This window comes from Sardina pilchardus, chromosome 3 (genome assembly GCF_963854185.1).
Source record: "Sardina pilchardus chromosome 3, fSarPil1.1, whole genome shotgun sequence".
NCBI lineage: Eukaryota > Metazoa > Chordata > Actinopteri > Clupeiformes > Clupeidae > Sardina > Sardina pilchardus.
In genome coordinates, this window is record NC_084996.1 from 2841369 (window position 1) to 2913457 (window position 72089).

A 72089-nucleotide genomic window follows, 5' to 3' on the forward strand; every position below is an offset into this window, starting at 1 on the left:
GTAGAATTGGGTAGAATTTTGCACGTCTGTCACTTGAATATGATTGACACAACACTCTGGCCAGTCAACGCCTTCATAAGGCAGCTATCGTTAACTGACTTTGACAGCGACGACTTACGAGAGCTTCATAATCAGCATAACAACACATACTTTGTTGAACAGTCATTTCAAGACATATCTTTATTTTTCTGTGTAGATGAGGATTTTGTTATTTAGGGTTAGTGAACATCTTTTTGTGTCCTAATATAATTTGTTAAGCAAGAGCCCTTACAAGCTAGGAGGGTAGCTAGCTTAGTCGCCTGCTCCCGTGCAAGATGCACCATGGTGGGAGGATGAACATCGCTGACTGCATTTTACAGGATTATTTTCAGTCATATTCATATGAGGACGAATTACGAGTGAAAGCAGAGGGCAGACCAAAACCTCCTGTGGAAATTACACAGCTCGTTGATGCTACGGTAAGGAGACATTTAAATTGTAGAATGTGAGGAAGAACCGTGAAGTAAGGCTGAACGATATACCATTATCTAGATATGAACAACAATAAATAACAAATCCATGCCACCAAAATATTTAAGAGTGCGACTGAAAAAAGTTGTAGATGGTACGTGTGCACCTGATGCTGCTCAGTGAAAGGTTACATTTATTTCGCAGGTTTTCATTGTATACTGTGGGTGCAACTCTAAAAACTTAAACGGCTCCGGAATCCCGACGGTGTTACGGATCCCTCCCAAAATGTAATAGTTTCTTCCTTGGGTCATGTCCGACCTTCCCTGCTCTTAAAAAAAATCTTATCGAAATCCATCCATTACTTTTTGAGTTATCTTGCTAACAAACAGACAGACAGACAAACAAACAAACCCCGATGAAAACATAACCTCTTGGCGGAGGTAATAAACTCTATGTATATTCTTTACAAAATCGTATGATATATTCTTCTCATATTTTGTAGTGATTTAACCCTAATTCTAACTGCCTGGAGGGAAGAACAGAGAGGATACATCAGGATGCAGTACAGCAGGAAGTGATATCATCAGAATGCAGTACAGCAGGAAGTGATATCATCAGAATGCAGTACAGCAGGAAGTGATATCATCAGAATGCAGTACAGCAGGAAGTGATATCCATAACAGTTTAGGGAAAGGAAAGTGGTAGGCTGAATGTCTTCACTTTCCAGGGGTGGGGGCTTAGCACTGCCAGGTCAATTAGCAATTAGCACAACACGACCGGCAACACATCCTGCAACAGCTCACACAGACGCAGGAGAGAACAACACAAACACACCCGGACACAACACAGACACAGGAGAGAACAGAGCAAAACAACACAAACACACCCGGACACAACACAGAGGCTTTGTGGCTATGGGGCTATGGGGCACATGGCTAAGGGGTTTTGTGGCTATGGGGCTATGTGGCTTTGTGGCTATGGGGCACATGGCTATGGGGCTTTGTGGCTTAATTGGGGATATTTAGCTTTGTGGCTAAGGGGCTTTGTGGCTATGGGGCTTAATTGGGGATATTTAGCTTTGTGGCTAAGGGGCTTTGTGACTATGCAGCTATGTGGATATGGGGCTTTGTAGCTATGGGGCACATGGGTATGGGGCTATTTGGCTATAGAGCATGTACAAATTATATAAATGATCTGTCTGATCATTACTGTGTATCTTTTAATGTCATCATAAAACTGACACTTAAATCCCAGTGCCTGGACACTAGAGCAGAGCAGAGTAGAGCAGAGCAGAGCAGAGCAGCAGCTCATAGCTCTAGCAGACTCCTTCGACTCAGGTATTGTCTATCATTCTATTGACCAGTAGAGGCCTTCAATAGTGAACTACTGTAGGTGTCCTGCTCCACAGAGTGGCTCCTTCAAAGACTGAAAAAGCCCTGTAGTTAACTAACGCTTGGATAAACAACTATCTATTATGTCCTCTCTACACATGAGGCAGGATACTTATGTTTTAGACACTCTATATGAGGTGGGATATTGATGCTTTCTAAAACGGATAGTTCCGGTCCTTGATTATGATTGGCTGAATCGCGTTCGATGACGTTGTCAATTCCAGCATAACCACACACCTTGACCGCATTTCGTTCTATAGTAATGCGCTACCACAGCTTGCACAAAAGTTAGAGTAGCTGCGTCTCGTTGTTGCATGGCAACCATTCATATGGAGGAAATATATTTCTTGACGGAAGAATGATGATCTATTGATACATTGTTACATTTTTCATTGCTGTGCCTTTGTATCATGGTAGATCTTGCTAGATCAACGTAGTAACCGTTTTAGAAAAGCAATAAGCCACGCGAGTCCATAGTTCATACTGAATATAGCAGCTAAGGACCCCTGAGGTAGGATATTGATGTTTTGACACTTCATATGAGGTAGGATATTGATCCTGCATCCAAGAGCGCAGAGCTCAATCTGAACACAAACACACTCCCGCCAACATGGCACACCAACTGAACCTCACCTGTACAATATCCAAAGCAGTTCGGTGGCGACACCAGTTCGTAAACTATGTAGTCTCCTGGGCAGGCCTTCACACGGATGGATGGGACTCGCTTAGAGCAACAATTACCATTCCACGATCCGCACACCTCCCTGGTGACGATGCCATCCTCTGGGAGAGGGTGTGGGCCATTCAGCCACAGGGGGCCTCTGGTGCCACAGCGGTGAGGAGGGACGCAGGTCTCGGGCATGCGCAGGCTCAGCCCCTGGTGGACCATCCGGTACCAGCCTTGCCAGGACATATGGGCCAGCTGCCAGTCACATCTGGGCGCTGACGTGTCCAGGTTGGTGGTGGCCCTCCAGTTGTCATCAAGCACAGTGTAGTCAGTACAGGGATCACTTGCTTCAACATGATGGGTATCCAGGACTACTGTGGGATTCAGATGATACACACAAACATGATACCCACACACACACACACACACACACATACACATGATACATAATACGATACATACACACCCATGATCCATAAACACAAACATGATATACATACTGTACACATCACATTTTGTTATATGTTATGTATGGGATAATGTATAGAACGCCATACATTATGGTAAAATAAGTCCCTTCAGGACCAGGCAAGACCTGTTCTCCCCGTCCTGTTCCGACAATGGGCAGCGTTCTATACATTATCCCACTTATTACATGACTGGGCATGTAACACTGACACGCGTGCAGAGTAGTCTTGCTTCGTCCTGAAGGGACTTATTTTCCGATGATAACTGCCATTCTATACATTATCGCGCTTATTACACAGTGAAAACTGCCATTCTATACATTATCCCGCTTATTACACGGCTACTTGCCAAAACGAAAAGATAAACTCCACATGACACGACTTCATAGTTATTTGATAAACTAATAACTCACAACACACTCTGAACGTTAATCAAACATTCTTTAGAACGAAGCTGACCAACCATTTGCTTTCACTTTTGAATGAAGTTTCATTGCAAGAAGTGACCGGACTACTTGCGGAGTGATATGAAACATGTGAATAAGAAGCACAAAACCCATCTGCCATGACAGCAGTCTCTTATACATAACAACAGTCTGTCATATAACAGTATCAGACCTCCGAATGTTGGGAAGACCCATTCAAGTGAATGGAGCATTCTGCAGCATTACGAAGAGCCGTGTAGGCTAGTTGTGACAGATTCTTACTCATATTGTGCAATTATATTATATTACATACATGTTTCATATTTCATTCAGTATATCATATTATACTATAGGGTCATTCCACCTCAATTCAACAGATTTTAGAGACACTTTCTGCTTGACCATCTCAGATTTGCTTCAAATTTTTACCATCTAAAGAGTAAAGAGTAATCTGAGATGGTCAAGCAGAAGACATTTGTTGAATTGAGGTGGAATGACCTTATATCATGATATGAATGAATATGATATGTAATACAATACAATTGCACAATATGGGTAAGAATCTGCCACTACTTAAAATATGTAGTGGCAGATTCTTACCCATATTGTGCAATTGTATTGTATTACATATCATATTCATTCATATCATATTATACTATATCTATTATATTTTAAGTGGCAGATTCTTACCCATATTGTGCAATTGTATAGTATTACATACCATATTCATTCATATCATATTATACTATATCTATTATATTTTCAGTAGTGGCAGTTTGTTACCCATCAGCAGCAGGAGTAGAGCCTCCATGCTGAGAGACGTCTCCTTTAGACGCATCAAAGCCACCTCGCTGTGCTGTCCCTGAAAATCTGAAAATCAACAACTGAAGGAGAGAAAACAAGAATATTTCACAACATTGGAAATAATACAAATGATTCATTAGAGCTGGTAACTCAGGGATTCACGGCATGTATCTGAATTCATCCACTTTTGATGTGTTGACTCAAACAGACTACGCGGGTTAAGAAATCAAACTTTAACAGCGTTGTTTCTAAGACAGTCGAGTTATTTGATTCAAACCAATAAGGAAAAATGTTCACCTTACCAACATTAACATTGAGATGTTTCTCTCTCTCTCTCTCTCTCTCTCTCTCTCTGTATCTTTCTCTCTGTGTGTTTTCTTTCTCTCCCTCCCTCTTTATGTCTCCATCTGCGAACCAGGTTGCCCCAGGGGATTTTACTGTACACAAATACACACACACACACACACACACACACACACTGCACTTCGGTAACGGGATACGAGCTCAGGCGAGAGCAGACAAGGCAAATTTATTTGTCTAAGACATTTCATAGACAAAATCCAAAGTGCTTTACATGAACTAAGAACTTACAGAACACAAAGTAAACTCCCAAACATAGTATACTAAATACAAGAAGCAAAACCAGAAATCATCATAATCCACTTGTTATTCAGGGAGAAACTAACTGAACATCAAGTTCTTTTACAGCAATGCCCTTTGTTTACAAATCATGTAACAATAATCAAAACAAGATCAATAAAAGAGAATGAAGCACAACATAAAAGTAGTGAGAAACAAGATGGGTATAATGAGAAGAAGAAGAAGAAGAAGAAGAAGAAGAAGAAGAAGATGAAGAAGAAGAAGAAGAAGAAGAAGAAATCAAAGGAGGAACATTGTACAACAGCCATATCATCAGTTGTACCCTCGAATTGGTCTAGTGATATACATACCAAACTCTGTTTAATTCGAGGAGTTTCAACAGATAGTTTCACCAGACAGTATTGTGGCAAGTTGATTTGATTTCCAGAGGAGAGGCTTGCAGTAGGTGAGATGCTAGAGGCAGGCAATGCATTTCCCTCCTATTGGGTAAAGTCTGCAATAATGAGTTCTACAACCATCTGATGTCTACTGCATTTGAAAAGTATTTCAATTACATAATCTAAAATATGACCCAATATTGGCCGTGTTTCCCAGATTCGTCTCTTAAGTGCTGAGAATTTCTTAGGAGCGTTCTTTGAATGTTCTTCGAGCGCTCCTAAGAAGTTCTTAGCACTCAATCATTTGTGGATACGAGTAATGGCTGAAACAACCACATTACAAAACAAGGACATCCCACATACAATACAATTACAATACATAATACATCATGAATGGGCACACATTGACATCCATCCATCAAAGTACACACACACACACACACACACACACACACACATACACACACACACACACGTATGGGCACACATTCACAACTCTAAAGTCAAAAAGTCTCTCTCTCTCTCTCTCTTTATGTCTCCTACTGTGTCCCGGGCTTGCTCCAGGGGATTTGACTGTACACAAATGCGCGCACACACACACACACACACACACACACACACACACACGCACACGCACAGTGAACGTCAGTAACGGGATACGAATTCAGGCGAGACCAGACAAGGCAAATTTATTTGTCTACCACATTTCATAGACAAAATCCAAAGTGCTTTACATGAACTAAGAGCTTGCAGAACATAAAAGTAAGAACATTGTACAACAGCCATATCATCAGTTGTACCCTTGAATCAGTACATTGGTATATAAATGCTGTTTACTTCGATGAGTTTCAGCAGATAGTTTCAACAGAGAGTATTGTGGCAAGTTGATCTGATTTTCAGACGAGAGGCTTACAGAAGGTGAGATGGTAGATTTTAGTAAAGTCTGCAGTAATTAGTTCTAAAACCATCCGTCTATTACATTTGAAAAGTCCTTCAATTACTAAAATCTAAAATATGACCCAATATTGTAAGACTACAAATATGTTCATTAACTTTACTTCCAGAAAGTGGTCAAAATCAAACAGGGTTTCAGATGCTACAGTAAATGAGGTCTTTTATTTGCCTATACACAAACATGTCTGTGCCAGTCAAATGGGAAATGACCTCATGGTGTTCTTTTGAATTTGGTGAGATCCTCAACCCAGACCGTCTCCTGTTCTGAGACACGCTACATTTCATTAGTTTTTTTCTGAATGCTTAAGCACTAATCGTGATTCTTGTAGCACAATTTCTAAAACTATTAACACATACTGTATGGCAAAACCACTCACTGAGTGTGCCAAACTAAAAGCACAAACACTGCTTTGAACTCAGTTTGCAATTTTGTGACATACACTGTGCAAAACTGTAGGCACAATTCACTGCACAATACTCTTTTTGCAGAACTTTAAACACAACTCACTGCTTACACTCAATTACCAAATTTTCAACACACTCCTAGCAAAATCGTACACATGTATGGCTATCATTAACACTATTTTGCCAACTGTCTGGCACATTTTTACATGTGAAAACTGTCTTAGATCATTAGCTCAGCTCACAGCAATCAGCCTAAGCAGTGTAAATAAGGCACAGGTAAGATATCCGTGTGGAGTACAATGGAGGTAGCAGGAAGAGTGAGAATTAGAGGAGGCCTAGGAAGAGGACGTGGAGGTGAAGATGTAGGAGAAAGAGGAGGAGGAAGAGGACAAGGAGGTAAAGGAGAGAGAGGGAGAGGATGACAAGGATAAGGAGCCCGGTGCCTTGGACAGGAGGACATTGCATGCGATGTAGATAACATTTTGTGGCCGTAGCCAGAGAGACGTCATGACATAGACAGGTTTTTTTGTTTTGTTTTGTTTTTTTTTGTCTCAGTGAAATTACTACTTTGTGTTTTGACTTTATATTTGCTTTGATGAGTGTGAACACCAATACATGAAGTTTGGATTCCTATGTTTACAGAACTATGACAAAAGTATGACCTCAAACTGACATACTGTAGCCTACCTTGTGCACAGAGAAAGCAAAAGCCTATGTGTCTTGTATTCATACCATCAGTGTGTAGTTGACACATTGAATGCTTAGTAAATGATGGCTTGTGTTTACGGTTTGATACAGAAACACCATTTTTATGAAGGTGTGGAGGGTTACTGTAATCAAGCTGTGTTCGCTTTTGCTAGAGAACTACAATGTTTTGATAATTTGGTGAAAGGTTTTGTTATTTGTGTGTAGAGTTTTGCAAAAATAGCCAATAGTTACAAAAAATGTGCTTAAGCAATCAGAAAAAAACTGTAAATCATCCATCCAACTAGCCTGGGTTTTCCCATACTGCCTTGCGCGGTGATTTCAATCCCGCTGCTAAGCCAGTCTGGAAACTAACGCCCAAATGTTCGCCTGATGTTGGCGAACCAATCACAGAACATCCGAGAAGTTTCCGTTGCCTTCTTGCGTCTACATTCGACGCCAAAGGATTTACGGCAGCCCTTAGCGTTGCATACGAACGAGTTGGGTGAGCTATGCGCATTTGATAGACATCTGTGGCGCCCAATGAACGGATCTGGGCATTTTTTCAAATACGAGAAAATGAACGTCTGGTTGCCAGACCACGTCTCATTTGAGAAGTGGGAGGCGTTAGCCAGGCTACCATCCAACATTATTGTTATGGGAAAGCGGGCAACCCAATTCCCTAAGGATACCAGCTGAAGACTTTTGTGTCACAGTGGCTATCTTGAGGTCAGAAATGTTTCTCTTTTGGACGTATTTTGCACATCTTTGTCATAACTCTAGGGTGAAGCAGAGCCTCTGAAATGAGCCTATATTGGGGGCGGGATGATGCTTGTTTTCAGCCGCCATATTTACCGCCGCATTCATTCTTACGCTGGAATTGAAGTGATACAAACATTTCATGAATGGCACGTGGGCCCTGCTGTGAGACTATTCCTGCACTCAGACCTGCACTGGTTACACTTGGCTGTAAATGATGATTCTCTTCTTCTCTATCGCCCGGTTTGTTCCATTGCCTGGTACTTCACACTGCCAGCGACCACCACAAATAAACAGGATGGTCAATATTGCCAGGAAGATTGCTGAACAGACATGACCATTGTGATATCTTGTGGGTGTTAATAAGACACTGAAGACGGTGATTTAAACAACCGAACGTTTACTGGAAGTTGCTACTGTAGTACAATTCAGCATAACACACGTGTCGTATCTCACAGCTCGTATGGTATCTCGGACCTCACTTCCTACTTACTCGAAACACACGTCATGTGACTAAGGGAACCAATCACATTATTGCTATCTCTACACATTAGAAACCCAGTCTACTACAACCATGATCTGTGAATCCAGGGTGAGGAGGGACGGCCGAGCACTTAGTGGCGGCATGTCACATCTCCCATTACAGGTGAATGAGGAGCACTTAGTGGCGGCATGTCACATCTCCCATTACAGGTGAATGAGGAGCACTTAGTGGCGGCATGTCACATCTCCCATTACAGGTGAATGAGGAGCACTTAGTGGCGGCATGTAATGTCACATCTCCCATTACAGGTGAATGAGGTGCACTTAGTGGCGGCATGTAATATCACATCTCCCATTACAGGTGAATGAGGAGCACTTAGTGGCGGCATGTAATGTCACATCTCCCATTACAGGTGAATGAGGAGCACTTAGTGGCGGCATGTAATGTCACATCTCCCATTACAGGTGAATGAGGAGCACTTAGTGGCGGCATGTAATATCACATCTCCCATTACAGGTGAATGAGGTGCACTTAGTGGCGGCATATCACATCTCCCATTACAGGTGAATGAGGTGCTGCCATCAGGCAGTAGGAAGGAGGCGCTGTCCTTCCTAGTGGTGTGGAAAAAATCCATTCTGTTCAGTATCACTATATTTTGTGCAAACATATCGATACAGTAGCTCAAAGTATCACAACACTTCCCTAGAAAAGCACTCCGAGAGCTTAGACAAACAAACAAACCCCAATGAAAACATAACCTCCTTGGCAGAGGTCATTCTAGAATTTGATTTTCTATTTACGGTATGAGGCGCTGTCCTTTCAAACCAACCGGGCTTGCAGATCATTCATCCCTACCAGCATTACACTGCTGAATGCGTTAGCAAGGGGAACAATCTGCATCTCTCTGTGTGATGATGCTGCACTTGAGTACTATATGGAAATGCCACTGGTGATGAACTGTTCCATGATATAGAGAAGCTCGGTGTTGGACATTGTTTGTATACGGGTGTTAGGTGAGTATATGGTGCAATATGAATTCCCCAAAGGATCAGTAAATATCAGTATGCTGAAGAATCCTGAAGAGAAAGCACAGTATTTGAACATTTGGAAATCCAGAAGAGGACACAGAGTATGCTGAAGAATCCAGAAAGAGAAAGAGAGTACTCTAGAGAGAGAGGACCCTGCTGAAAAAAACAGCAAGAAACCAGTTTATGCTGGTAGCTGGTTTTAGCTGGCTTTAGCTGGTCTTTGCTGGTTTTCTACCAACTATTGCTGGTCTTTGCTGGTGTAGCTGGTTAGGCCAGCAGCTAGACATGCTGGCGTGACCATCTTAGGAAGCTGGTTGTGCTGGTATGACCAGCCTGTCGTGCAGGATACAGCCGGTTTAAGATGGTCATTCTGGTGACCAGCCTGCCAAGCTTGACAGAGATGGTCAAGCTGGTTTTCGAGAATGACCAACATAAGCTGGCCAGTAAAAACCAGCAATGTAGACCAGCAAACACCAACTAAAATGACCAGCTTGAGGTGGTACGACAATCAAAACCAGCTGAATGACCATCGTAAAATGGGTAAACCAGCTGAAGGTATGTTTTCGCAAAGGTTTTGCTGGTCTAGCTGGTCAACCATCATAGAGTGGTCAAACAAGCTGGTTAACAAGCTGGTCAACCAGCAAACCACCTTAAGCTTTTTTTCAGCAGGGGGAGTACAGTATCCTGGCCAGAGGAAGCACAGAATCCTGGGGAATCCAGAAAAGGACGCAGAATATGTTGGATAATCCAGAAGAGGATACACAGTGTGCTCCAAAAGCAGTTTTCTTTTTTTAATAGGGACTCGTAGATACATCGCACAAGGTTAATACATATTAAATAGGGTATCAGCTGGTACACATTAAATGATCAAATATTCTCTATGCATTTGATTTCACAATTGGTCAACACCTCAAAGGCCCTTTCACCAAAAAGCAGGATTAAATGTTTCCAAACTAATACCAGTCTTACTATGGCTCTACACAAACAGATGCAAATAGGTTTTATTCCAACTACTACCAACTCAGCTATGTGCTATTCTATAATCAAGGCAAGACAAATGGTTAACTTACATACTGAATGCACACTGTTTTATTGTCGATATCTATGAAAAGTCCCTTACCTACATCAATAATAATTCAGGACACAGAAAACAGGTATGGTGAAGTGTATTGCTTAAATGCACATCAAATTATTCTTTTCACCTACATGAAAGTAAGGTAAGCGAGATACAGAGATGTTTCCTCAACTGTGCATTTACATTCTCTACATTCTGAAAGTAATCCTTTAATTTAAGTGTGTGAATAAGAAATGAACAATGGTTATCATGGGCAGTGAAATGAAACAGGCATTGTGATGGTCCTCTCTCAGGGGTCCTTCCTCCTTCCTCTAGAGCAGGAGATGAATCGTCTCTTCTGCTGGCTCAGAGTCACACCATCTTGACCGTGGTGTCATTCGGGTAGCCCATCTGAATCAGCTTCTCCCTGATCTGCAACAACCAATCAGCAATCAGATCCTCAGCTTCTCCCTGATCTACAACAACCAATCAGATCCTCAGCTTCTCCCTGCTCTGCAACAACCAATCAGATCCTCCGTTTGCACCACATTCTACTGTATGTCTAATGAGGTATTATTATAATATGAATATCAGTGCCACCTTGGAAACCATCAATCATCACATCCCGTGAAGCCCTCAACACCCCATGGACATAACTGGCATTGCTCTCTCCTCATTTACCTCCTATCACCCTCAACACCCCATGGGCATATCTGGCATTGCCCTCGTCTATTTTACCTCCTATCACCCTCAACACCCCATGGGCATAACTGGCATTGCCCTCGTCTAGTTTACCTCCTATCACCCTCAACACCCCATGGGCATAACTGGCGTTGCCCTCTCCTCATTTACCTCCTATCACCCTCAACACCCCATGGGCATAACTGGCGTTGCCCTCTCCTAGTTTACCTCCCCTCAACACTCCACTTCATTGGCTCTGAGAGACCCATCCATTTCAACACATCCCCTGACAGAAAATAGTTCCCCAAAAAACTCCAGGCACCAGGATGTACAGTATATATCTGATGTATGCAACCTCTGCATCCAATCATTTTGACCAAAGGGTTTGGTACCTGTAAGGTGACCTGAACTGACCAAAGGGTGTGGCACCTGTAAGGTGAACTGAACTGACCAAAGGATGTGGTACCTGTAAGGTGAACTGACCAAAGGATGTGGTACCTGTAAGGTGAACTGAACTGACCAAAGGGTGTGGTACCTCTAAGGTGAACTGACCAAAGGATGTGGTACCTGTAAGGTGAACTGGGCTATCTCAGCAGGGGAGGGCTCTCTCTCCAAGACCATCTTCAGCTTCATCCTCTGTTGAAATGGAAATCTCCTGGTCTCTATGAAAACCATCAGGTCACACACACACACACACACACACACACACACACACACACACACACAAACAAAAACATCTGATTTAACTCAAACCGGATGGACTGCACATTCTCATTTTTGTTCTTGTCTTAGTATTTGAAAAATACATGTATCCAAGTGTCATTTACTGTATAGTCCAGTAACACTCAGAAATGTGATGCAATTAACTGCCCATAGCCTGAAGCACAGGACGTTCCTGTCCCTTGTTCCTGTTAGCCGTAAGCACTGTGTGCTTGGTCAGCCTCGCTCCAGGACTGGCCTTTTCCAGAGGGCCACGCAGTGGTGGGAAAGCAGCCGGCCAGGCAGGATGGGGGTGCTGCACTGACTGCCATCCACAGTCTGGCTCTTACTACAACTGTCTGTTTAGACGCCAGTGGTGGACACTACTTGAGTAAATGTACTCAATTACTGTACTTAAGTCGCTCTTTCATGTATCTGTACTTTACTTGAGTATTTCAATTTTGTTAAACTTTTTTACTTTTACTCGACTACATTTCTGAGCCAAATATCTCACTTTCTACTCCACTACATTTTGTGATAGCTGAAGAACAGCTGAAGTTCCTTTTGGAAGAAAGACTGTCCAAATACAAGTGTACTTACATGTGTATTTCTATTAAGTAAGCTAGGCTTTAAATAGTGGTGTTGCCTAACGTAAGTTATTATTATATCCATTATTTACTGTACCTTGTTGACCTCTTTTCACAATATTGATGTTACCATAACTAGCCTCATGACGCCATCGAGCAAATGATGATAGACAATGATAGAGACAATATATATATATATAGACAATGATAGAGAGATATACAATGATAGACAAACTGACACTATGAAACACAAAGGGGAATGTCTTGATTCGGTCCGAAAGTGTAAAGCATTCAACAAACAAAGCAAAAACTGGTTACTTTGAAGTTTCTAAGATCACATTAATACAACAATTCTTTGTTGATTTTGTCCTTGAATGAAGGAAAAGGCACAGACACGCCCATAAGCTATGTCAGATCAACTGAACGCAAACACACTGCTGCCAACATGCTATCTGAACCTCACCTGTACAATATCCAAAGCAGTATGGCGGTTTCACCAGTTCGTAAACAATGTAGTTTCCTGGGCAGGCCTTCACACGGATGGAAGGGAGTCGGGTGTGGCAACAATTGCCATCCCACGATCCGCACACCTCCCTGGCGACGATGCCATCCTCTGGGCGAGGGTGTGCCCCATTCAGCCACAGAGGGCTGTGGGTGCCACAGTGCCATGGAGTAACGCAGGTCTCGGGTATGTGCAGGCTCACCCCCTGGTGGACCATCCGGTACCAGCCTTGCCAGGTCAGTGCTGAGTCACATTTGGCCTCTGAACGGTCCAGACTGATGTTGGTGGCCCTCCAGGTGTCGTCCAGCACAGTGTGGTCAGTACAGGGATCACTTGCTGCAACCTGATGCCCTAGTAACACCAAACATGTAGAGAACGTTATATTGGGTTCTTTAAAGGTTAAGTTAGAACCAAACCAAGAACTAACTTTTAGCGAACGTTCCCTCTGGGTATGAAGAAACCTAACAAAGCCTTACGTTCCCCTAATGTTTCGGGAATCACAGGACCACAACGTTCTCCTGTGGTTGCACCATACCTCCACACAAACGTTCCCGTTTGGTTGTTTTTGGTTGTTCTGTGTGAATGCTTTTACGTTTTTGTTGTAAGGTTTACAGTCGAACCGAGGACTTCTAATAATAAATAGTTACTTAATGAAATACGATGCAATAAAACCAGAGAAATGTTAAACAGAACCGTGGGATTTGTGTATGGTTGCCTAGCAGAAGTATTTTTGCTTATAATGTGCAAAGCAAAAGTATCTATTTCATAAAACTTTGCAGAAGAATTAAGGATAGGCTACTGTTTATCACAATGTTGTGACTTTATAAAGTCACAAATATGATATCCACCTGGATGCAATCGTCAGTGAAGATAAGTAAAAGGCGTAATGTGATGATATCTGTAAACATGACTTCGGTTGTTTAACTCCCACACTGCTGTATTGTGACAAAACTGTAACCCTAGAAAACTAAATGTCCAGGCCATTACCTGGATAAATGTCACGACAATTATTTACTTTAGGTACATCTGAATTAATAAAACGGAAACGTTAAGGGAAGGTTAGGAGAACATTGAAGGAACATACATGTAACCAACAACGTTAGGAGAACATTTAGAGAACCAAACATGTAACCAACTGCTAACATTGAGAGAACATAACGAAAACTTTCCTGCTAAACCAAGTGGCAACCAAAACCTAACCAAAAGTAACGCTTTTGTAACTAGAACGTTCTGGGAACCAAAAATGGCTAGTAGGGTGGGTATCCAGAACTACTGTGGGATTCGGATGATACACACACATTCAATTATATTATATTACATACCATATTCATTCAATATATCATATTATACTACGGTATATCATATTTTAAGTAGTGGCAGATTGTTACCCATCAGAAGCAGGAGTAGACCCCCCATGCTGAGAGACGTTTCCTTTAGACGCATCAAAGCCACCTCGCTGTGCTGTCCCTGAAAATCAGAGATAAAACAAGAATATTGCACATCATTGGAAATAATACAAATGATTCATTAGAGATGGTAGCTAAGGGATTCACGGCATGTATCTGAATCCATCCACTTTTGATGTGCTGACTCAAACAGACTACGGGGGTTAGGAAATCAAATTTTAACAGCATTGTTTCCAAGAAAGTTGTATTATTTGACTCAAACCAATAAGGAAAAATGTTCACCTTACCAAAGTTAACATTGAGATGTTTTTCTCTCTCTCTCTGTGTCTTTCTCTCTGTGTGTTTTCTCTCTCTCTCTCTCTATGTCTCCTTCTGCGAACCAGGTTGCTCCAGGGGATTTTACTGTACACAAATACACACACACACACACACACACACACACACACACACACACACACACACTGCACTTCGGTAACGGGATACGAGCTCAGGCGAGGGCAGACAAGGCAAATGTATTTGTCTACCACATTTCATAGACAAAATACAAAGTGCTTTACATGAACAAAGAGCTTACAGAACACAAAATAAACTCCCAAACATAGTATCCACCTTATTCCTTAACCCGGAAATATGTATCGTTCCGATACTGTTTTCAACTTCCGTTCATTCTGTTTACATGTGCGTTCCCGGTAGCTAACTAGAATATGCTTCAACTTAGATTTATTTCGAAATGTAGGCAGGCAGTCGGTATGAGGTATTGCCCTTCCTATCGATTCTGTTCAGTATCACAATAAAACAAACAAACTCCGAGAGCGTAGACAAACAAACAAACTCCGATGTATCACAACACTTAACAAGAAAAGCACTCTGAGAGTGCAGACAAACGAAAAAAAAAACCCCAATGAAAACATAATGTCCTTAGCAGAGGTAATTACAGAATTTGATTAACCATGCCATAGTTATTGTTATTATATGATTGATTGAATTACTTATTTAATTGCTATTCTTATATTCATTGTTTTATTTCTTATTAGGTTAGAAAATAATTGTTGAAATGATTGTTTTATACCGTTTTATTGATAATATTGCTATTTTCCCTATTTTTGTAATTGTTCACTGTTGTATGGCTCTGTGCAGAGGAGTACCCAGACCTTTCATGAGCACCATGAACGAGCAGAGAGTCTGGGGACAGCAGCAGTTTTAGGGGGCGCTCACACAGTTTAAGACTGAGCGAGCTAAACTATTCCCCCCATATGAACAGAGCAGCAACTATGACATAAAGCCTATGCCATGTTATACACGACAGGGTGGAGCAGGGGAGGAGGTGGGTTGCATAAAGGGAGCAGCAAGCAGTTAGGAACAACTAAGCAGCCTTAAATAAGGCACCCTGTTTGGATGTAGCCATTTAGAAGCGAGGGGAGTTGGCCAGCTGTACTGAAGCCCACAGCGGTTAGCAGCGTCTTGACTACTTGCCTGCCAGAACTGACGCTGACGCTCAATTTGTATTGTTATTTATTTGTATGTCGCTTTGGACAAAGGCGTCTGCTAAATAACTATAACCATAACCATAACCATTTAATAATAAATAATAATAATACATTTTATTTATATTGCGCTTTACATCAAATAAATCATCTCAGAGTATGAGGTGCTGTCCTTTCAAACCAAGCAGGCTTGCAGATCATTCATCCCTACCAGCATTACACTGCTGGACACATTAGCAAGGGAGAACAATCTGCATCTCTCTATGTGATGATGCTGCACTTGAGCACCATATGGAAATGCCACTGGTGATGCTGCGCTGAACTGTTCCATAATAGAGAAGATCGGTGTTATATATTGTTTGTATACGGGTGTTAGGTGAGTATATGGTGCAATATGAATTCCCCAAAGGATCAGTAAATATCTATCAGTATGCTGAAGAATCCTGAAGAGAAAGCATGCTTGAACATTTAAAAATCCAGAAGAGGACACAGAGTATGCTGAAAAATCCGGAAAGAGAAGGAGAGGAATTATTGAATCCTGGAGAATCCAGAAGAGGATACACAGTATGCTCCAACAGTTTTATTAATTTTTTTGTAGGGCTACATAGATACATAGCACAAGGATAATATATTAATTTGGGTATCAGCTGGTTAACATTAATGATTAAATATTCTCTATGCATTTGATTTCACAATTGACCAACACCTCATAAACACCCTTTCACCAAAAAGCAAGATTAAATGTTCCCAAACTAATACCAGTCTTACTATGGCTCTACATGGATGCTATTCTATAATCAAGGCAAGACAAATGGTTAACTTATAAATGGAATGCCTGTGGTTTTATTGTCAATATCTATGACAAGTCCCTCACCTACTGTACATCAATGATACATTCAGGTTGCAGAAAACAGGTATGGTGAAGTGCACTGCTTAAATGCACATATAATCAAATTATTCTATTCATTTACATGGAAGTAAGTGAGGGACAGAGATGTTTCCTCAAATGTGCATTCACATTCTCTACATTCTAAAAGTAAGCATCCTTGTTGTAATAAGACATGAACAATGGTTATCACGGGCAGTGAAATGAAACAGGCATTGTGATGGCCCTCTCTCAGGGGTCCTTCCTCCCTCCTCTGGAGCAGGAGATGAATCGTCTCTTCTGTTGGGTCAGAGTCACACCATCCTGACCGTGGTGTCATTCGGGTAGCCCATCTGAATCAGCTTCTCCCTGATCTGCAACAACCAATCAGATACTCAGCTTCTCCCTGATCTGCAACAACCAATCAGATTCTCAGCTGCATTACATTCTGCCGAGTTATTCTGTGTCAAATCAGACAAAATCCAAGAAAATGGTTGATGCACCATGCTGTCTGTTTGTACTGAATGCCTATTCGTTTCAAATAAGGCCTTAGATATGGAAAAAAGTGCAAAACTGGTGATACTACTACTTGTTTGTATCCACATTGATCAATTCTTATTTTGTGTGCAAATGCAATGCTCTAAAACTGACGGGACCAACTCATTGTTGCGGCTATAGCCTATTAATTATTATTACTCCGTGGGCATAATTGGCACTACCCTCTCTTAGTTAACCTCCTATCACCCTCAGCACCTCGTGGGCATAATTGGCACTACCCTCTCTTAGTTAACCTCCTATCACCCTCAGCACCTCGTGAGAATAATTGGCATTGCCCTCTCCTCGTTTACCTCCTATCACCCTCAACACCCCATGGGAATAACTAGGTGCATTCGAGTTCGGAAACGGCTGACTTCGGCTGGCTGCATACGTCAACGAGAGCTTGAGTGTCATCGGGAGGGGCGAAAGTTTTAGATGCAGATGGTCCCGAACACGATTTTGCAAATTTGACAGACGTGATTCGCGTGAGACCTCGCGGGAGATATCGCGGAATTTGTGTGCATTAAATACAGTATTTAACTTTCATTCTTACTCATTAAAATGAGCATGATGACTGACGAAATAAATTGATATGAAGTAGTTTAAATAAACCACTGTTGTCATACAGTTAACAGGCCTGCATTGTAGCACATTAGTTAAATATCAAGTGTTTTCCGTGTGTATATGTAACCAACAGCATAAATTAGCAGAATGTCAAAACACTTTCAGTAGGCTCCAGAAATCACAAATAAGAAGGTATCCCTTCCATATCTGTTCATTTTAGTACGTTCTAACGTAAGGGGCAAAGATTCTACAACAGAACAAGATGGATCACTTTTGACAAGCTCAGGTGTCATCCCAGACGCTGCCTGGCGATGATCCTAGAATGTTAACGGATCCATCTTGCTCCGCTATATAATCTTTGGTAAGCAGGCTGAACGAGACCCCTGTCATAATCGTCATGGGGAGATTTTTTCCAAACCTGTTCCAAACGGACCTATCAAGTCCTTGGACTGACGTCATGGGGCGGGATACAGACGGTTGCATGCACGAAAAGGCAGATGCAGAATTCGACTGCAGGCGTGTACATATGTCTTCATCCCGCGAGTTTTGAGTGACGTGACATGGTCCGTTTTTGTGACATGATCACAACTTTTCTTCAAGTCGAACAACACGTCTAACCAGCATGCACTGCATATGACTCAAATTACGTTTCTGTTTGCATTCGACTGCATGCGTTTGCAGCCGACTTGACATGTCGAGTGCACCTAATGTCCCCTGACAGAACATAGTCTGCTCCTCCCTGCTCTAGCTAGGGGATTTCCTCATTCATCTGAACACTGAAGGTGCCTCTCATGTAAAGTTTATACGTCCTCCCTCGCTCCTCGGGCCTCGATCCTCACTGATCTACATAAAGAATGATGGGGCGGCAACAACGATAGTCTATCCCTTCTTCTATCTTTCTTTATGTAGATCAGTGAGGATCGAGGCCCGAGGAGCGAGGGAGGACGTATAAACTTTACATGAGAGGCACCCTGAGCCACATGGAGGCCATCTTAACACTCAGAAGTCAGAGGTTAGAGGTCAGAGGTCATACACTATGAGGCAGTCTGCTACACCTTGACGTTTTGAAGTTCTTCATCTAACTAAAAACATCTGTGGCATATTGGTTGTTGGTTATACTCTAGAAGACATCAACAATAATGATATGAGAGTAAAGAGTAAAGTGAATGTAATGAAATTAGTTTTTCTACACACAACTAGACAAAAACCTGTTTTCAACTTGTAAACTTGTAAAAAACACATTATAAATACTGTATCTCTGCCCAATACTTTTGAAGTTTGACCTTTACAAACTAAGTGTTGACTACATAAAAGTAAGAAGAGCATTCAAAAATGTGATGTAGTTTCACCACAAATAGGAAACAAGTCTAAATGAAGCCATTCTTTCAAGGCTGAATGAAGGCTCTTTCAAATGAATACTTGAGTAGGCTTTATGAATGCGATGCTGCAGACGAAAGGACTGAAAATCCTCAGATTTTCTATTATTATTTTTGTTTACGAAACGCTTTTGCACACCTCTTTTGTAGGGACAGGTGCGTCGGAATAGGTTTCACCTGAGGAAGGTCTATGACCGAAACGTTGTAAATAAATATGCATGCGTAATGGACAGTGTGCGGGATTTTCTTTCACACTATTATTGTTTTTACAAAGTGCCATCGATACATTTTCTTTTAAAACTATATATATGGAAATGAGACCATTCAAGGATTCTAGGACAAAAACTCCCAAAGATTCAGATGTGTACTTGGGACAGTTTTTCAAGAGAGAGTTAAACTATGAGGAACAAATATGGCAGTCTCAGGATGTTTTTCCTCTTGAACATAATGTAGTTTTGAAAATAGGCAGTCAAATCCAATCTATGGAGGCCTGTCAGGACCACTTTAATGTCCATTGTTCTGCCTGTGACACATGCTAGAATCAAATGTGCATATTAGCAGGGATTTTAGTGACATTTTCAGAGGTGTTTTACATAACAATTCCATTATCTTTTCTAGGATGCACTGCACATTTTTTATCTAGTGTTTTATGTATTAACGTGTGGGGGCATGACTTGTAAATCCAACATTTTGACAATCATAATGACCAAAGGGTGTGGCACCTGTAAGGTGAACTGAACTGACCAAAGGGTGTGGTACCTGTAAGGTGAACTGACCAAAGGATGTGGTACCTGTAAGGTGAACTGGGCTATCTCAGCAGGGGAGGGCTCTCTCTCCAAGACCATCTTCAACTTCATCCTCTGTTGAAATCTCCTGGTCTCTATGAAAACCATCAGGTCAAACACACACACACACACACACACACACACACACACACACACACACACACACACACACACACACACACACACACACACACACACACACACACACACACACACACACACACACACACACACACACACACACATAGTCCAGTAACACTCAGAAATGTGATGCAATTAATTGCCCACAGCCTGAAGCACAGGACATTCCTGTCCCTTGTTCCTGACTGCCACCCATAGTCCGGCTCTTATTACAACTTCCTGTGTAGACGCTATGGGTCTGTTCTGTGTAGACGCTATGGGTCTGTTTAGATGCTATGGGTCTGTTCTGTTTAGACGCTATGGGTCTGTTTAGATGCTATGGGTCTGTTTAGAGGCTATGGGTCTGTTCTGTTTAGACGCTATGGGTCTGTTTAGATGCTATGGGTCTGTTTAGAGGCTATGGGTCTGTTCTGTTTAGACGCTATGAGTCTGTGTAGACGTTATGGGTCTGTTCTGTGTAGACGTTATGGGTCTGTTCTGTTTAGACGCAATGGGTCTGTTCTGTTTAGACGCTATGGGTCTGTTCTGTGTAGACGCTATGGGTCTGTTTAGACGCTATGGGTCTGTTCTGTTTAGACGCTATGCTATGGGTCTGTTCTGTTTAGACGCTATGGGTCTGTTCTGTGTAGACGCTATGGGTCTGTTCTATTTAGACGCTATGGGTCTGTTCTGTGTAGACGCTATGGGTCTGTTCTGTTTAGACGCTACGGGTATGTTCAAAACGGGAGGAAGAGCCTTGATGTCTTGCTGCTTCATTGCCTTGATAGAGCAGATTTGAAATGAACATAAACACAATCTCCTTCCCCTCACCATGGCACACCATCTAAACACAAACACACTCCCATAAACTATAGACCATCTAAACACAAACACACTCCTGTCAACATGCCATTTGAACCTCACCTGTACAATATCCAAAGCAATATGGCGGTTTCAGCAGTTCGTAAACGACATAGTTTCCTGGGCAGGCCTTCACACGGATGGAAGGGAGTCGGGTGTGGCAACAATTGCCATCCCACGATCCGCACACCTCCCTGGCGACGATGCCATCCTCTGGGCGAGGGTGTGCCCCATTCAGCCACAGAGGGCCGTTGGTGCCACAGTGCCATGGAGTAACGCAGGTCTCGGGTATGCGCATGCTCACCCCCTGGTGGACCATCCGGTACCAGCCTTGCCAGGAGATATGGGTCAGTCTTGAATCACACTTGGCCTCCGAGCTGCCCAGACTGTTGGTGGTGGCCCTCCAGTGTTCATCCAGCTCAGTGTAGTCAGCACAGGGATCACTTGCTGCAACCTGATGGGTATCCAGGACTACTGTGGGATTCAGATGATACATACACACACTAACATGATACATACTGTAGGCCTACACACACATGATCCAGAACTACTGTGGGATTCAGATGATACACACACACTAACATGACATACTGTACACACACATGATCCAGAACTACTGTGGGATTCAGATGATACACACACACTAACATGATACATACTGTACACACACATGATCCAGAACTACTGTGGGATTCAGATGATACATACACACTAACATGATACATACTGTACACACACATGATCCAGAACTACTGTGGGATTCAGATGATACATACACACTAACATGATACATACTGTACACACACATGATCCAGAACTACTGTGGGATTCAGATGATACATACACACACTGACATGATACATACTGTAGGCCTACACACACATGATCCAGAACTACTGTGGGATTCAGATGATAGACACACACTAACATGATACATACTGTACACACACATGATCCAGAACTACTGTGGGATTCAGATGATACATACACACTAACATGATACATACTGTACACACACATGATCCAGAACTACTGTGGGATTCAGATGATACATACACACACTAACATGACATACTGTACACACACATGATCCAGAGCTACTGTGGGATTCAGATGATACATACACACTAACATGATACATACTGTACACACACATGATCCAGAACTACTGTGGGATTCAGATGATACACACACACTAACATGATACATACTGTACACACACATGATCCAGAACTACTGTGGGATTCAGATGATACATACACATACACTTATACTATATTACATACCACATTCATTATTCATTCAGTATATCACATACTATATCATATTTTAAGTAGTGGCAGATTGTTACCCATCAGCAGCAGGAGTAGAGCCTCCATGCTGAGAGACGTCTCCTTTAGACGCATCAAAGCCACCTCACTGTGCTGTCCCTGAAAATCAGAAAATCAACAACAGAAGGAGAGAAAACAAGAATATTTCACATCATTGGAAATAATACAAAAGATTCATTAGAGATGGTAGCTCAGATAACACAAATGATTCATTAGAGATGGTAACTCAGATAATACAAATGATTCATTAGAGATGGTAACTCAGATAATACAAATGATTCATTAGAGATGGTAATGCAGGGAGTCACATCATTTTTCTGAATTCATTCACTTTTGATGTGCTGATTCAAACAGACTACGGGGGTTAAGAAATCAAACTTTATCAGCATTGTTTCCAAGACAGTTGAATTATTTGATTCAAACCAATAAGGAAAAATGTTCACCTTACCAACATTAACATTGAGATGTTTTTTCTCTCTCTCTCTCTCTCTGTGTCTTTCTCTCTGTATGTGTTTTCTCTCTGTGTGTTTTCTCTCTCTCTCTCTGTCTCCTTCTGCAACCCAGGTTGACCCAGGGGATTTTACTGTACACAAATACACACACACACACACACACACACACACACACACACACACACACACACACACTGCACTTCGGTAACGGGATACGAGCTCAGGCGAGAGCAGACAAGGCAAATTTATTTGTCTACCACATTTCATAGACAAAATACAAAGTGCTTTACATGAACTAAGAACTTACAGAACACAAAGTAAACTCCCAAACATAGTATACTAAATACAAGAAGCAAAACCAGAAACCATCATCATAATCCAGTTGTTATTCAGGGAAAAACTGTCTGAACATCAAGCTCTTTTACAGCAATGCCCTTTGTTTACAAATCATGTAACAATAATCAAAACAAGATCAATAAAACAATAAAAGAGAATGAAGCACAACATAAAAGTAGTGAGAAACAAGATGGGTATAATGAGAAGAAGAAGAAGAAGAAGAAGAAGAAGAAGAAGAAGAAGAAGAAGAAGAAGAAGAAGAAGAAGAAGAAGAAGAAGAAGAAGAAGAAGAAGAAAATATCTAAATATTAGTCAAAGAAAGAACATTGTACAACAGCCATATCATCAGTTGTACCCATGAATTGGTCTAGTGATATTGTAGGCCAGGTCTTTCCCTCCTTGATTCTGACCTCTCTACAATTTGCATCTGTAAGACCCACAGCGGGGTGCTCCTTTGGGACCAGTTTACCTGTTTACATTTGACTGTCTCCATTGTGTGGAGACCACCATATGGCCAGGGCTCCCGGCCCCATGCCAGGCACACCTCCACTCCCCCCTCTCCACACATCTGATGAACTATAATGTTGGAGACAGAAATGTATCTGGTTCATGACAAATGATAATGTATCTATGTTTGGTATCATTTTTAATGTCTCAATGCGAGAAGTAAGAGGGTCTCAGTGGTACAATTGTAAAATAAGTGTAAATATGTTTTCCTGTGATAGGCAAAAATGGTCTGTGCTCTGATGAGAAATGTTCCATTGCCTTTGTAATGATAAGACGATGCCCTGTGGAGGCACTGTCTATTTTATTCGTGGAGTTTCAGCAGTACATTTCTGTGAATGGGTATCATGGCAAGTTGATTTAATTTTCAGAGGAGAGGCTTACAGTAGGTGAGGAGGTAGAGGCAATGCACATCCTTCCTATTTTGGTAAAGTCTGCAATAATGAGTTCTAAAAATCTGATGTCTATCACATTTGATAAGTCCTTCAATTACATAATGTAAAATATAACCTAATATTACCTATTATTAAAGTTTTCAAATACGTTCATTAACTTTACTTCAAGAAAGTGGTCGAAATCAAACAGTGTTTCAGATGCTAAATGAGGTCTTTCATTTGCCTATACACAAATATGTCTGTGCCAGTCAAACGGCCAATGATTTCATGGTGTTCTTTTGAATTTGGTTAGATCCTCAACCCAGACCTCCTCAATCCCTGATACCAGCTAAAGACTTTTATGTTTTACAACAAATATGATACTAACTAGATACTAACTTCAAGATAAGAGCCTTCATTATTTAAACTTCAAGGTTCCTTTACTGTATTAGGTCCTCCATGGAAGAAATACATTTTGGATACGAGTAAAGGCTGAAACAACCACATTACAAAACAAGGACATCCCACATACAGTACAAGTACAATACATAATACATCATGAATGGGCACAAAGTACACACACACGCACACACACACACACACAAGGTAATGCATTTTTTTAATAGTTTGTAATAGCAGCAGTCATCATCCCAGTGCCCACACACCTGCCTGGTGACGATGCCATCCTCTGGGCGAGGGTGAGAGCCGTTCAGCCAGAGGGGTGCGTGGGTGCCACAGGGATGCAGGTCTTGAGCATGCCAACGCTCACCCCCTGGTGTACCCGCCGTGCCACTGGGCATTCCGGTCGCACCCAGGCGGTGAGTTGGTGATGTTGGTGGTGTGAGTTGGTGATGTTGGTGGTGGCCCACCAGGTGTTCAGCACAGTTGTATTTGTGACAAGGGTCACTCTCTTGGGCTATTGAGCTTTGAGGAGTGTGTAGAACTAATAAAGTACAGGATTCCAATAATGACACACATATACTGTACACACACACACACACACACACACACTGTACACACACACACATACTGTACACACACACACGCACATACTGTACACATACTGTACACACACACACACACACACACTGTACACACACACACATACTGTACACACACACACACACATACTGTAAACACACACACACACACATACATTGTACACACACACACACACACACATAGCGCACACACACACACACACACACACACACACACACACACACAATGCTCCTGATGGTGGCATCACACAAGGACAGAGTACAAGTATGAGGCTATGAAAAAGGTCAGCAGTTCTAATTCTTCTCTAAACACTGCCTCTCTCTCTCTCTCTTTTTCTCTCTCCCCCCTCTCTCTCTCTCTCTCTCTGCCTCATTTGCGTCCCCAGACCTGCTCCATGGGATTACTGGACACTAATGCACACCCACTGCAGTTCAGTAATGGGACACAAGGCCAGGCTGGACCAGAGCAGATGGGACCAGAGCAGGCATGTTTATGTGTCTACCTCATTTCACAGGCAAATTATGAAGTGCTTTTACATAAACTAAGAGCTTACAGAACACCAGACCTGCCAACCCTGAAGAATTGTTTAAACTCTTAAAACAACTGAAATAGCCAACCCGTCTTTGACATTAGGTATGTATCAGAATTAGAATCTTTAACAATTATTTATTTTCTTAAAATACATTCAGTGTTCCATTATATGACTAAAGCAAATAGCTGATTGCTTTCAAAGAATTTCAGTTGCAGATACACTCAGATGGAGGTGTTTTTCTGCTTCTCTCATGGTATCTATGCTCTCGTGTGTGAGATTGCAGATACACTCAGATGGAGGTGTTTTTCTGCTTCTCTCATGGTACTGTATCTATGCTCTCGTGTGTGAGATTGCAGATACACTCAGATGGAGGTGTTTTTCTGCTTCTCTCATGGTATCTATGCTCTCGTGTGTGAGATTGCAGATACACTCAGATGGAGGTGTTTTTCTGCTTCTCTCATGGTATCTATGCTCTCGTGTGTGAGATTGCAATGATTACAGTAGCCAAACTAAAGGGGCGGGTCTCAGCCATAGGTGCACTATCTCTGGCCTAGCCTGTTTTCATGAAAATAATCGAGACATACTCCTAAGAAGAAGCTAATTAAACACCATTCACTGAGTACCTCTAAATGTTTAGGTATGTAGGTCCACTTTCAGACTTGGTGCAAATGGCAACATTTGGCCTTGCTAAAGGCAAAGTCCTTAGGCAAGTTACCCCACTTGGTGGCCATCTTGAGACAGCCTTTGGCCAGTTATTGGGAACAAGTGGGATATGTGTGGACAGCGGCCATCTTGGTGTTACAAATGAACTCCATGCATTTCTATGGAGCATTCTGAGTGCTGTGTCTCCTCATTAGTTTCTGGTAAAGGTCTGCACTCCCTGAGCGCCTTTTAGTTATGAAAACTCTCAAACGTCATGTTTAGCCATCGCAACATATGGAAAATCTTATGCTTACTGAAACAATTGGTGAACGCACAATGGCCGGGTTTCCCAAAATTGTTAAGAAGCACTTAAGTGCTAAGAACTTCTTAGGAGCGTTGTAAGAATGTTCTAAGAACGCTCCTAAGAAGTTCTTAGGACTTAAGAGCTTCTTAACGATTTTGAGAAACCCGGCCAATGACTTTCCAAGACAATATGGAATATTGTATATTCAAACATATTTGACTTTCTATACCTTTGACCTTCGACCTACTTCTGATTGAGGATTAGAGGCAAAGTGAATATTAAGGGTGCATACATGCACACAAACTTTGGCCAGGTTTCCCAGATTCCTTAAGAAGCTCTTAAGTGCTAAGGACTTTTTAGGAGCGCTCTAAGAACGTTCTAAGAACGCTCCTTGACGAATCTGGGAAACCCGGCCAGTGAGGGTAGTCTGCATGTCATATCACCCATCTTTAGTCAGAATGTATGTAATTATACAATACAATACAATACTGAATGTGACATAAAAGGTTTCAATGATTATATTTATTGAACATGAAAGACAATAATAAAAGGCTTCAGTAATTATATTTATTGAGCATGAAATAAAATGATGAAATATTTAAGTGGTTATATTTACTGAACATGAATGAAAATTATAAAAGACATCAGTAATTGTTTACTGAACATGAAAGAAAATGATAAAAGACTTCTGATTATATTTACTGTACATGACAGAAAATGATAAAATATTAAAGTGATTATATTTACAGAACATGACATAAATGTTCCCACTCAGACCCACTAATTTGGGGATCAAATCACTTGTATTTCATCATTGCCTGTGCATCAGAATCCTAAATAATTCTTCACCCGCTCATTCAAATGTATTCATCCAAACTGGCAATAGCCATGGCCTTACTGTGTGAACATCCATTCCACTCATCTGGGATCTTTCCTGGGCCTGCAAAGGTTTTATTGTAGCGCATCTCCAGCTCTCTCTGAAATGTAAACACAAACCACTTCCAGTAGGACAGCTCGGAGAGATTGGGAGTGATATCCCATTGCTTAAACATTTCCCCTCCATCTTTGTAGCAGACAAACCTTTGCTGCTCATGTGAATAGAATGTATGATCAGTAGTTGTTACTTCAGTTGAGCAAAAAGCATGAGAAAAGTTGCCTGTATCTCTGAGACAATTATCTATGTAAGAAACCCCAACAACTGCAGGACAGCGATGGGACAGGACCATGTGTTGTTCAGCATGGCCCATGATTGTATTGTTGCAAGTGACATAACAGAAGGGACACTTTTCCCAGCAGCACCGACAGAAGTGTTCGATGAGAATCTCATCAGGTGTTTTCCTGAACATCTCCATGTTTACGTCAGCCATAATTCTGAGGCTTTCGTGTATCTCGACAATCACAGGGGGAAATTCAGTTTTCACAAATTCCACCAATAGATCAAAGTTGTTGACATCCTTAGAGTTCTCGCCTCTCAGGTGATTGGTGCTGTATTCAAGCACAGCAGACAGGCTGTAGGAGAAACTCTGCAGCCATGCGCCTGCATTTCCTTTATTAGTTTTGACTTCTACTGTGGCTGTTTCTGCTGCTCTGATAACATCTTTCTGTAATTCATCAACCTTTTTTTTAAATCATGAGTATTCTGGGAACACCACCTAGAGGAGATTCGCTGATGTATATTGCAAATTCCCTTCTGATGACATTTTCAGAGTACTGTCTGGGATTGGGAATGTACATGATGAAATGATCAAAATCCTCCTCTTCAGCCAGAAATGAATTTGTCCATGTTCGCTCTGTTTCCTTTTAAAGTAGTGGCAGTGTTGTTGTAGGCACTCTTGAGGATAGGATCCCTCAGGCCACCACATATTAATCCACCAAGTACAGCAGCAGAAGTTGCCCCTTGACATAATTTCTGGAAGACGTTGTAGTAATTTGCTTTTTTCTTCTCCAAGTAAATGTGTGGATCATTTGCCTCCCTGAATCTTTCATGCTGCTATAAAACACAAATAAAGTGACACATCCACCAGAAACTCTTTCTTGAAGTGAAATCTAGCTTTTGTTGGTTTGTAGTTGTTCAACATGTCTTTAAGCTAACTTCTATGTGAATTCGTGATTCAGAATTGAGACACACATTTTATGGTGTAGCAGAGCCTACTGGTTAGGGCTTCAGCTCCAGAACCAAAGGAGTGCTGGGTCGATCCCTGACCAATTCGCTCCCCGACCTGTTCATGTCTGAAGTTCTTTTGAGCAAGATATCAAAAAAGTATATTCTATTCTATTCTTTTCTATTCACACAACCACACCCACGCTGGCGAATTCGAACATTCTGAAACGCGCAAATGCGATGAAACATGATTGCGCATTCTTCCACGAGTTGCCTAAACAGCCAGCCTACTGCTCTGCCTTACAAATCAAACAACTATAGCCTTATAAAAGATGCAGGGGGCAGAGAGAGGGGGTGGGGGTGGGGAGGCAGTTGTCCTCAATGCCGCAGTGATGTCTGTAGCCTAAGTGAACTGGTTAGACAAGTGTATGGGGGAGGGGGAATGATCGCACAAGACAACTATATAACTCTATAAGCTACTTTTTGAATGTGGCCTGTATTATAGCCCATCTCTGACACACTCGTTGTCTTGATCAGATCAATGATCTCCCTGGTGATCTCGTCGATGAGATTCCTTATTGAAATATGATCTTTGAATGTCATAATGTTTAAAAACTTCAGTAATTATTTGAACTAAACATGTCAGCATTGATGTGATTGATGATGATGTGCAAATGCTCTCTTCAAGTTACAACTAATTTCACACTAAACTCAAGGACATGAAAATACAATGCTAAATTATGTCTAAGCTAATTTACTGTAATTTCCCAATTATTAGGCGTGGCTCATACATTGATTTTGTAAACTTTCTTCAGCTATGAGGATAATACATGGGGGCAGTTACTGTAATATGGTATTGATATGTTTTTGTTTCTTTTAACTTGCATAAAACACTGATGTGTGGATTATACACAATGCGGCTAATACACAGGAAATTACTGGAATGGCTTTTCAAAATAGCAGAGTTCAGTACACTTAACAATTTTCTTAAATGACGTGCTAGCTGCCCCCTTCACTGTTTTCACTGTAAGCCCATTCAAAGTTAATGAAAAAAAAAACAGTCTTGCTCAAAACTCTACCAATAAACTAATTTGGCTCTCAATCAAAAGTTTGAACTTGTTAACTATTGTAAATAAACTCTAGGTTATTTGTACTCTGATCTATCTCCATATACAGTATATAATTTCTTGAGGTCACAAGTACTGTCGGTATAAAAAAAATACAATATCATGCATTGACAACAACTTTATGAAAATCCAATTTTCACAATCACGGCCACTGATTTGTGGATAAAATCGTGCAAGAGAATCTTAAACAAATCTTCACCTGTTCCTTCAAATATATTCATCTAAACTGCCAATAGCCTTTTCTTTAGTGCAAGTGCGCCAGTCATCTGGGATCTTTCCCCAACGTTCAAATTTACTACTGTAGTGCTTTTCCAGGTCATCCTGAAATCGCCACACAAACCACTTCCAGTAGGGCAGCTCAGAGAGATCAGGAGTGATGTCCCATTGTTTATATGTTTTGCCTCCATTTCTGTAGTCTTTGTAGGGGACCAACTTCTCAAGCTCAGATGAATAGAATTTATTATTACTATTTATCTCCGATGAGCAAAAAGCATGAGAAAAGATGCCTGTATCTTCGAGCTTAGAAGAAAACAAATAACGTTTCTTTATATAAGAAATCCCAACAATTGCAGGACAACGATGAAAGCGGACCATGTGTTGTTCAGCATGGCCCATGATTGTGTTGTTGCAAGGAGCATTACAGAAGGGACACTGTTCCCAGCAGCATTGGCAGAAGTGGTCAATCAGCATATCATCAGGCCTTTTCCTGAACATCTCCATGTTTACATCAGCCATACTTCTGAGGTCTCTGTGTATCGCGGCAATCACAGGGGGAAATTCAGTTTTCACAAATTCCACCAACAGATCAAAGTTGTTGACATCCTTAGAGTTCTCGCCTCTCAGGTGATTGGTGCTGTATTCAAGCACAGCAGACAGGCTGTTGGAGAAACTCTGGAGCCATGCGTCTGCATTTCCTTTATTAGCTTTGACTTCCTCTGTGGCAGTTTCTGCTGCTCTGATAACATCTTTCTGTAATTCATCAACCATTTTTTTAATCATGGTGAGTATTCTGGGAACACCACCTAGAGGAGATTCGGTGATGTATATCGCAAATTCCATTCTGATGAAATTTTCAGAGTACAGTCTGGGATTGTCAATGTACATGATGAAATTGTCAAAATTCTCCGCTTCAGCCAGATGCTTCAAAATGAATTTGTCCATGTTCGCCCTGTTTCCTTTTAAAGCTGGGACTGTCTGCTGCATTTCTGCAGCTAATTCAGTGGCAGTGTTGTTGTAGGCACTCTTGAGGATAGGATCCCTCAGGCCACCACATATTAATCCACCAAGTACAGCAGCAGAAGTTGCCCCTTGACAGAATTTCTGGAAGACGTTGTAGTAATTTGCTTTTTTCTTCTCCAAGTAAATGTGTGGATCATTTGCCTCCCTGAATCTTTCATGGAGCTCAGTAAACTTATCAGCTGCTATAAAACACAAATAAAGTGACACATCCACCAGAAACTCTTTCTTGAAGTGAAATCTAGCTTTTGTTGGTTTGTAGTTGTTCAACATGTCTTTAACTCTATAAGCTACTTTTTGAATGTGGCCTGTATTATAGCCCATCTCTGACACACTCGTTGTCTTGATCAGATCAATGATCTCCCTGGTGATCCTGTTGATGAGATTCCTTATTGAAATATTATCTTTGAATGTCAGGCCTCCACTTCCCCCGTTTCCCATTTGAGTAACTCTATCTTTTAGGCTCATGGCCATGGTCACATAATCAGAGTAATTATCCACACTACTTATGGCTCCAAATCGTCCATTAATCTTACATTTGTCTACCAGACCACCTTCATGGATTTCACTGAGGATATCGATCACATCTTGTTTTATGTTGACATCTCTGCTGATTATGTCTTTAGTCAATTCAGAGACCCATGTTCTCCACATTTCATCAAATGCTGTCTTCAGCTGTTCCTCGTCATCACCCTTTTGCTTCAGGTTCAAGGCCAGCTCTTTGCTCTTTTCAAAAAGTTTGATCTCATGCTGTTCTTTCTTCTCATCCATATTCTTCCGAGCATCCCTTTGTGAAATTACATCATTCAGTTTTGTTGTTGCCTTGTTAACGAGTGTATCATGCAATTCCTTAATTTTTAGTTCAAATTTGGCCCTCCATTGAATCAAGAGGTCTTTTTCTTTGTCAATTTTAAAGTATTGCTTAAATTCTTCGTCCACCTTTTGAAGGATATGTCTGATATTTTCTTCAAGCATACTCTTGTTCACATTATCCAGTTTCTTGTTGATGATCCTGTTGTGCAGTTGGTCTTCAATTTTCAGCATTTCACTTCTGAGATTCCAGGTCCATTTACAGTACTTATCCTCTAGTGCCCTGTATGCTGTAATCTCCAGATTGTTTTTGAAGATGAACACAAAGTTCTCTTTTAGCAAAGCATTCCACAAGTCTCTGAGTCTGTATTTAAATTCTATCAGTGTTAGGCTTTTGGACTCTGAGGCATAAGTAAGAATAGTTTCCTTCAGCTCTTGAATATTTTCACTGTAGGATGGGTTTAGTGGAGCCATGGGGGGGCTGCCCTCCCACAACTGTGCAAAGTATTTCACATCTTTCAGAATATCAAAAGCAATGACATCACTGAAACACTCTGCATCACACACTTCCTCCTCAGCAGCTAACTTTGCCATCTCATCCAGTTTCTCCTGCAAACGTCTCCTTCTCTCCATGTTTTTGTTTTCCTCTCCAGCTGTGACATCTGTCACATTTTGATGCACAAATATGCATCTTGGATTCAGCTTGACCTGCTTCATCCTCAGGAAGGCCTGAACAACGATCTGAAGGATGTCCTGCATCTCAGAGGGGTTCTCTCCAAAGATGTTGATCAAAGTCATATTTCCAAGACCAACTACATATGTAGCAAGCTCATTGTCATGGTGCACTGTGGCCTTCCCAGCTAGTTCTAGAGCTCTAAGTCCTTCAGTATCCACAACCAGAATGTAGTGAAACATCTCTGTCTCTCTCTCTGTCAAGTCTGCCTTCTTTTCTGCCTTCAGCTTTTCCCTCAGCTCTGTCCTCATCTCCTCTGACACTCTGACCAGCTGCATGAAAGCTCCTCTTGTGCACCTGCCAGCACTGACTGCAAACTGGAGTCCAAACATGGCGTTCAGCATGGTGGATTTGCCAGAGCTCTGGATCCCCAAAATGGACAACACAAAGACTCTCTGGTCTCCCACAATCTTGATGAGTTCATCTAGAACAGCAGTAACCCAGATCAGAGGAACATGAGCAGCATCTCCATCCATCAGCTCCATCGGCTGCCCAGAGATCATCAGTTCAGCAGCCATTTTAGGAAGATCAAATACATGTTTGTCCTCTTTTCCTGTTCTGTTTCCCATACAAAATGATTCATAAACCTGGCCCATTTCTCTGAAAATATGCTCAAGCCCAAAAGTTGCTGCACTGAGTCTGCCTGATACATTTTCAAGTTCTTTTTGTTCAGTCTCCAGTTGCTGTGATTTGTCAAGTGTATTTTTCAAAGCCAGGACCTGTCCCCATGTTTTGTCATACTCCTGGTAGAGGGAGCAGAGTTCCTTTGAAGTGAATTCATCTAACAGACACCCAAACCACTTGAGGAAATATTTTTTTTCAGTGACTGACAGTGATGTCAAGTTCTTGACAAACAGCCTCATTAGCTCACTCAGTCCTTTAGTTTTCTGCTTTAGCCTTATTTGGTTCATTTCCTGTTTTTGGGTGCTAACATGATCTTCTATATGTTCTATCTGAGTACCATCCTCTGGTCTCTTCTGACCCCGGTGAAGGTCTTTGTTCTTCTGGCTCCAGTCATGCCACAGTTGCCCATGACAGGGCAGATACATTTCTTTCAATTTCAGAATGTCTTCCCCCTTCAGTAGCTGCATTATCTGGAGAGCAACGTCCCGTCCTTTTCTACATTCCTCATTCTCAGTGTCAACTTTCACCTTTGGGTAATGTGATACATTGTCAAGTTTGAAGGAGAGAGTCCCTTCTGACAGATTCTGTCTGATTGCTAATATTATTTCTGCTGATACATCAGACTGATTTTTGCTCTTTAATCCTATTCTGTAATTGCCCTTCCCTGCCTCAGTGATGGGATCTTCATCCTCAGTGAGAATGCAGATGAGAGGTTTCGGAGATTCAAAGAGCTCCTGCACTATGGCCATATTATTGCCAGCCTCAAGCTCAGATAGAAGAACAACGTTTATTGTTGCCATTTCCGTCAGAATCCTTCTCTGCAAAGGATGGGCTGCTGCATCACCATGGAGATTACAGAATGCAACACAGTCAGTAAATGTATCAGTGGGTTTCCCAGAGGGGCAGTACCAGGCGATCTCCACCACTCCATCCATCAGTAGTCTGGTTCTGCTGCTGCCTGGACAGTTCCTGTGGAAGAATGTGTTGTGCTTCTCATTGATCAGGCTGTTCATCAGCTGAGACTTGGATGAAGACACAGAGCCCAACCTGAAGAAAGCCACCATTGGAGTTTCTGCTTTACAGACTGACTGGCTTGTGCTGATGACCTCACCTTTGGTATTAGTCGTCTTCCAGCTCTTCTTGATTTGGTGAAATGTCCAGAGTGGAAATTCGATCTCCTGGGTGAAGATATTGGGCACAAGCAGAGGCAGAGCATACTGGCACTGGGAGAGTTTAGTCACTATGAGCTGCTGCAGGAAATGATCTGCACGATGGAACACAGCCATCTGCACATCCATTGGATGGATCTGGGCCGGTTTTCTGGCTTCAGTCTGATTGGTTTTCTTAAAAAAAGCACTAAAACCACTATTGCCTTGGGCCGGTCCTATACCACTTCTCCCCTGATCTCTCACAGTAGTGTCCTCTCTCACTGTCGTGTATCTTGCATTGTAATCTCCTGTCAACAGCCTTTGCAGGAACCTGTTACCCATCTCTTTTTCTGTATGTGCTTCCTGGTAATGCACTGAGTGTGGTGATATTGTAAGGACATCTGCAGATGTGATTTCTCTTACAAGGTCAAGTCTGACAAAGATGTATTTTTTCATCTCCTCAGTCTCTCTTCTCTCCCTCTCCTCCTTTTCTTTCATTTCTACTCTGAGTTGTTCCTCTGCTTCTTCTTTCATCCTCTTCTCCCTCTCTTGAGTTTGTCTCTCTTGTTCAATTCTCTCCATCACTGCTTTATATTTGACTTCCAGGTCATTTTTCTCTATCTCTATTTCCTCTTTCCTCTGCTGTACTTCCTCCATTTCTCTTTGAAGTGTTTTGTAACGCTCATTTGAATTTTTTTCTTCTTCCTTTCTTTTTTTCTCTTCCTCTTTGTCTCTTTTCTTTCTCTCCTGTTTCTGTCTCTTCCATTCATCTCGTTCTGTTTTCATCTCTGTAAGCATCTGTTCCTTCTGCTGTTCTTTTTCTTTAATTTCGGCTCTGAATCGCTGCTCTCTCTCACTGAACTCCTCCTGTCTTCTCTTTCTCTCTTTTTCAGCATTCAGACTTTCTTGCACCACTGTTTTCTTCATTCTCTCAATCTCTGCTAGCAGGTCTTTCTTTTCTATTGTTATTTTTGCTATCTCCTGTTTAATTCCATCCATTTCCTGTTTAAGTTTCTCATAGTTTTCATTCCATATTTGCTTTTCTTTATCTCTCTTTTCCTCTTCTTCTTTTCTCTCTTGCTTCTGTCTCTCCCATTCCTCTCGTTCTCCTCTCATCTCTTCACTCATCCTTTTCTTCTGCTCCTCCTTTTCTTTAAGTTCTGCTTTCAGCTGTAGTTCTCTCTTGTTAAATTCCTCCTCTATCCTCTTCTTCTCTGTCTCTTGATGTTGTCTTTCCTGTTTGATTCTCTCCATCTCTGCTTCATGTTTGACTTCTAAGTTGTGTTTCTCTCTCTCCATTTCCTCTTTCCCCTGCTGTACTTCCCCCAGTTCTCTTTGAAGCTTGTTATGATGTTCATTCCAATTGTGTTCTTCTTCCATCCTCTTTGTCTCTTTCTCTTCATCTTTTTTCTCTTTCTCCTGTTTCTGTCTCGCCCATTCATCGCGTTCTCTTTTCATCTCTTTCTGCATCTTTTCCTTCTGCTCCTCTTTTTCCTTAATTTCAGTTCGGAATCGTTGCTCTCTTTCACTGAACTCTTCCTCTCTTCTACTCCTCTCTTTGTCTGCATTCAGGCTTTCTTGCTCCGCTGTTTTCTTCATTCTCTCAATCTCTCCCAGCAGGTCTTTGTTTTCTATTGTTATTTTCTCTTTCTCCTGTTTAATTCCATCCATTTCTTTACTAAGTCTCTCATATTTTTCATTCCATATTTGCTTTTCTTTCTCCCTCTTCTCTTCCTCTTCTTCACTTTCCTTTTTTCTCTCTCGCTTCTGTCTCTCCCATTCCTCTCGTTCTCTTCTCATCTCCTCACTCATCCTTTTCTTCTGCTCTTCCTTTTCTTTAAGTTCTGATTTCAGTTGTAGTTCTCTCTTGTTAGATTCCTCCTCTCTCCTCCTCCTCTCTGTCTCTTGATGTTGTCTTTCTTGTTCAATTCTCTCCATCTCTACTTTATATTCGATTTCCAAGTTGTTTTTCTCTCTCTCTATTTCCTCTTTCCCCTGCTGTACTTCCTCCATTTCTCTTTGAAGTATTTTGTAACGTTCATTCGAAATTCCTTCTTCTTCCTTCCTCTTTTTCTCTTTCTCTTCATCTCTTTTCTTTTTCTCCTGTTTCTGTCTCTCCCATTCTTCTCGTTCTCTTTTCATCTCTGTAAATATCTTTTTCTTCTGCTGTTCTTTTTCCTTCATTTCTGTTTTGAATCGTTTCTCTCTTTCCCAGAACTCTTCTTCTCTTCTCCTCCTCTCTTGGTCTACATTCAGGTTTTCTTGCTCCGCTGTTTTCTTCATTCTTTCCATCTCTCCCAGCAGATCTTTGTTTTCTACTGTTATTTTGTCTTTCTCCTGTTTAATTCCATCCATTTCTTTTCTAATTCTCTCATATTTTTCATTAAATGTTTGCTTTTCTTTCTCCCTCTTCTCTTCCTCTTCTTCTCTCTCCTTTTTTCTCTCTTGTTTCTGTCTCTCGTATTCTTCCCGTTCTGTTGTCATCTCTCTCTGCATCCTTTCCTTCTGCTGTTCTTTTTCCTTCATTTCAGTTCTGAATCGTTGCTCTCTTTCACTCAACTCTTCTTCTCTTCTCCTCCTCTCTTTATCTGCATTCTGCTTTTCTTCCTCCATTACCTGCTTCATTCTCTCCATCTCTGCTTTAGATTCTGCCTGAAGATCTTCTTTTTCCTTTCTCATGTCCTCCTTTTCTCTAATCAACTCCTGCTCTCTCTCCTTCATCTCCCTCTCTCTTTCTTCTTGGAAGACCTTCTCCATCTGCTGGAACATCCTACTAGTGTAATAACCTCCTCCATTCACTGCCACCATGGAGTCAATTCTTTCCAGGAGAGCAGAAACCTGAGTACGGTCTCTGGTCTCTTTGTTGTTGAGCACATGGTATCTATTACCACATTGTTCAATGAGGTTCATGAGAAAAGATCCAGGCTTTACCAGGGACTGTTCAATAGGCTTGTTCTTCAGCTCATCTCCTCTAGTGAACAGCACTATTGTGTACTTTATAGCGTTTTCACCAAAAGTGCTTTGAATGATCTCTACTGCTTGTTTCTCCTCTGGAGTAAACCGTCCCACTGCTATCAGCAGAAGGAACACATGTGGACCTGGTAGTACCAGTGAGATGCAGTTAGAGATTTCTCTCTGGATCTCTTCATTACCAAGATCAATATCAAACAACCCTGGAGTGTCAATCACTGTAATCTGCCTCCCATTTACATCAGCTGTCTCTCTCTGACACATGCTAGTAACTGATTCAAAAGATGAATCTGCCTTGAACACTTCTCTCCCTAAGATGGTGTTTCCTGTAGCGCTCTTCCCAACTCCAGTCTTCCCCAGCAGCACTATCTGGAGATCATCAGGGCGTTCTCTTTGACCTGAAATATAATAGGAAGAGAGATGGTATCAGACTCATGTCTAATACACTGGTAACTGTGTGTTCTGTGTCCCTGCTATGTGCACAGGTGGACAGGTTGTCATAATCAGGGGCATAGAAGATATTTCAAAGTGAGGCCAGTTTCTAGATATTGGACCAATCCTGGCCCACTGTAGACCATCATGATATTCAAAACTTCCCAGAATAAAGAAATAACATTGATTGTTTTCAAAATATGTTTTGATCAAAATGGTCAATACTGTAGGATGGGCAGAATACCAGATTTGTCAACAGATTCAAACCAGCATTTTGCCATGTGGGAGGTCTCAGCTTTTAAGCTGATGATTCTAGTTTTACTGTTTTTCAGTTATTTCCAATGGTTGAATACATGGATCAACATGGGATGTTGATATTTTATGAAGCCATGAATAAACAAGAGTTTATACAGTAGAGCCTGACCAATATATTTTGATACCAATATTGGAGTATTTCAAAAGCAGACCGCCTGATAGTTTTTACATTGTGTTGGTTAAAAATGACTATCTCCCATAACGACACCGATAGTTTGAAAAATACCTAATATTGACACGCCGATATATCGGTCAGGCACTATAAAACAACTCATCATGTGCCTATGATCCAGACACACATAATGAAATAGTTAGGCCTATTTAAAACTGTCTGGTTTAAAGTTGTCAATCAAATGACCAAATCTACATGCACTCTCCACTGTAGTTGTAGTCTTGGTGTAATGTTAGAAAATGTGAAGGAACACTTGACTTGTAATGACTTTACATGTTACCAGAACACATGGTTAAGACCAAACCCGATAATCAACTATTAGTATTAAACATTTCAACAATGTCTAAATACATTTAATAATTAAAGTATATAAAACAAATATTTAAAATATGCCAAATATTGAGACAAACATAATATCTAGTCTAAATCACTCAGGCAGATGCAAAACTACTTCTTTCATTTAGGCTAAAATATTTCCCCATATGGGATACTATGACGACCAAAGTGATATACTACCATTGGATCATAATGGTCCTTACCACTTGTAAAGCTTGTAGAGGTTGGTTTGCTCTGACCATGTCTTTCATGTACAGTGTACACTCTGACGGTGTACTTTGTGTCCAGCTGTAGGTCAGTCAGGAGAAACTCAACACAGTCTGTGTGAATGGTCTTAAGAAAGTCCCCTTCTCTGAACACATCCAGAAGGTAAGACACTTTGTCCACTCCAATTGGCTTTGTCCACTTCAGAGAGGCCTGTGTTGTCTGAGGGTCCACACAGAGATTCTTTGGTGCAGGTATTTCTGCAGGACAGATGAGAAAAGGGCAAGCAGGGTATGAAGAGTAAATTAACCATTACAGCTTTGCCCTTAAATGTTTATTAAAAAAAAACAATGCTTAAATATAGCCGCAAGCAGCAATGGTGGGTCGGAGCACCTGTGGTCCATGGAATTTTGAAACCTAACAAATCACTGATATGTGATGTGTTTGTCAAATGCACATATCTGATGTGCGTGCTACTTGTTTTTACATGTCTTCTATATTGGAAGCCCTTACTCACTTCTTGTTGGGTGTAGTGTTTTACATTGATGGAATTCACTAGGGTGGCACTACAAACATGTAGGGTACAATGCTTTCAAGTTATTAGTTAATGACATACATGTCGTGATATACAGTGCAATGCAGATAACAGTTGGTAGTTATCCTAAAAATCTGCTTTCAGCCAACATGTTTTGGGGGACGGGGAACCGGGGGCTATATCAAACATGTGAATTAGGTACAGAGGGGAGCACATGTATTTGATACCATGCTAAAACAGGAATATAAAATCATCATTTGACAATTGATCTTAATGCCTTAATTCCAAAAATGAGTAAAAATCAAACCGCCAAAGCCACCAATTTTCTTTGTGATTGAAGAATGTATCGTAAATGAATAAATGTTCCTCCTAAATGCTAGGGGGAAGGATGTATTTTACCCCCTATGTAACTCTATGGAAATTTAACACATAGGGTTAACATGGGCAGGCAGATTTAAGGCCAGCATTTCATGGATCCAGGATATTATGCATCCTGATAAAGTTCCCTTGGCCGTTGGAATTTAAATAGCCCCACATCATCACATACCCTTCACCATAGCTAGAGATGGGCATGGTGCTTTTTTCCAGTAGGCTTATTAGTCTGTTTGATATGCATTGAGCTCAAACATCAACATTTTCTTTGTATATTCTATATAATGACATTTCTGACATTCATGAGCACACTTGGATGCAGATTGTAGCCTAATTTTCTTCCAGTCGCACTTTTAAAAATCTTGGCTTGCGTCTGCACTCTGAAACAATTTCTTTGTCTGTTACTATGACAGGGAACAGGGACTGGGCCTATGGGGAAAACACTGCCCCCTAAATGTGTGATGCCTGTGCTAATAGGCACAGGCTACTTTTTACTGTTTTGTTAGACTGGGACGTGCGCTGGTGAAATAACGTTGGCAGTTTCTCGCATATCTTTCATTCCACCCAGATGAAATGTAATGCCACAATTTGAAAATTAGCTAACTGCAATACTTTTTAAGGCCTTAAAAAAATATATATATATTTTATTTAAGACTTTTTAAGGATCCGCGGAGACCCTGTCTCCCTCTTCTCTTCTGTTTTTTCTTTTTTCTTTCTCCCTTCTGTTGTTCCCATTCATCTCATTCTCTTTTCATCTCCTCACTCTTTCTCATTAATTTCTGTTTCTATACTCTGATAGTTTGGGGGGTTGAGGTTTGAGGCTTCAACAGATAAATGATTTATGCAGATCCGGACCACCCTATAAACGCACTTTGAACATTCTGTAGGCCCCCTGCTAGCCTTGTCCTAAGTGTATACATACATACCATAAATCAAATTCTGCCCCAAAAGGGCTTGGGCTGGCTCTGGATTTGTGAAATGATTAAAGAGTCACTTCACCCCATAACTCCACCCACTTCACATTTCTGAAAACGGCTCTCAAAATGGGCGAGACGTTCTGAAATTTGGAGAGAGAGTGCAGCACTGTTGCAACCAATCAACCATGGTGATTTCGTGTCAATCTGGGAATGAGTGCTGCAGACATGGCTTATCACAGGTAGGCTAATCAGGGCAGCAGGTGTTGGGGCGTTTCAGTCCTAATTTGTAACGACCCGGTGACGTAGTGTCGGACTAGAAGTGCAGGACAACGTCAGCATTCCAATAGTATTTTGGACCAACATGCCATGGCATGTTTTCAAACGGTAGTATGCGCGAGAGAGCAATATCTCACAAAATCAGACGAAATGTTACTTTTGTCGAGAAACACGATTTTTGTCAATATTAACCCTGGTAATAGTACAGTTCACCACTTATGAGTATTTTCAATCAATCAACAGCTCAAAAAACCTATTTTAGGATGCAGTGACCCTTTAATACAAAAATCACCTGTCTGAACAGATCCCTCCACACATTTGCTCTGGCAGCCATCTTCAGTGAGGGTGGCCACAGTAAAGTGGTACTTCTGTCCTGGAAGAAGCCCAGTCACCTCCACCTTCGACCGTCCCACTGTGACACTGCGCTGCTCTGGGCCTCGTCTCCAGCTCACCCTGTAGCTGTGAGCGCCCTCTGGTGGTGACCAGCTGACAGTAACCGAGTCTGGTTTCACTGAGGAGAACTGGATCTTCCCAGGTGGAGGAACATCTGGAGACACAGGAGATCATGTTCAATGAAGTGAAGCTTCCCCCAACAACCTTTTAGTGCTTAGTATTTACTTAGTTTCTTTTATAAGAGCAAATGTGAGATACATAAATTGTACTCAGCTTACACTCTCTGTTGCTAGATGACTTGTCATGTGTTCCTTGAGGATCCTGCATTAACACATCACAATCACTGCGTTAATAATAAGAATGATGAACACTTTCCACATGGGTTCTCCTAGACCCAGACTACAGATCGGGAGGGGGTTGGGGGGGATGGGGCATATTTAACATGTTTTATGCACTGCATTTCAGTTGTTGCTTTTACTGTACCAAAACAGTTATGCATACTGTACCAGTTGCTGGATGAGAGCACAAGTTAGGTTACACAATCCAGCTAAAGAAAAAAATTAACGGATTCACGAATTCTAATGGTCATGCAAATTATCGGGAGTTTTCTAGGAGTAATAATAAAACGTGAGGACGGTGGGAGATTACCTGGAGATCCTGCAGCTGGTGTCTCTGCAGGTCTGGATCACAGTAGTGTGGTCTGATGCAGGGCTCACAGTAGGAGGCCATGCAGGTCAGGCAGCTCTTCACAGCTGGACTTGGGCAAACATCACACCGCATCTGCATACTAAACACACTGCATGGAAAGAGATTGAAAGATACAATATTATATTTAGGTAATATGGCACAAGATAGTGGGGTTAGTACAGATACTCCTTTGGCCATAGGCGCAAGGCTGGAGGCTGGACATCTTTACTAAAACCACTAACGATCTAACACATTTACAGTACTGTGCTCACCTAAAACCACTAACGACCCAACATTACTGCACTTACCTAAAACCTAAAAATCAGCTGAGATATATTGCTTTGAATGATATCAGAAGCAGAAGTATCTAAGGTTTGAAATATTAGTTGCTTCTCAACATTCCTCCTCGATGCTCGATCCTCCACTGATCTATAACTAACACTGGATAGACTATCCCATTGTTTTCACCCTATCAATCTTCATGAAGATCAGTGAGGATCGAGGCTCAAAGAGCGAGGGAGGGCGTATAAAAGCCCATATGAGAGGCACCCATTGTGTTTGCCGAATAGGAAGCAAATCCAATTCAGGCTGAAAATGTTCTACAATATAGTTAGCCGTTCAAATTGTTTTAGGTGTCTTATTTCTAAAGGGGTGACTTACTCTGTGGCCTTCTCTTGTCCTTTGAAATTCCATGGCATGTCTTTTGACCTGTCACTCGTCATGGATACCACACTCAGCACGGGAGAACGGGGTCTTTCTGACCTTTAAACCAAGACACGTGGGGGTTTATTTTCTACATATTTGATTTAATGCACTGTGATTGGATTTTTTAAGAATGCTTTGTGGGTCCTAACTTTAAAAAACAAACCATGTAGCTCTGAATTGAATGGTGCCACATTGAACATAAGACCACTCATAAAGTTTGTTTGCCGTCACCTAACAGACAAAACTGAACTGACCCAGTGTGAAGGTCAGATGTGAGTGTTTGAGTTCCTCCTACCTGTGATCTTCCTCTGGTCCACCTGGCAGGTCTTCCCTCAGCTGGGATCTGGCAGCAGATTGCTGGACGCTGCCCCCACCAGGCAAAGGCATGTTCACTAGAGGGCTCAGATCCTCTGAAGCAAAAGCTCCTTTAATCCCAACATGCTCATTAGCACCCCCTGGCTGCTGCTCAAGGGAACACATTTTCAGGGATCCTGTTGCCATGGTCTCCTTCCCCCTGATTGGCTCAGTAGTTTCCCCAGTCTCCCCTTCAGGGCAACTCATCTTGAAGGGGCCTTTCCCCACTCCCTCTTCCTCCGAGCAGTTCATCTCATTTCACCTCCTAGGATTGCCAATAGACCTCTGAAATTTGTCTACAAAGAAGTAGTCACCTTTGCCCATGAAAGGAAATCCAGGGTCCTGCATTTTTCCTATGGGAAAACAACATAATGATTTTGCATTATCTAGTGGGGACGAATAAGCCTGAAATGCAGATGCTTTGCTTTAGAGTGGGTACTGTGATCTTTGGTACATTAAGACCAGAGGTGGGCACAAATACATCAAAACCTTTTTTTTATATACTTTATATATTTTTATTATACGGCTCTCTAGAATGTTGAGGGAGCTCCCATTCACTTTGAATGGGCCTCTCAACGTTCTACCGGTCAGTTATGTAAGGGATAATCAACGACGCGCCGTGCGTTTATAGGAAAATAATGCACGTTCGAAGTGGTAATAAGGACCCGACGCCGCAGGCGGAGGGGACTTTACACTTCGATTGTGCATTATTTTCCTATAAACGCACAGGGCGCGGAGTTGATTATCCCGCTTATACCACTGCTACTATCATTTTCGTTTATATTGCCGCTGTCTTAGATACAACGTTGCTGTTTTTACCGTTACATTCACATTGGCGAATTGATATTCAAGTGTAATAAGCCCAAAAAAACGAACTACTTCATAGCCGTGCGGTATATAGAAAAATAATGCACGTTCCAAATAGCGCATCACAATAGGAAATTTGACCTAGCAGTGGTATACGTTAGACCGGCACATCCGGGAACTTGACTCGCGACGAACGTTCCCGCCCCTTTTTGGGGGAAACAAACTACGTCTCCCATTAACTCCAATGCAAATTAGGCTCAATAAACGTAATTCGTACCGAAATCGTAGGGGTAAATGATAACAGAAAACACAACGAATCAATAGGACCACTCAATATATTACCACTTTGCCGGTCGTTGACCATGAAAAATACGTTCAAAAGCTTAATTCAATCAAAGTAAAAACATGTCCCTTCGGTCTCCCGAGTAGCCTGCTAGCAGTAGCAGTGGCCAGTGTCATACCCAGACATACTCTTATCTCATTGAATCTCCAGTTAAATAACTAAATTGTTTTCCTGTATTTTTGGCCTCTTATTTTAATTGTAATGTTGTGTAGTTGACTGACAGGCTCGGATGTAAAGTATGTTCGTTAGATAATTCCAACATATGATAATTTCTGTCGTAGCCGATAGCCTAGCTGCTAGTGTTAGCCAAGTGTTAGCCTAGATTTCCGTTTTCGTTGGTCTGATTTATTTTTGGTGTAGCCTAATGTTAGGGGTTCTTAGCTTTGTGGTTGGTACACCCAACCACACAGCAACTTATCGGCATGTCTGTCTACCGCGACCACTGATCTATAAATAATAAGTTATTCGTTATAGATCAGTGACCGTGAACAACACCCGTTCACTTTGGCTTGTTTCAGGCTTGTTCTGAGGGCTTGTTTCCCCAAAAAAGGGGCGTGGCGCAGACAACCTGGCTCTGTGTGACGCGACGCCGGTCGAACGTATAATTTTGCATAATGACCGCTCCGAACATAGGCTCCGAAGGTATAATGACCGCTGCCAATGGCAACGGGTTCACTCTGCTAGTTGTAGCGGAAGCCACGAAACGGCAGCCAAGTCATTGCTAAAGACACATTGAGATAAGTTTCTGCCGGTCATTATCCGAAAATAATTCCCTTCAGGACGAACCAAAACAGTTCAGTTCATCCTATCGGGAATTATTTTCCGACAATGACCGGCGTTCTATACATTATCCCTTACTAAATACTGGCGTAGAAAATGTAACAAAATAAAATACTGATGTGAAAAATGTATTTATTTAAAATACAAGTAATTCGTAATTAGAAAATACAAAAATACCCCCACGATAATCATGGTATACCAACTTTTAAAATAAACTATAAGCAGTAGTCGAGTTGAGGGGGGATGAGGAGGGATGGCATCCCCCTTTGGAATTGATATGGTCAAAATCATCCCCCCTCTGAAACGGCCATCCCCCTCCCCATCCCCTGTAATTTTTCAATGAATGTGGAAATATCACCACTATTTCATTTTCAACATTTAGCTTTTGCGCACATTGAGGCTAAAATACTGTGGACGAGGGGCATGCTCCTCCTATCGTCACGGCAATCAGCGACATATAAGCATGCAGCCTTCTTTTACTGTCTATGCGCACGACAGGTGATTTCATTCAGCAGCATCATGGCCAAGCGACAAGCAAAGTTTGATCTAAGGGATGTCGGCTTTATTAAGAGGACAAAAAAGTTGATGAATTAGAAAGAGTACTTTTATACTCAAACCTGAAATGCCCAGCCTCCCTTGTTTGCTAAAGTGAAGGTACCTACTACCTAGCCCGCTAGCGAGAGCTAGGTGTTCACTCCAGCTGTTTCTGAACAAACGTGCCATAATGTAATTGGAAAGGATAGGCTACCGTAGCGGCTCATGGCGAGCTAACGCAATGTTGTCCAACTTTTTAGGTCATCTTATTGAGAGTGATGTATGAATGCATCCTCACTCACACGAAAGAATAGTTTTGTAGTGTGTGGTTCTGCAAATAGACAATGTCACGAGGTGGCTGAAGAGACAAACGTCTGAGCATCTGTTCATCTTTAGAATTATTATTCCGCTGTGCAGGTAGCCTAGGCACAAAGAATACGCTTTTTTTTTTGCATTTTTAAAGGTAGAACGTAAGACTGAGACTGAGCTACAAAGTATCCCACCAACATTGTTGTGTGGCAATTAAAGTTTCTGTTCTAGACTATGTATGGTGGTAGAATTCCAGAGTGGAAGCAAAAAGTCTCAACTTTTTTTGTTGGTTCCATTTAACTTGGCTAGATTGGTAATTATAACAAGTCATCCTTGAATGCATTAAAATTGATGTCTGGTTCACTAATTCAGATCTGATAGATATTTAGTATATTTAAGTGATAATGTTAGGCTACTCTGAACAATTTTAGCAACTCGACGTAGACATGATCTAAAATGTTAGTGACACATAAAATGTACATGAATTGGAAGAAATTTAGGATTTGCCAATGTCCAGCAGGTCACGCTATAAATGGACTAGAATACAGGAAATTGCATCTTAAATTTTTTTAATTTTCTGGGGGAGGACCCCCATACCCCCCCCCCAAGACTAATACCCAGATGCGCATTTTAAAATCCACCATCCCCCCTGCCATTTTTTAACAACTCGACTACTGACTATAAGAAATACTAGTTTTTTATTGGCTGACAGAGGCCTAGATTCTTTACTTTGGGCTGAAGTAGCCTGGTCCTACCATACTCTCGTACATTCATAATGTACAGAGAGTCTGGCCAGGGACTAGCGACCTCAACGTCATCGTTCTCAGCTACTCCCTCTGTTCGCCTCTGTTGGACCTGCACATTTTTGTCTTGAGAAAACCTGTAAATATACCGCAGACCCAGACTACTAGTGGAGTGAAATGAAAACTGAACGGAAGTACGTAGGAAGGCGGAGCCAGGCTACTTATGAAATAGACCTAGTAAAAAAATGTAATCAGCATCCCATATCAATATAAACGATGATTGAACTGACAACAAGCAGGCTTTGCAATAGTGGAATCAACTCTGATTCCCCACTACCCCTATCGTTTTACGTATTCAATGAAAGTAGTACGACAGATTGAACAGGTTAGCCTTTTTAAATAGAAATGCATTTCCTTTTTTGTGCTATAAATTCATGCCTTTTGCCTTCATACATGACTGGCAACACGGGGGACAAATAAAGTAACATCCTGTACGATGTCTCAATATACAGAATGAACTAACTGGGTGGTGAAAACTCGAGACTGTTTTTTATTATTATTATTATTAACTTTATTTGTTATAGAGGGACAGTGTACAGTAATTGACATTTTACAAAGAAAATGTAAATGCACCCAATTATAGCCAAAAGGCTAGTTTCCATTGGTAGTCCCCCTGCCAGAAGGAGAATGGCATAATTACCTATGAATTAAAAGATTACGCATTCGCATTGATACATTTGATTTTTTCCAATCCTGCAAAATACAAATGACAAAATACACTAAAGTAATTAAATACATATTTAAAGGTATACTATGTAACGTTTTTCAGTTAATCAATTCGTTCCATACTGTTATATGATTAAATGAGTCATTACCGGTCCAACTGTGTCTTTTTCGGCTGCCTTAGTGGTCTGTAGCGGTAGAACCATGCTTGCAACTTCAGGAGACCTCGGGCACGCACCCATGCTCTACTCCAGGAAGTGTCATGTAAAGTCTCAAAGGCATGGCAGACTGACCGATTGAGGAGTTTTGTAAAATATACACGCTAAAGCTGTAGGGGAAGCTCTGCAGAGAAATATGCAAGCATAAAACGAGCGAGAACGAAAAGTGAAACCGGCGATGAAATAGCCAATCCTGCATAGTATACCTTTAAAATACATATAATTGAAATACTGCCCATGTCTGATTAAGACAACAAACTTTGATATTTGTTACCCCAAAACTAACTTGCAATGCAACTTGCCATTGGTAGTTTTCAATGAACATGCATTATACAGTATGGGCAAAGATGGCAGCATTGGGTCCTTTTTGTGGGTGAACTTCAGAGTTCTGTGGGGATGGGTATCATGGGCGCAGTGATATCACACAGCACCTGAGGAAACAAGCAGTAGTCGTGCGTGATATCACTGCGCCCATAGTACGCTTGCAACGTTCCTTGATTATTACGCCAGAATGAGAGTGTAGATCCATGTCAAATCAGCCTAGAAAATGGGCAGGTTTCATTTTCGTTGTCTTTCATTTTCGTTGTCTTACTGCACTTTCTAACTTGAGAAGAGACAATTTTTACCGGAACTCTTAGTCACTTTTAAGCTTGATGCTACCAGGCGAGTTGCTAACGGTCTAAACCGATTCAATGATCTATACAAGGCTGGAGCTTAAAGTTGTGTGCAGAACGCAGATGCTGTGTGTGCGTGTGAGTGTGTGTGTGTGTGTGTGTGTGTGTGTGTGTGTGTGTGCATAAGTGTAAAGGTGAGAGAGACCACATGACACATGTAGGCTATTCCTTTTCTCTCTCTTTTCTGTAGATATTCTCTTTCTCACTTTTGAATATGGAACATTTATATGACCTGTTTTTTTGTCAACAATTTGATGTTGCGCTTTAAACAAGTAGCCTATAAATTAACACTGTTAAATAAACAGTGGAGAAAGCTTGGAGTGTGGGAAACAAGTTTCTGAGAACGACATGACATCTGAAAGGCAACATACACTGTATGTAGAACAAAAACTGTACATATGTTGAAAGGAAACAGGCAATGTGCAAAAACCAGAAGTATACCTGACATTTGTCAGATTGTCAGCCAGAACAGGGAGGAGAGGTGGGGATCAGAACCACAATGATTCCTCCTGCAGAAGCCTTGCAGACTGCTGTTCATTTACGCTTTGTCAGATACATCATCTGTGTACTAAAACTTTATTGTGTTTTGGTATGAGGGGACAGCCTTCCATATTGGCAAGTTGCAGCGGTTTCATTTGATTTGGCACTTGTTTTGGTCTGTCGCGTCACTAGAGTTTGAGGACATCGATAACGTCACATGAATGATCATGAGTTGGCTAAAGCCCACCTTACTACACTATTTGGGAAAGATTCTTGAAAGATTATAGTTTTTTTAGTAGGCCTAAAGCTTGAATGACAGTCATTAGTTAAAATACTACAATCTTTCAATAATATTTCCCGAATCTTTTCAGTGTAAGGTAGGCCTAACTCACCTGATAGAAGATGAAGCCGATTTGCATACCTACGGCCTCTCCTCAATCCGCCAGCTCGTGCCCCAGGAATCATGCAAATAGTTAAGAGTCTTCGATAATTGTCTAGCTAATTTCAATCAGGCTCGACAAGCGAGGAAACAAGAGTAGGCTATCCTACGCGGAAGTGTTTTCAGTCGGAATTGTGCGATCGTTGGTCCAAGCTGCCAAGGAAAAAACATTCCCTCCCACAGCTGTCAACTTTCGGTTTCAAACAAGCCAGTCACATAACCTGACTATAGCCAGATCCTTGTAGTTCCGCCATCTGGCGAGAGTCAGGTTAAACAATTTCGAGTTTGACATAAAATAAATTGCAATAGTAATCATATATCTAATGAACATATTACAAATCTACCGATTTAGAATTTAGTTGAACATACTTTTTTTTCAAGGTCAAAGGTAGCAATTTCCAATGCATTTTGCCACTGGGATTTAGCCTAGGCTACTACAGGTGAAATGGGCAACATTTTACATCAAATTGAAACTCTCCCAGTTGTTTACTCATATTTTTTGTATTGCTAGTTTTCTGAAATGTGGTGTTGAAATATGCAAATGAGACCAGTTTTACTTAAATATGCGGTAGGCCTAATTTGCATGTATTTTTAGAAAACAAAATCTGAACAATAGGTAGCCTACAGTCAGCTTCAAAATAAATGCTGCATTTTACTTATTGACTGGATACCAAAAGCCTGTACAAAGGGAATATTAGATATCGCTTCAGATCACCTCAAAAATTAGGAAATCAAATCAAGTCAAAATCAATGCGTTTCAATGCAATGTACATTATACTGTAGAACAAATGATTGTCAATGATATGTGAGTTGATTGTGATCTTTTCTATTTTGATGAGCCTGACATGATCTTTTCCTTTTTCACAGGCTGTACATAATGCATAATATGCTATTATGTTGATATGTTGTCTAAAGGTCAATTACCTTCCTTATGTGACTTGGCATGCATTGAGATACTTCCATCATTGACAATCATTTGTTCTATAATGTACATTGCATTGAAACACATTGATTTTGACTTGATTTGATTTACTAATTTTTGAGGTGATATGAAGTGATATCTAATATTCCCCTTGTATAGGCTTTTGGTATCCAGTATAAGCAAATCACAGCAATTATTTTGAAGCTGACTGTACCTTTTGTTCAGATTTTATTTTCTAAAAATATAATTATGCAAATTCAAGTAATTATCGCATATTCAAGTAAAACTGGTCTCATTTGCATATTTGTCACATTTCCGAAAACTTGCCATACAAAAAACGTTGCCTTAATGTGAGTAAACAACAGTGAAAGTTTGATAACTCGTGGTTTAAAATGTTACCCATTTCACCTGTAGTAAATCCGAATGGCAAAATTCATTGGGATTGCTTCTGAGAACATGCACAACATTCTTGCATTTGTAAACTCAAATGTGAACTAATGCATCAGAAGGTGCATCTGTGAAATATTTTCTCATTAATAAAAGTCTACAGATCGCTGTGATCATTGAGCACTTTCTTGCACGACTACAAGTCAATTGATAAAAGTGCTTGAATCTGCTTTCGGCTGTTGTTTTCCGGACATTCTGTATGAATGGAAACAGTATATGGTCTGTCTTGCACGACTACAAGTCAATTGATAAAAGTGCTTGAATCTGCTTTCGGCTGTTGTTTTCCGGACATTCTGTATGAATGGAAACAGTATATGGTCTGATGTCAACAAGACTACTATTTCTAAAGTTAAATGAGGAGAATAATCTTTATATTTACCCTGGCACTTTGTTGCCCCATCCATTTCATCATTTTTTCAGGTCAGGACTGGGAGTGAGTACGCTTGTAGTGCTCCTACTGTAGTGCACTAGGTCCAATAGAGCGAGTACACATGCAGTGCTCCTACTGTAGTGCACTCAGTCCAAAAGAGTGAGTACACTTGTAGTGCTCCTATAGTGCATTCAGTCCAATAGAGCGAGTACACTTGTAGTGCTCCTACTGTAGTGCACTCAGTCCAATAGAGCGAGTACACTTGTAGTGCTCCTACTGTAGTGCACTTAGTCCAATAGAGCGAGTACACTTGTAGTGCTCCTACTGTAGTGCACTTAGTCCAATAGAGCGAGTACACTTGTAGTGCTCCTACTGTAGTGCACTTAGTCCAATAGAGCGAGTACACTTGTAGTGCTCCTACTGTAGTGCACTTAGTCCAATAGAGTGAGTACACTTGTAGTGCTGCTACTGTAGTGCACTTAGTCCAATAGAGTACACTTGTAGTGCTCCTACTGTAGTGCACTTAGTCTAATAGAGCGAGTACACTCCTACTGTCGATAGATTAGCATATTCTAGGGTACTGCAAGGATTGCTTATTATCTGATGTGACTGACCGATTGGAAATGCCAGGGCCAACACATGCGCGCACACACACACACACACACACACACACACACACACACACACACACACACACACAGTGACAAATAGACAGCCTTTGTGTGTGTGTATGATATCCAGACTCAGTTAAAGGGGGCTATCTGCTGGCCTATATGTTTCCGTATGTAAGGACCTTGCTTTCATGTTGAATAACAGTGATAACAGTTGATAACAGTGTTCCTCATGTCCATAACCTAAAAATATTAAATACTTTATTCACTGTTAGTGCTTAGTGCTGCTCATTAATTTCTACTAGTGCAGAGCCCGTAGAAGATGTGCCAGAGTATTGTGTGCTTTAGGTGCTGTGTCCACCAAACGCGTTTTTGCGCCGATGGCGACAATGTTCAATGTAAAGTCTATGTAGCTCAGCGCTTACAGCGCTGAGCGCCCTCGGCGGGAAAAAACTCTCGGCGCCGACGGTTTTTTGTCGCAGCGCTCAGAGCGCTCAAAGTTGAAATCTGTTCAACTTTTAGAACAGCGCCGGGCTCGTCAATGGCACTTCTCGTTATAAACCGTCTCTGGTTTTGGTAACTTAGCAACAATAAACACTTATCGAAGTGCCGAGAGGAGGAGGTTGAGGGCGCTCTGGCTGTTAAAAACGCGTTTGGTGGACACAGCACCTTATTCATCTACTACACTATGCGAGATATGCTACACATGTGGGATGTCCAAAGTTACGTAGATGTGAAATATTCCGTCTCTTGTAGGTGTCAGTTGTAGCCTACCGGTATGCAGACCTACACTAAGTAGCTATGTGCAGTGAGTTGGTGTGTCCTAACTGCGCAGAGTAGCTTTGCTATGAGGGCAAATGTTCACTCGGGAAGCACATCTGGCCTGTGCAGGGCTATCAGTTTACCCACTGTATGCAGTTGTGCTGTGGCAGAGGGATTTACTGCACTATGCGACATCTATGCAAGGGACAGTCATTCCCAAATATGAGTGTTTTGGCATGTTGGATGCAATGTAGTGTTGTGTTCTATTCAAAGTTGCAACGTGTCAACCCAGATCGCATGTAGTGAAATTATGTCTCCCGCCAAGGAGGTTATGTTTTTTTTTTTTGTCAGCCTGTTTGTTCGCAAAATTACTCAAACAGTTATGGATGGATTTCGATGAAATTTTCAGGGAAGGTCTGACAAGACCCAAGGGAGAAATTGTTAAATTTTGGGAGTAATCTGAATCACCGTTTGGATGCATGATGTGGTTAAGCTATGTGTTCGCTTGGCGGAGGTTTGCGCTCTCTGAGTGCTTTTCTAGTTTATCAGATATTTTGAGGTATTAAAAAAACATTGGTCGTTTTAGAATTTTCAAAGGGGCTATTTGGTGTTGTTAGGCTAGGTAGCCTATAGTTGCTTGCTGAATATAGCCTGAGCCAAAATATCAAATCCACAATGACATTATTCATCTCGCATGAAGTAGCCTATACTGTATATGAGCTATAGTTTCACAGACTAAATACTCATTTACTTATCTAAAAGAACCTCATTACGAGAATTATTAGGGCCCGAGCACCGAGGTGCGGCCACTGAAAGTGGCTGCACCGGAGGTGCAAGGCCCTATTGTTTTTGCTCAGATTATTATTAGGGCCCGAGCACCGAGTTGCGGCCACTGAAAGTGGCTGCACCGTAGGTGCAAGGCCCTATTGTTTTTGCTCAGATTATTAGGGCCCGAGCACCGAGGTGCGGCCGCTGTAGCAGCGGCTGCACCGTAGGTGCAAGGCCCTATTGTTTCTGCTCAGATTATTATTATTATTAGGGCCCGAGCACCGAGGTGCGGCCGCTGTAGCAGCGGCTGCACCGTAGGTGCAAGGCCCTATTGTTTCCGCTCAGATTATTAGGGCCCGAGCACCGAGGTGCGGCCACTGAAAGTGGCTGCACCGTAGGTGCAAGGCCCTATTGTTTTCGCTCAGATTATTAGGGCCCGAGCACCGAGGTGCGGCCACTGAAAGTGGCTGCACCGTAGGTGCAAGGCCCTATTGTTTTTGCTCAGATTATTCTTATTATTATTATAGTATAATTATCTTACCAGTAACATTTTTCACCAACTTGGCATGCTCTAAAACTCTTGCAATTTAGCTGGCATATGTAGAATTGCATTTGATACTCAGACACAGAGCTGTGGCCTAGGGTGTGGCTCAGGGACTCTATAGCGCCACCTAACGCGCCGTCTACTGTGGTTGACACATACATTCACGGAAATGAACCAAATTTGGTGGACATGTGTGTTGTATTATTCTGAACAAGTTTTACATTCAAACTATATAGTGAATCTTAGAAGAATTTGAATTATGTGAGATTTTCTGATTTTTGCACATCATGTATTTTGAAATACTTCTCCTAGACGGTTTATCGAAATTATGTCATTTAAGCACTAAAATGATCTTGAGGGGTTGCCTGAGAGGAATTGCGACCAGATTTTTGAATTTCAAAAGTATATTGAAATGGCGAAGGTTTGAATCTAGGTGTCTTATAAAAGAAACAAAAAGTTGGTGTTATAGGCAGAAAACAGTGACTAATTTCGATGAAATTTGATGGAGTATTAGTTAGTGTGTTTGTAGTGACAGTCATATACAAAGTTTTGAATTTGGTGTTGTTTGTGATTTTTAAAAGCGCATTAATGATTGTGGTGGACACAGTTTTAGCTAAAATATTCTGAAGCGAGTTGATGAATGATAATAATCATATCAACCTATGCTGCAATTTTGATTTTAACCATGTTAACAGAAAGTGAGTTATTTTAATTTTATATTTGCCCACAGCCCCTCCTTTCTCTCCTTCTCTGTCTCTCTCTCTGTTGCAACTAACAGACACACGCACGCACTCTGTCACCCCCCTTCTCGGGTCCCCCTTAACTAACACACACACATTGACACACGCGCGGCTTTCTAGAGACACAGAGACAGACACACACACACACACACACACACACACACACACACACACACACACACACACACACACACACACACACACACACACACTCTGTCACCCCCCTTCTCGGGTCCCCACTAACTAACACACACACATTGACACACGCGCGGCTTTCTAGAAACACAGACACAGAGAGGCACACACACACAGCTTTCTAGAGACACAAAGACACACACACACACACACACACACACACACACACACACACACACACACACACACACACACACACACACTCTGTCACCCCCCTTCTCGGGTCCCCACTAACTAACACACACACATTGACACACGCGCGGCTTTCTAGAAACACAGACACAGAGAGGCACACACACACAGCTTTCTAGAGACACAAAGACACACACACACACACACACACACACACACACACACACACACACACACACACACACACACACACACACACACTCTGTCACCCCCCTTCTCGGGTCCCCACTAACTAACACACACACATTGACACACGCGCGGCTTTCTAGAAACACAGACACAGAGAGACACACACACACACACACACACGCACACACACACAGCTTTCTAGAGACACAAAGACACACACACACGCACACACTCTGTCACCCCCCTTCTCGGGTCCCCCCTAACTAACACACACACATTGACACACGCACGGCTTTCTAGAGACACAGACACACACACACACACACAGACACACACACACACACACACACACACACACACACACACACACACACACACACACACACACACACACACACACACACACACACACACACACACACACACACACACACACACACACACACACACACACACACACACACACACACACACACACACACACACACACACACACACACACACACACACACACACACCCCTTGGGGCAGCCGTGGCCTACTGGTTAGGGCTTGGCGCTTGTAACTGGAGGATTGCCGGTTCGATCCCCGATCAGTCCATAGCTGAAGTGCCCTTGAGCAAGGCACCTAACCCCTCACTGATCCCTGAGCGCCGCTGGTTGGGCAGGCAGCTCACTGCTCTGAGTTAATGTGTGATTCACATGGAGTATTAGTAAGTATGTTTGTAGTGACATGCACATACATTTTTTTATGTTGTTTGATTTGATGTTGATTGTGTGTCTCAATAGCACATTAATGATAGTGGTTGACACATAGTTTTACCTAAAATATTATGAGATGAGTTTACAAATATTAATACTTATATGAAACTACGCTGAATTTTGACTTTAACCACATTAACAGAAAGTGAGTTATTTAGGTTTTCATATGAGGATGTCTCACTCTCTGATCCTTCTTGCCCACGCGTTCCTTTCGCCTGTTACACACAGATCTACATTCAAACACACACACATTACGCGCGAGCTTCCCAGAGAGACACGCACACACATCCTCACCCTTCCCCCTTTTGCCTCTGCCCTGCCTCTCTCTCTCTCCGTCTCCCTATCTTAGCCCCATGACCCCCCTCTTTCGCATGCCCCCCCACACACATACACACTTTCTCACTCCCTTCCCATCCCCCATGTCTCTGTATCCCAACCCCTTTCTCTCCCTTCCTGATATGAGTAAAAATCATGAAAATAAATGGCCAGAGTTGAAATGAGTCATGAATGACAGTGTGATGCAAAGTGAAAGGTAAAGAAAAGATCATGTTTATAATGATTTTATTTGGGTTATATATTGTATGCATGTTGTGCAGTGGAGGTAAGGAGACCAACAGAATAACTCAATTTGAGGATGAGTGAAGGCACCACAATCCTGCATCTTAATTGCAATGTGTGTGCATGACAACACCTTGGTTAATCGATCTGAAACTATCCTTAATATGAGATAATGATTAACGAAGGCTTAAGAATGCTCTGTCTTGTTGTCTGTTGTGGTTGACACATTCATTCACAAAAATTAACTACATTTGGTGGGCTTGTGTGTTATTGCTACTGTTAGTCAGAGACAGAGCTCTGGACTGGGGTGTGGCTTTGGGACTCTATAGCGCCACCTAGCACATTGTCTGTTGTGGTTGACATGTACATTCACAAAAATGACCAAAATTTGGTGGGCACGTATGTTATTGCATCTGCTAGTCAGGGATAAAGCTCTGGCCTAGGGTGTGGCTTAGGGACTCTATAGCGTCACCAAGCACATGGTCTGTTTTGGTTGACACACATTCACGAAAATGAACCACATTTGGTGGGCTTGTGCATCATTGTTATCGATAGTCAGAGACAAAGCTCTGGCCTAGGGTGTAGTTTGGGGACTCTATAGCGCCACCCAGCGTGTTGTCTTTTGTGTTTGACACATACATTCATGAAAATTAACCAAATTTGGTGGCCATGTGTGTTGCTCATGCACATGCCCACCAACACACATATGTTGCTTTGTTAGATTCCGCCAACACCCACATGTTGCTTTGTTAGATCACGAAATGTCACAGGTCTGAACATGTCACAGGTCCGCACCGCAGGTGCTCGGGCCCGCCATCGCCGCTTGCGGCTATATTTATTATAGTTTTTTCCTCCTTACCTGTTTTTTTTTTTTCACCAACTTGGCATGCTCTAAAACTCTTGTAATTTGGCAGCCATTTGTAGAATTGCAATCGAAACTCAGACACAGAGTTTTGGTCTAGGGCGTGGCTCAGGGACTCTATAGCGCCACCTATCACGCTGTCTGTTGTGGTTGACACATGCATACATGAAAATGGCCCAGATTTACTGGGTATGTGTGTTGCAGTAATCTGAACAATTTTTACATTTACACTCTATAGTAAATATTCGAAGAATTTGAGTTATGGTTATGATTATGAATTTTGCACATCATGTATTTTGAAACACTTCTCCTAGACGGTTTATCGAAATCATGTCCTTTCAGCAGTAAAATGATCTTAAGGGGTTGCCCAAGAGAAATTGCGACCAGATTTTTGAATTTCAAAAGTATATTGAAATGGCGAAGGTTTGAATCTAGGTGTCTTATAAAAGAAACAAAAAGTTGGTGTTATAGGCAGAAAACAGTGACTAATGTGGATGAAATTTGATGGAGTATTAGTTAGTGTGTTTGTAGTGACAGTCATATACAAAGTTTTGAATTTGGTGTTGTTTGTGTTTTTTAAAAGCGCATTAATGATTGTGGTGGACACAGTTTTAGCTAAAATATTTTGAAGCTAGTTGATGAATAATTATAATCATATCAACCTATGCTGCCATTTTGATTTCAACCATGTTAACAGAAAGTGAGATATTTAGGTTTATTAGGTTTTTATAGGTCTGTGTGCCTAGCCGCGCACGGTCTGGCTCCCTCACTGTTTCCCTCCCCCCACAGTTCTTTCCACCCCTCCCCTCTCTCCCAGCTGGATGTCTCTCTAACCTCCCCCGCTTTCCACATACACTCTAAAAAATGCTGGGTTATTTTTTCAACCAAACCGCTGGGTTGAGGCTGCTGGGTCATTTTATTGGGTTGTTTTAACTCGTATTGGGTCATTTCTGTAACCCAGCTTGTTGGGTTGATAGTACAGCGCTGCTGGGTTGACCATTTAGGACTGTGCCCCTCCTCTCCCCCACCTGATGTGGAGCACACTACCCAGCACCTGGGTGACTTTAACACAGCTGCCTAGTTATTTGAGAGGTTGAAGAAAAAATCGGTAGACATATTCTTTCAACCGTCCAGTCCAGCAGCTGCTGCCAACAAATGCAATGGAAATCAGGCGATTTCAGAAGGTATGTATCTGTTTTTAACTTCTGCATTTTAAAAAGAAATCCAGACGGATTTTAAAAGTCCACCCAGAGACATACCCTTTTTGTGATATGAATGAATATTCTGCCTGACAATTTCATTCAGCCTCTAGCATGACAGCTAGCAGCTATATTAGCTAAGCTAAGTTAACATTAACTTACAATATCTGTTCATGTTAAATCTACACAGACAGACTCATAAAAAACACAGTTCTGTGTTCACTGGGTATGAACCGCTGAACAGAATCAAAATTAACTTTTACAACGAACTAAAATTAGCATAACAGCTGTAGGTAATGTTAGCAGACAAGTAACAAAATGCTTTGTGGTGCAGCTGAGGTTTATCAGCTAATGTTAGCTAGCTAGGCTACAGCGAAGTAGTCTCTGCCCAACACACGTAACTGACGGTAATAATCATGGCAAACAACATCTTATGAACTAATTTAGGGTAGCTTCATATTATAGCCATGTTACTTATTGGGTGTATTTTGGTAGTAGCGTTACAAACACCTTGGGTCCACTGACTGAATAACGTGCTAATATTGGCTAGCTAACGTTAGCATCGCCACTACTGAAATTACGTTTATTAGCCTGCTTATCCAGCTCATCTCCAAACGCACATTTTGTATTAGGCTACCTGTATTAGGATTAAAACAACGCCATAATATTAGGTCTCCTGGTGGATTTTTAATGTTTGTCAACATCATTCATTGATAATGGTTCATGGAAGTCTTGATATAAAGCTCTGTAAATAACTGATTCTTTTTTTTTCTTTGATTGACAGGGCTGACCCCCGAAACGGACCGTGGAATCTGCCTGCCTTCATGGAAGTAGCCTATCACAGACTGTTCAAAAATAAAGAAAAGTATAAAATAAATAATCATGTCTGTTTTATTTCATTGCATGGCTATTCTTGCCCATTTCTCTTATAATATATTGTCTGTATCCAAGCTGTCAACAAAATGTGTGACTTTAAGTTTGGCTATTTAAGTGAAGTGTTTCAAAAATGAACCAGTGGATTTTTTTGGGATTTGGTTTCAAATATAACCCAAACATTATGTAAATTTAACTAAACATTCGTGTCAAAATAACCCAACACATTGGTTAAAATATCAACCCATCTGCTGGGTTAAATTGAATAACCCAATTTGCTGGGTTAAGATAACCCAATGCTGTGTTGGACCCCATTTTACTCAGCAGTTGGGTTGAAAATAACTAAATTTGGGTTGTTTTTAACCCAGCATTTTTTAGAGTGTAGAGACTCAGACACAGACACAGACACACACACACAGACACACACACACACACACACACACACACACACACACACACACACACACACACACACACACACACAGACACACACACACACACACACAGGTTTGAACCTAGGTGTCTTATAAAAGGAACAATAAGTTGGTGTTATAGGCAGAAAGCAGTGACTAATTTGGATGAAATTTAATGGAGTATTAGATAGTGTGGTTGTAGTGACAGTCACATTCAAGTTTTGATGTTGTTTGGTGTGGTTGTGATTTTGTCACTTATAATAGCATATTAATGATTGTGGTTGACACATAGTTTTACCTAAAGTATTATGAGATGAGTTTACAAATACTAATAGTCATATTAACCTATGCTGCAATTTTGACTTTAAACACATTAACAGAAAGTGAGTTATTTAGGGTTATTTGTTTGATGCCCTAGGGAATGAAACTCAATTGTCTGTAAAAGTCTCTCACTCATTTGACATTCTGTGGTCGAGAGCACTGTCCCCGCCCACTACACCATGTGATTTGTTAGTCAGTGCAGACCCAGGCGACCCCATAGAAGTCTCAGTCAATGTAGCTCTATACTGAGTGTTTTCGTGGATTTATATCGTGGAAACAGTGCAATCATTTTGACTTTTTGTCTACGGAGTTATTCTTGAAAGTAAGGTAACCGTTTTGTTGAAACGCAACTTTGCAAGCTATTTGATGCGGTTCAATAAGTTGGCTAAAGCGCTCGTTTCCTCCATCTAGCTAACTCCAAGTGATGCATGTTAGTGATATGGTGTTTACTAGCTAGTTTATCTCAGCTTACAAATAGAGCCTTAATAGCCTAGGTGACAGCCTAACTAGGCCTACTGAAACATAATCCAAACTTTTGACAGTTGTAAAATGTAACGTGAAGTTCAAATGTGTCACTGTTTGGGAGTAGCCTGCCGTTTGGGAGCTAACGTTATAGCAAGGCAGGTTTTTGTCACGTTCGGTAATTAACAAGTCCCAGTGCGATAACGGACGTCAAATAGCCTACTGTAGTTGGTCTTGTTTGAAAAGGTCTAGCGGAAAACACAACAGGCACCTAGGGCCAGCCGTAGTAAATTCGACCTGGTTTTAAATCTTGGCCTAAGCTAGCTAGCTAAGCTAGCTCGCTAAGCTAGCACGCTAACTCCAATTGATGCACGTTAGCGATATGGTGTTTACTAGTTTATTTTAGCTTACAAATAGAGCATTGATAGCCTAGGTGTCAGTTTAACTCCTGAAACATAATCCAAACTTTTGACAGATGTAAAACGTAATGAGAAGTTCAATTGTGTCACATTTTGGGAGTAGCCTACCGTTTGTGAGTGGAAGCTAGCTAATGCCTTTATTAGTGGAGGACGTAAGTTTGAAACCATAACGAACTTACTCTGCCTAACTGAAGGAGGACGTTTCTCCATGGACATCTAGAAAGCAGGAGAGAAGATGACAGAACTAGAACTGGCCGTCTGCTTAGCTTTCAATCAAGGTAAGAACATTTCCCTGCAGTGCAAGGCAGGTTAATGTTATTCAGTTGTGGTGATTAATTGCCTTTAAATTGAGTGAACCATCTATCTATTCAAAATAATCTAAACGTTTCCCCTATCTGGAAATACGTTAGTTTGGTGCCACCGATTCATATGAGCAGTCGTGCAATGTGTGTGTGATCCAAGTGAAACCATACGAGGCTAGAAACAACCATATTTTTCAAACGATTGATTCCTGCAACTAATACATGCAAACAGCATAGGCAGACTGCCTAATCCTAGTTTTTGAAACGATTGAAGATGGTATGAACATAGTTTATCCCTTTGCATGCGTTTGCAAACATGCTCTGGGTAGACTTCAAAACGTTTTTTTTATTATTTGATCTGCCATCACTAAGCCTAGTTAAATTAGGCTATAGGCCTATGCATTAATAACCTTGCCTATGATGGACTGAGAAATTTGCTGTCGACGTTAGGCATGAAACGGTAGGCTCAAATTATTTATTTAAAAGACGTAATTTATGAAGTTGTTGTTGGCTTTGCCACGCGTTCGCATCCAGTTTGACGTGTCCGGATTTTCCGATAATGACAGCAATCTCGTGATGGCAATACTGACTTTTAATTTCTGCGCGTGTAAACTAGTCTAGGCTACAGTGCCTGAAGTTAGCTGTGACAGACTAGCCTACTGGTTTTCATAGTTTTAGCCACAAAGCCTGTCTACCCTAGGTCAACTGAATTGTTTAGTTATCACCTTGGCATTTCGCGTTTTTCCAGCCTTATCTCCGTGCGCCCCATGTCATTCAAGACGTCATTCAAAACATATTTCGGGATAGCCATCTCACTATGAGAAAACGTATGACGACAGTGCTAAGAGATTAACACATTGGCATGCTTGGTAAACTGAAAGTGGCTGCACCGTAGGTGCAAGGCCCTATTGTTTTTGTACAGATTATTTAGGGCCCGAGCACCGAGGTGCGGCCACTGAAAGTGGCTGCACCGTAGGTGCAAGGCCCTATTGTTTTTGTACAGATTATTAGGGCCCGAGCACCGAGGTGCGGCCACTGAAAGTGGCTGCACCGTAGGTGCAAGGCCCTATTGTTTTTGCTCAGATTATTATTATTATTATTATTATTATTATTATACTTCTATTCCTCTTACTCTTAACTTTTTCGCCCTTTTTCACCAACTTGACATGCACTAAAACTCTTGTAATTTGGCATCTAGATGTGGAATTGTTAACTGTACTTAGAGACAAAGGTTTGGCCTAGGGTGTGGCTCAGGGACTGTATAGCGCCACCTAGCGCGCCGTCTACTGTGGTTGACGCATACATTCACGGAAATGAACCAAATTTGGTGGACATGTGTGTTGTATTATTCTGAACAAGTTTTACATTTAAACTATATAGTGAATCTTAGAAGAATTTGAATTATGTGAGATTGTCTGATTTTTGCACATCATGTATTTTGAAATACTTCTCCTAGACGGTTTATCGAAATTATGTCATTTAAGCACTAAAATGATCTTGAGGGGTTGCCTGAGAGGAATTGCGACCAGATTTTTGAATTTCAAAAGTATATTGAAATGGCGAAGGTTTGAATCTAGGTGTCTTATAAAAGAAACAAAAAGTTGGTGTTATAGGCAGAAAACAGTGACTAATTTGGATGAAATTTGATGGAGTATTAGTTAGTGTGTTTGTAGTGACAGTCATATACAAAGTTTTGAATTTGGTGTTGTTTGTGTTTTTTAAAAGCACATTAATGATTGTGGTGGATACAGTTTTAGCTAAAATATTTTGAAGCGAGTTGATGAATAATTATAATCATATCAACCTATGCTGCAATTTTGATTTCAACCATATTAACAGAAAGTGAGATATTTAGGTTTATTAGGTTTTTATAGGTCTCTGTTCCTAGCCGCGCATGGTCTTGCTCCCTCACTGTGGCTCACCCACTCTAGTCTGTTTCCCTCCCCCCACAGTTCTTCCCACCCCTCCCCTCTCTCCCAGCTGGATGTCTCTCTAACCTCCCCCGCTTTCCACACAGAGACTCAGACACAGACACAGACACAGACACACAGACACACACACACAGAGACACACACACACAAACACACACACACACACACACAGAGACACACACACACAGAGACACACACAAACACACAGACACACACACACAGGTTTGAACCTAGGTGTCTTATAAAAGGAACAATAAGTTGGTGTTATAGGCAGAAAGCAGTGACTAATTTGGATGAAATTTAATGGAGTAGGCTATTAGATAGTGTGGTTGTAGTGACAGTCACATTCAAGTTTTGATGTTGTTTGGTGTGGTTGTGATTTTGTCACTTATAATAGCATATTACAGTTTTTCTCGATTGTTAACACACATTTTCTGAAAACATGCCTCATATTCTCAGAGCTCTACACACAAATCCAAAACAACACACACAATGGGCAAAACTCCACAATTCTCCTGCAAAATGACACTTTACCTTCAAAACAATGTAATTTCTCCTCAAAATGCTCTTTTGTTCTCAAGAGACACACACAAACCATCATATATCAAGACATTTATAAGGACCAGTTGAACACTGATGTGCTCAGTGTAAAACACTGCAATTAATTGAAAACACTTCTTCTCCATTCATTATAATGACTTGGGCCTTTTTTTGTTCAGTGTTACAGTACTACAAACAGTAGATAAGCTGATACAGTAAGTTGATATGCTTACCCTATCAATATTTGGAAATATCTCATTGTTTTCTATTATTTTTCTTTGTATTTGCTGCAATGTTATGCCGTTTTTTCTAGGACAATGCTCATGATTTCAGTTTCTTGTTCAGGAGACAGAAGCCCTTGTGTTGGTAATCTTTCGGCTGCCAAACAAATAGTAAAATACTGTAAACTGTGTAGAATACAAAGTAGGATTACTTTCCCCAAATACTTGAAACATACTTTATTTTTACAGTCTTACAGAACAGCCCACAGGCAATACTGTACTACTGTGCTCATTGAGCTGTATTGTACTGTCCGGTACTGTACTGTATTGATACGCAGCACTGCAATGTTCTAGTGGCTCGGATCTCATCAGAGATTACGGTCCTTGGCCTCCCCATCCTCCTCCTCTTACTCTCACTCCTCTGGCTCTGCCTCTGCCTGTACTACTACTGTAATACTAAAGCTCTGATTGCTAATTGTAAGACTGTGTGACAGGAGTTTGCCCATCTGATGAGTCAGTGTGCATGGTAGAGCAGTTAGCTTTAGAATTTGAATGGCAGTGTGTTCTTTATGAAAACAAGAGATTTTCTTCATGAAAATTGTGTCTAATGCACAGAATTGTGCGTAGTGTTTTGAAAACAGTGTGTTATAGAACTGCAATTTGAGTGTAAAGCAGAAATTGTGCTTAAAGTTCAGCACAGTCAGTTCAGGAGGTTGGTGCATGAGCTACATATTATGGGAATTGTGTCAGAAGTACCAGAAATTGTGTGTAAACAATTGAGAAAAACTGTAATGATTGTGGTTGACACATAGGCTAGTTTTACCTAAAGTATTATGAGATGAGTTTACAAATACTAATAGTCATATTAACCTATGCTGCAATTTTGACTTTAAACACATTAACAGAAAGTGAGTTATTTAGGGTTATTTGTTTGATGCCCTAGAGAATGAAACTCAATTGTCTGTAAAAGTCTCTCACTCATTTGACATTCTGTGGTCGAGAGCACTGTCCCGCCCACTACACCATGTGATTTGTTAGTCAGTGCAGATCCAGGCGACCCCATAGAAGTCTCAGTCAATGTAGCTCTATACTGAGTGTTTTCGTGGATTTATATCGTGGAAACAGTGCAATCATTTTGACTTTTTGTCTACGGAGTTATTCTTGAAAGTAAGGTAACAGTTTTGTTGAAACGCAACTTTGCAAGCTATTTGATGCGGTTCAATAAGTTGGCTAAAGCGCTCGTTTCCTCCATCTAGCTAACTCCAAGTGATGCATGTTAGTGATATGGTGTTTACTAGCTAGTTTATCTCAGCTTACAAATAGAGCCTTGATAGCCTAGGTGACAGCCTAACTAGGCCTACTGAAACATAATCCAAACTTTTGACAGTTGTAAAATGTAACGTGAAGTTCAAATGTGTCACTGTTTGGGAGTAGCCTGCCGTTTGGGAGCTAACGTTATAGCAAGGCAGGTTTTTGTGGCACATCCTAAAACGCTTAACGTGAAAAATGCTTAACGTGAAAAAGCTTAATGTAGCTTAATGTTCGAAAACAACGATAAATCATCACCAAACTTGTCATAAACATTAATTGTTATTCACACTACGACCTCAAAACATATCAAAACCGAAACCCCAATATTATGGACGTAGACTGCGTTAAGCTTTTTTGTTTACATAGGCGTCAATGGGAAGGAAAACGCTTAACGTAGCTTAATGTCAGATAACAGCGAGCAATCAGCATCAAACTTCTTTTGGACATCTCTAGCCCTACCATCTCCCACCTCTGTGAAAATCAAAGCCGAAATCCCATTTTTGACAGCACAGTCGACATTATGCTATGTTAAGCCTTTTCCTATTGGCCTATAGACTTCAATGGATGAATAGCTTAATGTGGACATCTTCAAATCTAATAGGACTTCCATTTTCATTTTTTTACAGCTGTCTGTGTTGGTGAAAAGTAGGCTAATGTCTGAGCTGAATTTGGTGACGAGTGATGGGTGTTTTCTGACATTAAACTACGTTAAGCTATAGCGCAAATGGAGAAAACGCTTAATGTACACTGCGTCCATAATATTGGGATTTCCGTTTTGAGTTTTTGACAGCTGTCAGTGTTGGTAAAAAGCACTGTCTGAACTGAATTTGGTGACGATTGGTATATGTTTTCTGACAGTAATATACGTTAAGCCTTTTCTCTATAATGGGCGCCTATGTAGAGAAAAAAGTTTAATGTCTACTGTGCCTACAAAAATCGGATTTCGGCTTTGATTTTCACAGAGGTGGGAGATGGAAGGGCTAGAGATGTCCAAGAGAAGTTTGATGCTGATTGATCGTTGTTTTCGAACATTAAACTACGTTAAGCTTTTTCACGTTAAGCGTTTTAGGATGTGCCGGTTTTGTCACGTTCGGTAATTAACAAGTCCCAGTGCGATAACGAACGTCAAATAGCCTACTGTAGTTGGTCTTGTTTGAAAAGGTCTAGCGGAAAACACAACAGGCACCTAGGGCCAGCCGTAGTAAATTCGACCTGGTTTTAAATCTTGGCCTAAGCTAGCTCGCTAAGCTAGCTCGCTAACTCCAATTGATGCACGTTAGCGATATGGTGTTTACTAGTTTATTTTAGCTTACAAATAGAGCATTGATAGCCTAGGTGTCAGTTTAACTCCTGAAACATAATCCAAACTTTTGACAGATGTAAAACGTAATGAGAAGTTCAAATGTGTCACATTTTGGGAGTAGCCTACCGTTTGTGAGTGGAAGCTAGCTAATGCCTTTATTAGTGGAGGACGTAAGTTTGAAACCACAACGAACTTACTCTGCCTAACTGAAGGAGGACGTTTCTCTATGGACATCTAGAAAGCAGGAGAGAAGATGACAGAACTAGAACTGGCCGTCTGCTTAGCTTTCAATCAAGGTAAGAACATTTCCCTGCAGTGCAAGGCAGGTTAATGTTATTCAGTTGTGGTGATTAATTGCCTTTAAATTGAGTGAACCATCTATCTATTCAAAATAATCTAAACGTTTCCCCTATCTGGAAATACGTTAGTTTGGTGCCACCGATTCATATGAGCAGTCGTGCAATGTGTGTGTGATCCAAGTGAAACCATACGAGGCTAGAAACAACCATATTTTTCAAACGATTGATTCCTGCAATTATACATGCAAACAGCATAGGCAGACTGCCTAATCCTAGTTTTTGAAACGATTGAAGATGGTATGAACATAGTTTATCCCTTTGCATGCGTTTGCAAACATGCTCTGGGTAGACTTCAAAACGTTTTTTTAATTATTTGATCTGCCATCACTAAGCCTAGTTTAATTAGGCTATAGGCCTATGCATTAATAACCTTGGCTATGATGGACTGAGAAATTTGCTGTCGACGTTAGGCATGAAACGGTAGGCTCAAATTATTTATTTAAAAGACGTAATTTATGAAGTTGTTGTTGGCTTTGCCACGCGTTCGCATCCAGTTTGACGTGTCCGGATTTTCCGATAATGACAGCAATCTCGTGATGGCAATATTGACTTTTAATTTCTGCGCGTGTAAACTAGTCTAGGCTACAGTGCCTGAAGTTAGCTGTGACAGACTAGCCTACTGGTTTTCATAGTTTTAGCCACAAAGCCTGTCTACCCTAGGTCAACTGAATTGTTTAGTTATCACCTTGTCATTTCGCGTTTTTCCAGCCTTATCTCCGTGCGCCCCATGTCATTCAAGACGTCATTCAAAACATATTTCGGGATAGCCATCTCACTATGAGAAAACGTATGACGACAGTGCTAAGAGATTAACACATTGGCATGCTTGGTAAACTTGTCTTGCACATAATATTGAGCTGATTTTTTTTGTGAAAATGGCCTGTAGCATTGTGATGATAGATGAAAAAAGTTGCCTATTTAAAGGCACAGTTTGAATTTTAATCCTAGCTCTCCATTTAGTGTGTGCACTTGAACAAATGATGTAGCTTATAACAGTAGGGCCAGACATTTGTTTTTAGGAGGAAAGGTGATGGACATGTTACTTTGGAAGGAGAGGGAGTGGTGCAATTTGATTTTCTTTGGAACTTAAATATCATCAAGCAACCTCTTCAAACAGCATCAATATATCAACAGGCCTATTCACTATTATATTGTACAGGACTAGAGCTAGAGGACTAAGGGGGTAGGCTATATGTTATCAAGTAGGTCTATATTAAAACATGTAGTCAACATTATAACTTTATGTTGGTTTAAGTGAAAACAAAGCATGTCATGAACTAGGAAAATCCATGGTTCTACATCATTGTTGGCAAAATGATCATGATAGCTGCCCTACATATTTCAGCCATATCTGGTTTAGTCTTGAGTAGGCCTAGGCTACTTTGCTATAAATTAGTCGTAGACTTATTACGATATAGTCTATGTATATCTATATATATCGATGGCTGAGAACCACAGGGGCGTAAGTGACATTTCACCAACTTTACAATAGAGCCAAAACAAATCTAACTGCTTATGTTCACAGTTAAAGACCTTTGGTTTTTGTTTTTGTCAATCATTTAATATTTATAAATATTTTACTTCTATAATTGTGTCAGCTAAAAAGAGCTCATCAAGAGCTTTCAGGTGATATATATAACTCAATTTTGACCAAAATGTCACTTACGCAACTGCCCCTTTGGTTCTCAGCCCTCGATATATGTTATAATGTTTATAGGTATCACAGTTTATAAACAGTTCTCATAAAAGTCATCTGATGTTATCATTTAAGGGGTCATTTTTGAAAACTTTCTCCTGAGGGTGCTGGGTATATTTTCCTCTTTTTTGTCCTTTGCCAATCACACCCCTGAAATATGGTGTGAATCAATCTCATCGAGTGCTGTCAGTAAGAAAAAGAACAAGGAAACTTGATATGACAGAGCAGCAAACACTCATTTTCTATGCCCCATTCAGTTAACCTAATGATAGTTGCTGGTTCAGTATTCGGCTAAGGTTGTATCAAATTTCCTGGTTCTTTATCCTACAGTGACCTCAAACAACAGGGCTTTGAATTTGTTCACACACAATTTCAATACTGGAAAACTGGTCTTGAAAGTCCTTAAAAAGTGCTTGAATTTGGCCATGACAATGGTGTACAAAACCTGTGCATGTAAATTTAACGGTCTATCATAGCAATAACAGCAACATTTTCTTTTATTTGGACTTCAAAAATACTTTTTATGAGGAACATTTAAAACCATTGAACTAATAAAGTAAATTAAGTGAGAGGAAGTGTGCAGACCTTTTACTCTTTTTTTGAACATTTAAAACCCTACAATTTATTTTCGTGGCAGAAGGCGTACTTTAGAAATTTCACAGACAAAATTGTTTTTGCTACCCCTAGTCAGAGACAGAGCTCTGGTCTAGGGTGTGGCTTAGGGACTCTATAGTGCCACCTAGCAGATTGTGTTGTGGTTGACGTGTACATTCACGAAAATGAAGCAAATTTGGTGGTTTTACGTGTTATTGGTGTCGCTACTGAAAGATAGAGCTCTGGCCTAGGGTGTGGCTTAAGGACTAAGCGCCACCTAGTTTGTTGTCTGTTGTGGTTGACGTGTACATTCATGAAAATGAACCAAATTTATTGGACTTCTTTCGTATTGCTATCGCTAGTCAGAAAAGGAGCTCAGGCCTAGGGTGTGGCTTAGGGACTCTATAGCGCCACCTAGCGTGTTGTCTGTTGTGGTTGACACATATATTCACGAAAATTAGTCACATTTGGTGGGCATGTGTGTTATTGCTACAGCTAGTCAGGGACAGAGCTCTGGCCAAGGGTTTGGCATAGGGACTCTATAGTGCCACCTAGCACGTTGTCTTTTATGGTTGACACATACATTGACACAATTAGGTAGGCTTGTGTGTTATTGCTACTGCTAGTCAGGGACAGAGCTCTGGCCTAGGGTGTCGCTTAGGTACTCTATAGTGCCACCTAGCATGTTGTCTTTTGTTGTTGACACATATATTCACAAAAATGAACCAAATTTAGTGGGCATGTATGTTGCTCATGCACAGGCACACCAACCCACACATGTTGCTTTGTTAGATTCCGAAATGTCACTGGTCTCCGCACCGCAGGTGCTCGGGCCCGCCATCGCCGCTTGCGGCTATATTTAGGGCCCGAGCACCGAGGTGCGGCCACTGAAAGTGGCTGCACCGTAGGTGCAAGGCCCTATTGTTTTTGCTCAGATTATTCTTATTCTTATTATTCTCTTTTCCTCTTAGCCCGTGCGGCCCTTTTTCACCAACTTGGCATGCTCCAAAACTCTTGTAATTTGGCAGCTACATGTGAAATTACAGTCGCTACTCAGAGACAGAGCTCTGGCCTAGGGTGTGGCTCAGGGACTCTATAGCGCCACCTACCGAGCTGTCTGTTGTGGTTGACACATACATGCACGAAAATAAACCAAATTTGGTGGGCATGTGTGTTTTATTAATCTAAACAACTTTTACATTTACACTCTATAGTAAATATTAGAAGAATTTGAGTTATGATTATCATTATGAATTTTGCACATCATGTATTTTGAAACACTTCTCCTAGACGGTTTATCGAAATCATGTCATATAAGCACTAAAATGATCTTGAGGGGTTGCCCGAGAGGAATTGCGAACAGATTTTTGAATTTCAAAAGTATATTGAAATGGCGAAGGTTTGAATCTAGGTGTCTTATAAAAAAAACTAAAAGTTGGTGTTATAGGCAGAAAACAGTGACTAATTTGGATGAAATTTGATGGAGTATTAGTTAGTGTGTTTGTAGTGACAGTCATATACAAAGTTTTGAATTTGGTGTTGTTTGTGATTTTTAAAAGCGCATTAATGATTGTGGTGGATACAGTTTTAGCTAAAATATTTTGAAGCGAGTTGATGAATGATTATAATCATATCAAGCTATGCTGCAATTTTGATTTTAACCATGTTAACAGAAAGTGAGTTATTTTTAATTTCATATTTGCCCAATCACACAGCCCCTCCTCTCTGTCCTTCTCTGCCTCTCTCTCTGTTGCAACTAACAGACACACGCACGCACTCTGTCACCCCCCTTCTCGGGTCCTCCCTAACTAACACACACACATTGACACACGCGCGGCTTTCTAGAGACACAGAGACAGAGACAGAGACAGAGACAGAGACAGAGACCGACACAGACACAGACACAGACACAGACACAGACACAGACACAGACACAGACACAGACACAGACACAGACACACACACACACACACACACACACACACACACACACACACACACACACACACACACACACACACACACACACACACACACACACACACACACACACACACACACACACACACACACACACACACACACACACACACACACACACACACACCCTTTGGGCAACCGTGGCCTACTGGTTAGGGCTTGGGGCTTGTAGCTGGAGGATTGCCGGTTCGATCCCTGACCAGTCCACAGTTGAAGTGCCCTTGAGCAAGGCACCTAACCCCTGACTGCTCCCTGAGCGCTGCTGGTTGGGCAGGCAGCTCACTACTCTGAGTATAGTATATTAAAAAGTATACAAAAGTATATTGAAATGGCGAAGGTTTGAATCTAGGTGTCTTGTAAAAGAAACAGAAAGTTGGTGTTATAGGTAGAAAACAGTGACTAATTTGGATGAAATTTAATGGAGTATTAGTTAGTGTGTTTGTAGTGACAGTCATATGCAAAGTTTTGAATTTGGTGTTGTTTGTGTTTTTTAAAAGTGCATTAATGATTGTGGTGGACACAGTTTTAGCTAAAATATTTTGAAGCGAGTTGACGAATAATTATAATCATATCAACCTATGCTGCAATTTTGAAATTTTGACTTTAGCCATGTTCACAGTAAGTGAGTATTTAGGTTTATTTGTGTTTGCATATGTCTTATACTCCATCCATTTAGCTGAGCAGGAGTAGGTGCTCTCTCTCTCAGCTGCATGTCTCTCTCGTCCCCTGCTACTTCTCTACACAGACTCACAGACACTCTCTCACCCCTCCCCCGTCATTCTCTCTCTCTCTCACGCACGCACGCACACACACACACACACACAGACGCACACACACACACACACACACACACACACACACACACACACACACACACACAGACACACACACACACACACACACACACACCCTCCCTCCCTCTTTCCTCCCTCCATCCTTCACTCTGGGCAGCCGTGGCCTACTGGTTAGGGCTTGGGGCTTGTAACTGGAAGGTTGCCGGTACAATCCCCAACCAGTCCACCACTAAAGTGCCCTTGAGCAAGGCACCTAACCCCTCACTGCTCCCCCAGCACCGCTGGTTGGGCAGGCAGCTCACTGCTCTGGGTCAGTGTGTGATTCACCTCACTGTGTGTTCACTGTGTGCTGTGTGTGTTCACTAATTTGGTTAAATTGGGTTACATGCAGAGAAATAAATTTCCCTCACGGGATCAAAAAAGTGTATATTCTATTCTATTGATCCATTTGTCTCTACCCCCTCTGTCTGTGTCTGTCTAGTGTTATTGCTATCGATAGTCAGAGATAGAGCTCTGGCCTA

At 41.3% G+C, this 72089-nt stretch overlaps 2 protein-coding genes across 3 annotated transcripts in view; both read right to left on the reverse strand.

Moving 5' to 3' along the window:
• LOC134077634 (uncharacterized) overlaps positions 1-9101 on the reverse strand; it is an 18089-nt gene extending 8988 nt beyond the window's left edge. The window contains exons 1-3 of the mRNA XM_062533335.1: positions 9029-9101; positions 4184-4270; positions 2475-2882 (exon numbers count right to left, since the gene is read on the reverse strand). Of these exons, the coding sequence (XP_062389319.1) occupies positions 2475-2882; positions 4184-4270; positions 9029-9101 (568 nt within the window). The remainder of the gene's footprint in view (positions 1-2474; positions 2883-4183; positions 4271-9028) is intronic.
• Positions 9102-28997: 19896 nt separating this feature from the next.
• Positions 28998-49112, reverse strand: LOC134076334 (interferon-induced very large GTPase 1-like). Of its 2 annotated transcripts, none has more exons than XM_062531332.1 (8): positions 48973-49112; positions 42882-43293; positions 42542-42643; positions 41843-41990; positions 41473-41515; positions 41094-41348; positions 38701-38961; positions 28998-37640 (listed from the first exon to the last, which is right to left on the reverse strand). In XM_062531332.1, the coding sequence occupies exons 2-8, from the start codon at positions 43190-43192 to the stop codon at positions 29929-29931; spliced, it is 8832 nt and encodes a 2943-aa protein (XP_062387316.1). In that variant the 5' UTR covers positions 43193-43293; positions 48973-49112; the 3' UTR covers positions 28998-29928. The 2 variants fall into 2 exon arrangements, with proteins under 2 accessions (XP_062387316.1, XP_062387315.1); XM_062531331.1 differs by having other exon boundaries at positions 48944-49056.
• Between the last annotated feature and the right edge of the window lie 22977 nt (positions 49113-72089).

Coding starts and splice junctions, on each gene's coding strand:
- LOC134076334 (XM_062531332.1), bottom strand. CDS start 43,192: ATGAACTGCTCGGAGGAAGAGGGAGTGGGGAAAGGCCCCTTCAAGATG. Junction 41,349..41,472: donor GTCATCTAGCAACAGAGAGT/GTAAGCTGAGTA, acceptor CTGTGTCTCCAG/ATGTTCCTCCACCTGGGAAG. Junction 37,641..38,700: donor CTCTACAAGCTTTACAAGTG/GTAAGGACCATT, acceptor ATTATATTTCAG/GTCAAAGAGAACGCCCTGAT.